The sequence below is a fragment of the Mya arenaria genome, chromosome 7 (genome assembly GCF_026914265.1).
Source record: "Mya arenaria isolate MELC-2E11 chromosome 7, ASM2691426v1".
NCBI lineage: Eukaryota > Metazoa > Mollusca > Bivalvia > Myida > Myidae > Mya > Mya arenaria.
The window spans coordinates 5,397,523-5,458,470 of record NC_069128.1 but is presented as its reverse complement, the minus strand read 5'-3'; the positions used below and the strand labels follow the sequence as shown (position 1 = coordinate 5,458,470).

Here is a 60,948-nt window from a genome sequence, read left to right as displayed (position 1 = left end):
TCTGACCGTGGTCACACAATTTGTCGGTCACATGGTCTGACGACAGTTAGAATTCGTATCGTACGTTTTCACAGTAAACACTCGTACTTTTGTCTATCAGAGTCAACAGTAGTACCTCTGGTTATCACACTACGAGTGTTTATTCTGATTATCAAAGATACGATTGTTTACGGTAATAATCAATGAAACAAGTTTTTACTGTAATCATCTAAGAAACGTGTGTTTAGTGTAATTATCTAAGATACAAGTGTTTACTGTGATTATCAATGGCAGAAGTGATTACTCTGATAATCAAAGATACGAGTGTTTACTCTGATAATCAAAGATACGAGTGTTTACAGTGATAATCAAAGGTACGAGTGTTTACTGTGATAATCAAAGATGCAGTGTTGACTGTGATAATCAAAGATGCAGTGTTTATCGTGATAATCAAAGATACAGTGTTTATTGTAATAATTAAAAATATGAGTGTTTACTCTGATAATCAAAGATACAAGTGTTTTCATCTGATAATCAATAATACAAGTGTTTTCATCTGATATCAAAGATACAAGTGTTTTAATCTGATAATCAAAGATACAAGTGTTTACTGTGATAATCAAAAGTACGAGTGTTTGCTATGATAATCACAGATACGAGTGTTTACTGTGATAATCAATGATATGAGTGTTTACTGTGATAATCAATGATACGAGTATTTACTGTGATAACCAATGATACTAGTGCTTACTCTCATTGTATGAAATTCAAATGCTAAGTGTGATCAATCAGTTTCTTGTCAGTTACGGATTTCTAAAAGTAAATAAGATTATTCCAGTGAGCACTTGTCGTCTCTCTCAGACTGTCAGGATCCGGATAAGGGTACCAATCCGAGACTGTTAGGATCCGGCTAAGGGTATCAAACCGAGACTGTCAGGATCCGGCTAAGGGTATCAAACCGTGACTGTCAGGATCCGGCTAAGGGTATCAAACCGAGACTGTTAGGATGCGGCTAAGGGTATCAAACCGAGACTGTCAGGATCCGGCTAAGGGTATCAAACCGAGACTGTTAGGATGCGGCTAAGGGTATCAAACCGTGACTGTCAGGATCCGGCTAAGGGTATCAAACCGAAACTGTTAGGATGCGGCTAAGGGGATCAAACCGAGACTGTCAGGCTCCGGCTAAGGGTATCAAACCGAGACTGTCAGGACCCGGTGAAGGGTGTCAACCTGACACTGTCAGGATCCGGTGAGGGTAATCATACTGAGACTGTCAGGATTTGGTGAAGGGTATCATACTGAGACAGTCAATATCCGGCTAAGGGTATAAACCTGAGTCAGTCAGGATCCGGTGAAGCGTATAAACTAGACACTGTCAGGATCCGGTGAAGGGTTTCATACTGAGACTGTCAGGATCCGGCTAAGGGTATAAACCTGAGACAGTCAGGATCCGGTGAAAGGTATCAACCTGAGACTATCAGGATCCGGTGAAGAGTATGAACCTGAGACTGTCAGGATCCGGTGAAGGGTATGAACATGAGACTGTCATGATCCGGCTAAGGGTATAAACCTGAGACAGCCAGGATCCGGTGAAGGCTATGAACCTGAAAATGTCAGGATCCGGTGAAGAGTATGAACCTGAGACAGTCAGGATCCGGTGAAAGGTATCAACCTGAGACAGTCAGGATCCGGTGAAGGGTATGAACATGAGACTATCAGGATCCGGTGAAGGGTATGAACATGAGAATATCAGGATCCGGTGAAGGGTATGAACATGAGAATATCAGGATCCGGTGAAGGGTATGAACATGAGAATATCAGGATCCGGTGAAGGGTATGAACATGGGACTATCATGATCCGGTGAAGGGTATGAACATGAGACTATCATGATCCGGTGAAGGGTATGAACATGGGACTATCATGATCCGGTGAAGGGTATGAACATGAGACTATCATGATCCGGTGAAGGGTATGAACATGAGACTATCATGATCCGGTGAAGGGTATGAACATGAGACTGTCAGGATCCGGTGAAGGGTATGAACATGAAACTGTCAGGATCCGGTGAAGGGTATGAACATGAGACTATCATGATCCGGTGAAGGGTATGAACATGAGACTTTCAGGATCCGGTGAAGGGTATGAACATGAGACTGTCAGGATCCGGTGAAGGGTATGAACATGAGACTGTCAGGATCCGGTGAAGGGTATGAACATGAGACTGTCAGGATCCGGTGAAGGGTATGAACATGAGACTGTCAGGATCCGGTGAAGGGTATGAACATGAGACTATCAGGATCCGGTGAAGGGTATGAACATGAGACTATCAGGATCCGGTGAAGGGTATGAACATGAGACTGTCAGGATCCGGTGGAGGGTATGAACATGAGACTATCATGATCCGGTGAAAGGTATCAACCTGAGACTATCATGATCCGGTGAAGGGTATGAACATGAGACAGTCAGGATCCGGTGAAGGGTATGAACGTGAGACAGTCAGGATCCGGTGAAGGGTATGAACATGAGAATATCAGAATCCGGTGAAGGGTTTGTCAGATAACTAGCAAATAGTTGTGTTCACACGTTTAATAAATATCAAAAGCAAAGCGTGAGCAGTAAAACCGAATACATTCAAAGTGACATTAAACAAAGAGGCATTTAAACCTTTTTGAGTGACATTGCAAAAATCTTCCTTTTGAACCTAACAACATTCAAAGTGACATTAAACAAAGAGGCATTTAAACCTTTTTGAGTGACATTGCAAAAATCTTCCTTTTGAACCTAACAACATTCAAAGTGACATTAAACAAAGAGGCATTTAAACCTTTTTGAGTGACATTGCAAATATCTTCCTTTTGAACCTAACAACATTCAAAGTGACATAACACAAAGATGCACTTAAAACCTTAAAGCCTTCAAAGTGACATTATTTAATGAGCCAGTTACAACTTTTCAACACCCAAAGTGGCATTAATTATGTGGCATTTAGAACTTTTAAAACATTTAAAGTGACATTAAATGCAGATGTCATTAAAACTTCGTTGCTTTGATCCATGGAAGTGTAGAAAGATACCCGACTATAGTACTAGGTGCTCGGATGTATGTGCATTCGTCAATTTTATGGAAATCAAGAAGACTAAGAATTCAATTTCAAAATCGATTTTAATGGAAACGAAAAGCAATTAATTAACAATAACTTTCAGAAACCATACACGCAATAATGTGACATAAAACATTTTCATCTTAGTTTAATTTTATGACATGAATTTAATAATAATAATAATACAAAAATAATAATATGTACACTTCACGCTAGATAAAGGAACATTACCATTCAAATTACAACATGATAATAATAATGTGTACACTTCACGCTAGTTAAAGAAACATTACCATTCAAATTACAACATGATAATAATAATATGTACACTTCACGCTAGTTAAAGAACATTACCATTCAAATTACAACATGATAATAATAATATGTACACTTCACGCTAGTTAAAGAACATTACCATTCAAATTACAACATGATAATAATAATGTGTACACTTCACGCTAGTTAAAGAAACATTACCATTCAAATTACAACATGATAGTAATAATATGTACACTCACGCTAGTTAAAGAACATTACCATTCAAATTACAACATGATAATAATAATGTGTACACTTCACGCTAGTTAAAGGAACATTACCATTCAAATTACAACATGATAATAATAATATGTACACTTCACGCTAGTTAAAGAACATTACCATTCAAATTACAACATAATAATAATAATATGTACACTTCATGCTAGTTAAAGAAACATTACCATTCAAATTACAACATGATAATAATAATATGTACTCTTCACGCTAGTTAAAGGAACATTACCACACAAATTACAACATGATAATAATAATATATTCACTTCATGCTAGATAAAGGAACATTACCATTCAAATTACAACATGATAATAATAATATGTACACTTCACGCTAGTTAAAGGAACATTGCAATTCAAATTACAACATGATAATAATAATGTGTACACTTCACGCTAGTAAAAAGTTACATTACCATTCAAATTACAACATGATAATAATAATGTGTACACTTCACGCTAGTTAAAGGAACATTACCATTCAAATTACAACATGATAATAATAATATGTACACTTCACGCTAGTTAAAGAACATTACCATTCAAATTACAACATAATAATAATAATATGTACACTTCATGCTAGTTAAAGAAACATTACCATTCAAATTACAACATGATAATAATAATATGTACTCTTCACGCTAGTTAAAGGAACATTACCACACAAATTACAACATGATAATAATAATATATACACTTCATGCTAGATAAAGGAACATTACCATTCAAATTACAACATGATAATAATAATATGTACACTTCACGCTAGTTAAAGGAACATTGCAATTCAAATTACAACATGATAATAATAATGTGTACACTTCACGCTAGTAAAAAGTTACATTACCATTCAAATAACAACATGACAATAACATGTTGTACAATTCACGCTAGTTAAAGGAACATTACCATACAAATTACAACATGATAATAATAATAATATGTACACTTCACGCTAGTTAAAGAAACATTACCATACAAATTACAACATGATAATAATAATATGTACACTTCACGTTCATTAGAGGGATATCTTGAAACAAAATTGTATCCAGTGAATATACAATGACATTTGTTTTCACAAGTAAACTTTATTATATTTGTTCAATAGAACACATCAAAGGCGCTTTAAATTAATAAATTGTAAAAAAGTGTTAATATAAGAAATATAACACCCCATCGGGCCATATGGCATTTTAAGGACCGGGTAGTCAGCCCCCGAAAGTGAATGGACATCGGCTAACGCCTCGTTCCATATACACCTTCGGGGGCTGACTGGCCGGTCCTTATAATGCCATATGGCCCTCGGTGGTGTCCAATATTTCTTAAATAATAAGTGACGTCATCATTATGGAATATCTTCACTCTAACTTCCATTCTTTAAATAAACTGCCTTTCGGCAAGGACATTTTTTCGATGTATGCAACCGCTTGCGAATCATCGAGTTTCAATATATATGTATATTTAAAAGTGTTTATCTTGTTATTGTTATTAATGAGCCATCAGGCCACAAAACAATTTAAATCAACATGTCAGGAAGTGTTTATCTTGTTATTGTTATTAATGGGCCACCAGGCCACAAAATAATTTAAATCAACATGTAAGAAAGTGTTACATTTGTAATTTATTAAATGTTTTATGCATTGTTGTCATAAGCGTTTTAATTTTGACGTTAAAAATATATTTTGGAAGCTATTGTTACGTAATATGATAAACTGTGTTCGGTTGCGGTCGAGTCGGTCAATTAACTTAATAGGTGAGCAATAATCACTTTTTTTAAATAAGAAGTATTTCTTAACAGTTCTTGACAGAAATAATGAACTATTGGTGTTAATATAAGTGATGAATTGCGTGAAAAGATGTCATGTTCGGTCTCCACATACTTTAATCAGCCGAACTGCGTTTATACCCCGATAATGACATTAATCCCGCAATTCATTCCTTAAAAAGACTCATATTATACTTTTGATATCAAATAGTGTAATAAATATCCAAAGCGAATGACGAAACGTAATAAATTTATATCGTTAAAAATGGCTGTGTTTTTGGCGCTGTAAACTGGCAAATAAGTATTAATTCTGTAACTTGAATCTCACTTCCTGGTCATACAATACGATATTTTATAAAATTACTTTACTATTTCGTATTGAATAAAGCGAGATTGTCTATATCCTAAAAACATTCTGCCGATGAACTGTGATAAATGATAACTAAAACAAGTCTACCAAAATAATAATAAAAACGATGCAAATTTTCTCCACCTCGAGATATTGGGCAAAATAATTCAAATAATTTATCCGCGTGTTGCCTTTTGCTGTCTATGAAAGAGTTATGTAAATGATTTGAACTATCACTAACTTCACAAAACACGAACATGTTTGAGTTAGAAATCAAATTGCACATTTCATAGCTTTAGGAAAAGGCCGGAATGTTTACCTTAAATGCTTAAAATAGTTGATTGTGTTTAAACATAGCATCAAGTTCATAATTCCACAACACTGTTTAAATGAACTAACCATAATTAAATGCATTAAATGCTGCGGTTAAATCTTAATTACTCAATCGTAGCATCATAGTCGACGTCTTCAACCATGTGTACTGTTGGAAGGAATAGTAATCAAAGCTGCGAAAGCTGCCAATATTGTACTGTCCATTCAGGTAACTGTTCGCGCAGTTATTGTACCACCAGCCTGCTCCATAGTATCGGGCACAGTTAATAGACACGCTGTCCACGTCTCTATCGTATGTTGAAAACGGCTGGTGGTTGATAGCCATGCGATAACCGATGTCGGAGAGAAGATAGGAACCGGACACTGTAAGTATACCGGGTTACCCCAACTGATATCAGTATCATATAAATAATAGAAAGAGGTTTGAGTGTTAATTAAAAATATGGTGATTATATAAACAACTAAATGTATTATATTTCAAGTAGATCTTTAGAAGTCTATAAAATTGCGCTATAAACGTTCAACTGTATTCAAAAATATTACATCATTATGATGGTGAGATAATAGATGCGTGTATGAAACCAAATAAAGGACACATCATTATTATAATCGTTTCCAGAAGTATTTGATTTAACTGTCTACCGCGTCCCCCTAGCTACTTTAATGATTAACATACTTCCTGCTGAGTTGATCCTCCTATCAACGTTGAGGATGTATTGGTCTGGTGGAGAAATATAAAACCCCGAGTACTCGTCGAATCCAGTAGTTCCGTTTGGTAAACTCACGTCAATACGTAAGGTCATGTTAGCCCGGCTTGTAATGGAGTGAAGAAGATCCAGACCTGTGAAAAATATATATTTAAGTTACAGTAATTATATTAAGTTTTGTACACATTAATGATATTGAGGTATGTGCACACTAAGTAATTGAGGTATATAAAAACTAATGATATTGAGGTATGTACACACTAATGATATTGAGGTATGTACATACTAATGATATTGAGGTATGTACACAATAAGTTTATGAATTATGTACACGCTTATGATATTGAGGTATGTACACACAAAGTTTAGGAGGTATGTACACGCTAATAATATTGGGGTATGTACACACAAAGTTAATGAGGTATGAACACGCTTATGATATTGAGGTATGTACACACAAAGTTTATGAGGTATTTACACCCTATGTTTATGAGGTATGTACACACTTATGAAATTGAGTCATGTACACACTAATTATTTTGTGGAATGTATACACTAATGCTATTGAGGTATGTACAAACTAATGATATTGAGGTAGTTACACACTAATGATATTGAGGTATGTACGCAATAATTATATTAAGATATGTACACAATTATGATATTGAGGTAAATTAACACTAATGATATTGAGGTATGTACAAACTAATGATATCGAGGTAGTTACACACTAATGATATTGAGGTATGTACGCAATAATTATATTAAGATATGTACACAATTATGATATTGAGGTAAATTAACACTAATGATATTGAGGTATTTACACATTAATGGTAATAAAGGTATACCACGCTAATGATAATGAGGGATGTACACACTAATGTTATTGAGTCATGCACCGACTAACGGTATTGAGGTATGAAAATACTTATGATATTTAGGTAATTACACTCTAATGATACTGAGGTAAATTAACTCTTATGATATTGAGGTATGCACACACTTATAATAAAGAGTTATGTACACTCTAATGATATTGCGGTATACACCCATGTCCTGGCGTTATAGAACAATCATACGAGCGTTACTATATTTAGTGTCATAAATTGCAGGTTGTGGAGACCACTATGCGACTTCTACAGCTATTATACAGTTTGGCCGGTGCGTGCTCGCCACAACCGGCAAGTAAATAAACGCACGTGTTTTGCACGTCATTTTCGTTTTTATTGATTCGTTGTCGCAAGGAATAAGAGCCATAGCATGGATTACATGTTTTCTCAAACGTTATTACGCGACCCCCCCTCCCCCCGTTCCCGACCCCATCCACTAGATAGGCTAGTTATAATGTAAGGAAATGTTACGTTTGTGACATTATGGAATGTAGAACAGAACATATTGACACTTAATGGTAACAAATAGTGTATTTTCAGTTCTAGAAGGTTTTTAAGTAAGGTATTGCCTTTCAGATTGGTTGCTAATGCTATTTGTCGAAATGAGCTGTGTCTCTGAATGAGACAAATTTGCTCGGAATGAGCTCTGTCTCTGAATGAGACAAATTTGCTCGGAATGAGCTCTGGCTCTGAATGAGACGGTTTTGCTCAGAATGAGCTGTGTATCTGAATGAGAGGGTTTTGCTCGGAATGAGCTCTGGCTCTGAATGAGACGGTTTTGCTCAGAATGAGCTCTGGCTCTGAATGAGACGGTTTTGCTCAGAATGAGCTCTTGCTCTGAATGAGACGGTTTTGCTCGGAATGAGCTCTGGCTCTGAATGAGACGGTTTTGCTCAGAATGAGCTCTTGCTCTGAATGAGACAAATTTGCTCGGAATGAGCTCTGGCTCTGAATGAGACGGTTTTGCTCGGAATGAGCTGTATCTGTGAATGAGACGGTTTTGCTCGGAATGAGCTGTATCTGTGAATGAGACGGTTTTGCTCGGAATGTGCTGCGTCTCTGAATGAGACGGTTTTCCTCAGAATGAGCTCTGGCTCTGAATGAGACGGTTTCGCTCGGCATGAGCTGTATCTGTGAATGGGCAGTTAACATCGGAATGAGCTGTGTCTCTGAATGAGGCTGTTTTTCTCAGAATAAGCTGGATCTCTGAATGAGACGGTTTTGCTCGGTATGCGCTCTGGCTCTGAATGAGACGGTTTTGCTCGGAATGAGCTGTATCTGTGAATGAGACGGTTTTGCTCGGAATGAGCTGTGTCTCTGAATGAGATTGTTTTGCTCAGAATGAGCTCTGGCTCTGAATGAGACGGTTTTGCTCAGAATGAGCTGTGTCTCTGAATGAGATGGTTTTGCTCAGAATGAGCTCTGGCTCTGAATGAGACGGTTTAGCTCGGAATGAGCTGTATCTGTGAATAGGCGGTTAACCTCGGAATGAGCTGTGTCTCTGAATGAGACGGTTTTTCTCAGAATAAGCTGTATCTCTGAATGAGACATTTTCGTTCGGAATGAGCTTGGTCTCTGAATGAGACGGTTTTTCTAAGAATGAGCTGAATTTCAGAATGAGATATTTTTATTCGAAATGAGATGTTTCTCTGAATGAGACGGTTTTTCTCAAAATGAGCTGTGTCTTTAAATATCTGAGACGGTCTGGCTCGGGTTCTTCTTGGAATGATCGGGGATTGAAAATAAGACAGTTATGCTCGGAATGAGCGGGGTGGGATCTCTGAATGAGACGGTTTTATTCTGAATGAGTGATAATTTAGATGAGATTATTGTTTCTGTTTCTGTTATTATGGATTTAATGGTCGTTTGAGATCTGATTCTAAAAACATTTATACCTGTTAAGGTGTTAAATGCAAGAAGCCAGTTTCTATTAATTGTGTGCAGTTGAAATATTATATTCACTGATTTTACCTTTTTGTCAATCGATAAATATTCTTGCCCTGTAAATACCACTCCTATACACTCGTGGTTTTATAGTTTATGAGGTTAATAAATACTTAACTTATGTTTAGTTGAATTTATTCAAAGAAAACGTAAATGTATTTATTTCGGTTCATAACCAAGCGTCTAGTATATCCGATTATTGCAATACATGGTAATTGTCAGTGGGTTTACATCACTAAGGGGCTCGTATAAAAGCAGCTTGTTTACGTCATTCGAGGTTGTATATCGGGTAATTATACTGAAGAAAACTTTTTTGAAATACCATCACACCCATTATGGATTTATATAAGCCGCTTTGATGTTATAGAATATGCACATTATTGCATGACTCTCGTTAAAACAAATGAGGAAGGCAAAATTATGCATCAATGTGGGTGTTCTCTATTATACTTGTAAGGACCACTTCAAAGTGCATTCGACCACTGAAATAATGTAACATGTCGCTAAATTTCAAACGAATTGTATATAGCAAGTGTCTCAATGATTTTGTTAGTTTGGTTTCAGTTGAAGCAAACATATCATCGCCTAACAGACAGAAAATATCGTGTTCCGTGCCACTTGCTGTTTGGTTTTGAATGAATGACGTGGCCGATGTCAGAAATAACGCTGAAAATGACAGACATTGCAAAACAGAAGGGACATCACATTGCAATTATTTCGGACTTCGTTTGGGCATTTCAACCATTCAAGCGATTTGCTGTGCTTAACATTCATAATTCAATAATATACATGGAAATACAGGGCACAAGTGCATTCTTTGATCATACTCGATGCTTGGATGCGATCGTTATAGTTCTATAGAGCGTTCTACAATTAACTGGGCTGATTTTCTGTTCTCTAGTTTTTACTTTGGCCTAGCGTATGATGTTAAGTAGTATTGCTTTAAAGCGTCATGTTGTATTTGTAAACGGTTTGAATGAAATATTACATACCTTATTTATTCATCTTTGAAATGAAATATCTTATACAAATATGTTGTGCTTTACAATTTGAAAGTGCATCTTTAAATTTTCATTTACTGTTTTTACTTGCCATTTCAATAGTCGTTTGATACATGCAATATTCACTTATAATGATCTAATATTATGTGGTATAGATAAACGCTGCCAATTACAAGCAAAATTATATACATAGATATAATATATTAAATATTTTATTGAGTGTATGTTGTTTGAATAAATAAATACTTGCTCTCCCGATATAGGTATATCCTGTCCTGTCATTGTTCTATGTTTTATGAGGTTAATGCAACAATAATTCATATTTGTCTGAACATATTTAAATAAAACATAACTCATTCTATTAATTACACAACTATAACCAATTACCTTCAAACAAGTTAATCTACAAAGGCTTCACGAAGTGTGCCGCAAATGTGATCATGAAACCTGTGTGTATAATATGGATAACTTAGTCCACACATTCCATAAGACCACAAATAGCGAATGTTTTCCTTTTTTTGCTGAATAACTGATTTATAATCTGTGAACGACGTCATATACTACATCACATATTTACTTCTGATTTTGATCGACTGAAAACAGAAATATATGTAAAATGCAGATTTACACAGTATTGGGAAACAATTTTGTTACGTGACATACAAATAGTAACCTACAGACCGGAATTAGGGCAAATAGCACAAATCAGGAAAGTTATTTGCATCAATCCTACATGAAAAACCTAGTCTACCGACTGCACCATTGCATATGCTTTCATAACATGTTCGTATTGTATTTCAGTTCATTTTACATTTCGAGAACATTTTACATTTTGAGAACATTCAAAATTTTTTTACTAACACAGCATGCAAACGTACACACTTTTGACCGATTTGTTATGAAAACGTCCGAAATACAGTAAACATTCTTCGTTTTGATAGGATTCTTTATAAAAATAAAATTTAATTATCCTAATATGCTTTTAATTGCGGGAATTTTAAATAAAACGTCAAAACATGTGGTAATGTAGAAATGTCAACGTGCACGAACGTGAAATGTCATCGAACACGTTCCTCACGCTTTATTGCGTAATGCTTAGTTTGACACAATGATATTTACACTTTACCGTGTTGTATCGTCTGACATATACTATTACATTATTTGAACTATTTTGTAAACGGCATAGACTCTGTGAAGACTTTGACGTATCATGAAAACCCATGTGTTGCCTTTCCTCGAGAGCTACAGTATGTTTCTGAATACTAATCAATTCTGCTGCCTGCCTAAGCAAAAGCCAGAGGCGTCTGGTGTGTGTGCGTTCCTTGTCATCAACCTAGTATACTAGGTCCCGCTTCATGAGTAAGGCACTGGATTCCACGAGCACTGGTTCAGAGGCATCAGCACAAACACTATCGCCCTCTTCACGAACTGCTCTCATTCAGACTTCTCAGACTAAACTTTATTGTTTTTAAAGCAAAACAACGAAAATTAATATTATAGCACTGGTTGGGTGGGCATCAGCGATTTACAGAACTTTAACATTGCCATTAAACTAAGAATTTTTCACGCATTCAAATGAAACATGTTATTCAAATTGCCAGGGACACTACGTCAATATCAAGCAAAAACACACGCATTACTTTTAGAAACGTTTAGTCATGTCCCTTATTCTGACCTCAACAAGCAAACAGCGTTTTTGTTTGATCTAGGTTACACATTGTTTATTCTGCAGGCGTTGGCAACAGCCAGGAGCGACAGTATATATTTCATTATCCTGCCATTATAGTGACCTGCAATTCTTGTTTATCATTTAACTCAATGTTGACCGAAATCCTGAATTGAGTATTTGGAGCACCACGACAATTTCCCTTCCAAAACAACCTCGGATGTATATGAACGTTTTACAATGTTAAAATTATTTACTTTTATTCACGCTGCAAGTAGATCGCGTTGTAATTTCAATTTAGCACTTTAACATAAAGATTTTACTCTTAGGAATCTTAATTGTTTATGCAATACCCCACTGATCTCGAAATCAATTTTAACCTAGTTAAGAATACACGTTAAAACACTACAAAAATAATAATATCATTTTACAAACTACTTTAACTAATGCACTTCGTCGTATGATGGAGATTGCCGAGGTGTTACGATTGTCATCTGGACTGGGCACTGAAGTTTAAGGACCGGTTTAACATTCTGTACTCAAAAAAATGTTGCATTGAGTCGTTCCATTCCTATAGATTCAGAAGTTCTGAAGGTAATATACAACCCCACATAAATATTGACCAAATTTAAAGCTATCTATATAGTACATTTTTATATAGCAATTTGAATGACAGAAAATCTCACAGCTAGAAAAAATACACATTCCTGTTAAGTATTAGTAAATGATTGCTGTCCACAAATTTGTGATGATCGCCTTTGAGCCCTCCAGTCCTCGGGCAAATAAGGACATTTTCGGTAGTTCAACGTATACTTTCAAGCTGCGGTCAAACACTTATACCTAATCCAAAGTGAGTCACTTATTTTCTTTTCTGTCGAATGTACACCTCCAGCAACGTAAAAACAGTACATACCACACTCTGTGGTTAATCAATACACATGTTTGAATATGAACTCACAACTTTGGTATATTCGCACAAAACCATTAAGCTCTAAATCTACAAGTTGCCACATTTCCTCCACACTACAAAGACAAAACAAGCAACGTAAAACTGAACTTACTATATCGGTATTTTCGCACATTTCCACTCAAGATAACATGTAATTAGTTACTTCAACTCTCATCTCAAATTAAATGTTTGAAAGTAATCACCTTTTAACTTCCGTCAAACTGCTAGATGCCTAAGAAAGAGTGAATACATTTATGTTGTCTTGTTTGTTATGCAGATGTGTAGCTTATTTAAAGCGAGCACCAGCACTAAATTCGCCTTTGTGTATGGAGAAGGTTCCGTTATCGACAAGATCTTACTTACCAATCCACAATTCACCATCCAGTGAGCCAAAACCCTGCTCGTACGCCACAAAGCTCCTATCGAAATCAACAGACCCGTCAAATCGTCTTTGAAACACCTACAGATAGAAGTTAGAAGGCAATGTTTAAAATCACCTTAATTAAAGTTGATTTATATATTAGAATTTCCGGCCTGAAACAGTATAATTATTCGCTAGGTATGGGCTTTAAACAATATCATTCATTATCGTTTATATTTTAAACATCTTTAAAACATCAGTCTATTATTAAAGGGTAGAGGGCAATAAATAACATAAGCCTTTTCTGTTTATGTCTCTAATACCTTTAACATCAGTACTCATTAATAGTTATGGGTTGAAAACCTTAAACAACATCGTAAATAACTATTTATGTGTCGAAAATCTTAAACAACATTAATATTTAATATGCTTGGGTTCAATACTTAAACAAGGCATAAGTATGTACATGCGTTGGTCAAGTGCCATATACAAGAGCAATTTTTATGTATTTGTTTAATACATAAACAGCAATAATCCTTACTATGTACAGGTCAAATAACTTATCAGATTATCGCAACATTAATATAAACACCATCATACTAACCGTCCACCCACCACCATCGGTATCCATATCGCAGTAAACCTCCACTTCCTTGTGCGTATTCCAGGGCGTGATTTTGTACACACCCGAACCACGTGGCAAGCCTCGTTTTAACACATCGCTGCAGTCATCTTGTTAGTATAAGATGCCAAAAGTGTCTTTATTAAAATGTGTACTGCGATAATGCCACAAATAAGAATACAAGTCCGAGTCTTGGCACGTATAATTAAAAGCACATGTTTTGCATTATTTAAACACGAACACAAATTTCGACTATATTGCTTGAAGAACTTTGAAATCGTTGAAGTTTACATTGAGATGAAATACAATGATTTTATCAAAAAAGTCTTACATGGAACGATACACTGCTGCAAGTTGCATGGTTGTGTTTCAACGTCAGGTCCCGGGCACGGTTTTCCGCCATGAGATGGACTTGGATCGGAGCAAGATCGGTTTCTGGTCTCCACGCCGTCACCACAGGGCAAAGAACAGGTGCTCCATGTCGACCATATATCCCATTGGCCATCCACTGTAGGGTATAGAATAATGTTACATTTTACAAGGAAATGTTCCTGCCATTGTTTGGACGGCTGGTGGATCATGCTCGGCAGGTCCTCTATGTTGTAAGTAGAACCCATCATCATCAACAGAAAGAATCTAAGTTATAGGTCTTGAAACACTATCATTCAATAGCGTCACCTAGTGTATCATTATATTTTGATGTTGACATGTGTCCTTTTTATTTGAATGTAGGTATTTGTATATGTAAGTGCGTGTGTTCGTGCATGCGTATGTATATTTGGGATAGTATTCAAAAATGGTTGTTTCGTATTCAATCTACAATTTCTTCCGTCGATATTTAAACATTGACCCTTCTATAACTTTATTTGAAAGCAATTACTTTTCCCGGAGTCGTACTGCGAAGTTCACGAAGGGTCTGAGTTATCTGTATAAACACATCATACATTACATTGATTTTATTGACTTTTTTCATTTCAAACACAGAGTAATTTCATTATACTATTTTTAAACTAGTCATTCCCTTGCATTCATTACCATATATGCATGGCGTAATAGTGTTCGTCAGAGAATACATCTAAAGTAATTTGGAATTCAAAGGACAGATTACGAATCAGGTAATACAAATACTTTAATAAGTATGTATAAACCACGACAGAATGTTCGTTATACATATGTTGTTTCCTTTTTTTATAACATAGATACTTAGTGCGCATCTACTTCCAAAATACTAAGCCAAAATATAGGATCTTGGTTTATCGATTTCAAATGCTATTTAAAGAAATGTATTAATTTTGTTTAAGAAATACGCATGAAGAAATGGAATACTTAGTTAGTCAGTTTGATGGTTTCACATTTTTGCTTGCTTAAATATACAACGTATTCGACCGCACACTCATCGTATCAACCGACTAGCATAATATTGCTTATTTACTCAAAATTGTAACATATCCACTGTTTCTTAATATTGGGACACATTTTATTTCTTTTCGATTTTTTATGGCAAAGAATTGTATATTTTAAATCTACCTGACAAATGAAATGGTATGACACTATGTTATAGTTTGTCCTACTAGACAGAACTATAAAACTGAAATATGTAATACAAAGTATGAAAGTACTTAAACCGACTGCACCTGTTAAAGTGGAATTGATTATGTTTTCAGCTGTATGTTGATGTATGGTAACTCTCAAAATACAGAGAACATCCTCGAACATGAGTAAACAATTTGCACACATGAGATATTGGATATTTAAGTCATGGTATGTCGTTCAGTAACACGGGGGACGGGCTTTGAATTTGCAGTAACGACCTCGTCCAGTAGCACAGGTAACTAGAGGCAGACCCTAAATCCGGGGCGGACCTTAACTGTAACGGTAACGATCTCGTCTAGGAACACAGATGACTCGAGGCGGACCTTAACTGCAACGGTAACGATCTCGTCCAGTAACACAGATGACTCGAGGCGGACCTTAACTGTAACGGTAACGATCTCGTCCAGGAACACAGAAGACTCGAGGCGGACCTTAACTGTAACGGTAACGATCTCGTCCAGGAACACAGATGTCACGAGGCGGACCTTAACTGTAACGGTAACGATCTCGTCCAGGAACACATATGTCACGGGGCGGACCTTAACTGTAACGGTAACGATCTCGTCCAGGAACACAGATGTCACGGGGCGGACCTTAACTGTAACGGTAACGATCTCGTCCTGGAACACAAATGACTCGAGGCGGACCTTAACTGTAACGGTAACGATCTCGTCCAGTAACACAGATGACCCGGGGCGGACCTTAACTGTTATAATAACGATCTCATCAAGGAACACAGATGACTCGAGGCGGACCTTAACTGTAACGGTAATGATCCTATCCAGTTACACAGTCGAACCGACACGGACCATAACTGTAACATTTACGATCTCATTTGGTGTTACGGGGTCGGTTCTTATCGGTGTTTTTTCCTCTTTATTTTATTTATGAGAGAACCAATGTCTGTATGCGTAAACTTCATTTCATATTCCTGTAGACCATATTGCTTTAGCATAACTATCTGTAGCCTATTGCTATATTCAGTAACATATGAAATCATGAAAATCAGTAAAGCCTACCTGGACATTCGACTGACGTCAGGCATGTCTGATTTTCAGTTATATTTCCTTGGCATGTAGCGGTGATCGAAGCTGGAGCATGGCATGTTCTGTCTCTCGTCGTTGTTCCATTGTTACATGTTCGGGAACATCGGGACCATGGTGACCATTCACTCAAATCTTAGAACGAAAAACATATATCAAGTTATATCAAGTCGTTATAACTTCTTACTGTTTTTAATTAGTTTAATTGAATACGTTTAGAATAAATACTTGTAGTTTATTGCGATTATATTTCTTATAAAGCTGGCTTAAAATTTCGTGTCCATTAAAAATATTAGTTACATGTTAAAACTACTATTGATATATTATACATTGCCTTTTTACCTTCTTTCTTACTCTCACAAATAACAGACACACATATCAAGTGTTTTGTAATATGCTGTATCATAGTAGTTACTGTTGAGAGAATAGAAATCTCAAGAAGTCAACGCAATGTACTCACATGGACAAAACTCGTGAATGACGCATTCCTCTGTTTCTGTATCATCACCAGTACAAATGCCATCAGTAAAAAGTGGAGGTACATTACATGACCTGTGTCTACTTTTCCTGCCCCTGTCACATGACTGAGAACAGTCGGACCATGCAGACCAGTCACTCCAGGAAATGTGAACTAGATAGAGAAATGATACAATATTAAAAGCAGGTCCAGTGACTATTTCTTCCGCCCTGTCAAAAAGGCCATCCCGACCAGTCACTCCAGAAACTTTTATCTATAAAGGGAAATATAACAATAGCATACATATATTATAAATTATAAATTGATAAATGTGCATATATAAACTCGTGTGAATTGAAATGGTTAGCAAAAGCTGTTTTTGCAGATGCTATTGTAACTCAATTACACGGCTCAGACATGATGACTTAAACAACTATTTTTAAAACTGCGCCAATATGATTTCGACACCATTTACAAACATTTTGTCATCTTCTACGACGGGTCGTTGTCAAAAACATCTCGTGTCGTTGTCAATTTCATATTGTGTCGTTGTCAGAAATATATTGTGTCGTTATAAGTTATATAATGTGTCGTTGCCAGTTATATACTGTCAGTAATATGACGTAGCGTTGTCAGTTATATACTGTCAGTAATATGACGTAGCGTTGTCAGTTATATACTGTCAGTAATATGACGTAGCGTTGTCAGTTATATACTGTCAGTAATATGACGTAGCGTTGTCAGTTATATACTGTCAGTAATATGACGTTGCGTTGTCAGTTATATACTGTCAGTAATATGACGTAGCGTTGTCAGTTATATACTGTCAGTAATATGACGTAGCGTTGTCAGTTATATACTGTCAGTAATATGACGTAGCGTTGTCAGTTATATGCTGTCAGTAATATGACGTAGCGTTGTCAGTTATATGCTGTCAGTAATATGACGTAGCGTTCTCAGTTATATGCTGTCAGTAATATGACGTAGCGTTGTCAGTTATATGCTGTCAGTAATATGACGTAGCTTTGTCAGTTATATACTGTCAGATATATGACGTAGCGTTGTCGGTTATATACTGTCAGATATATGACGTAGCGTTGTCAGTTATATACTGTCAGTAATATGACGTAGCGTTGTCAGTTATATACTGTCAGTAATATGACTTAGCGTTGTCAGTTATATGCTGTCAGTAATATGACTTAGCGTTGTCAGTTATATGCTGTCAGTAATATGACGTAGCGTTGTCAGTTATATACTGTCAGTAATATGACGTAGCGTTGTCAGTTATATACTGTCAGTAATATGACGTAGCGTTGTCAGTTATATACTGTCAGATATATGATGTAGCGTTGTCAGTTATATAGTGTCAGATATATGACGTAGCGTTGTCAGTTATATACTGTCAGTAATATGACGTAGCGTTGTCAGTTCTGTGGCGTGTCGTTAGTTACTTATATCTCGTGTAATTGTGATGCATATGACGTTTCGTTATCACTTATATCACGTCTCGTTGTCAGGTATATCACATGCCATTGTGATGTGATGTATATGACGTTTCGTTATCAGTTATATCTCGTGTCATTGTGATGTAAATCACGTTTCTTTATCAGTTATATCTCGTGTCATTGTGATGTGTATCACGCTTCGTTATCAGTTATATCTCGTGTCAATGTGATGTATATGACGTTTCGTTATCAGTTATACCTCGTGTCAATGTGATGTATATGACGTTTCGTTATCACTTATATCTCGTGTCATTGTGATGTATATGACGTTTCGTTATCACTTATATCTCGTGTCATTGTGATGTATATCACGTTTCGTTATCACTTATATCACGTGTCATTGTGATGTATATGACGTTTCGTTATCACTTATATCACGTGTCGTTGTCAGTTATATCACTTGTCATTGTCAGTTATATCAGTTGTCGTTGTCGCTTATATCACGTGTCGTTGTCAGGTATATCACTTGTCGTTGTCAGTTATATCACATGTCGTTATCAGTTATATGGCATGTCGTTATCAATTATATCACTTGTCATAGTCAGTTATATCACGTGTCGTTGTCAGGTATATCATATGTCGTTGTCAGGTATATCACTTGTCGTTGTCAGTTATATCACATGTCGTTATCTGTCATATCGCATGTCGTTATCAATTATATCACGCTTCGTTGTCAGTTATATCACGTGTCGTTGTCAGGTATATCAAATGTCGTTGTCAGTTATATCACATGTCGTTGTCAGTTATATCATGTATCGTTGTGATATAATTAATGTGTCATTGTCAGTTCAATTGCATATCGATGTCAAATTTATAAAGTGTCGTTGTCAGTAAGATATTGTGCCATTGTCAGTTATGTAATGTGTCGTTGTCAATTCAATTGCGTATCGATGTCAAATATATAAAATCGCGTTGTCAGTAAGATATTGTGCCATTGTTAGTTATATTTCGTTTCGTTGTTAGTTAAATGACATGTCGTTATCAGTTATATGACGTGTCGTTGTCTGTAATATAACGTGTCGTTGTCATTTAAATGACGTGTCGTTGTCAGTTATATGGCATGTCGTTGTCAGTTATATGGTTTGTCGTTGTCATTTATATGGCGTGTCGTTGTCATTTAAATGACGTGTCGTTGTCAGTTATATGGCATGTCGTTGTCAGTTATATGGCGTGTCGTTGTCAGTTATTTGATGTGCCATTGTCAGGTATTTAACGTGTTGTTGTCAATATTGTGACGTGTCGTTGTCAGTAATATGACGTGTCGTTGTCGGTTATTTCACGTATCGTTGTCAGGTATATGACGTGTTGTTGTCAGGTTTATGACGAATCTTTGTCAGGTATATGACGAATTGTTGTCATGTTTATTACGTGCCGTTGACGGTTAATTCACGTGTCGTTGTCTGTTGTATGAAGTATCGTTTTCAGTTATATCACGTGTCATTGTTAATTATATGGCCTGTCGTTAAAAAACGTGTTATCGTCAGTAATAATATGTATCGTTGTCAGTTAAATGACCTGTCGTTGTCAGAGGGACCGCCGGTTCTCGAACGACCGCCTGTTCGAACAATCGCAGTTTAACTGTATTTCAAAGCAACTAGTATATGTAGTCATTGTCAGAAAAGGTTATTGCTTTAAGCATGCCTGATTTGATATCCTCACGTTTGCTACGAGTTACTTACGCCCCCTGATGGTGACCATTATACCGTCTTCTATTGTAGATCTCTGCTCATCAATGATGCCAACAACTTCATTTGCTCTGCCTATTAGCTCTTCAACCTTCTTTTCTAGCTGAATCGTTTCGTTTTGGACATGTGCCCGTATTGCATAGACGTTCTGAAGTGGATTTGTTTTAAAATGTTCAAGAATATATGTCTTATCTGCGATATATTCAAGGCCATGTGGATGCAAAACAAACATGTTTTATTGTTGTCATGTTTCTCTCTTAATATTTATGTGAGAAACTACATAAACAGTAAAGTGCTTTACCATATATTTTTTACCTAAGAGCTGACAATGCCCAAATATGTAAATGTATCAGAGCGCACTAGCTGCCCACTTTCAACTAATTTATCGCTTACCTTTTCCAAAGAAGCTGATATATTATCTGCGCTGTTTCTTACATGGTCTCTGACAGTTTTGACTAATGTGTCAACAGTTTTGGATGCATTCGACAGAAATACCGAAAATGAGTCTTTGACATCATATTTAACATTGATTATTTCCTTTTTATGTTTTTGAAACGAATGCTTATACATTTGGAGAGAAGTTTTGATATCGTTCAAATCAGATTGTGTATTTATTGTTCCTTTCGTTTGCCCATTCTTTGAATTGTCAGTCCCTCCAGTATCGTTTTCGGAGGTTTTAACTATTGATTCAAGAGTTGACACTCTTTCGGTTAATGCACCAAAGTCTCCTTCAATTGTGTCCAATCTCTGAAACGAGAACAACACCCCTGTAAAATAAAGGCATTAAAATGTACAAATACAATTCATTTCGTGTTTTTTTAACCCGCAAGAGAAACAAAGTCGAATGTGTACGCAGAGAGGAGTTTACAATGTTATATATTATCACTGCCTACCGCCATTACGTAGTACAGAGAAGCAAGCGTCCTCTGTCAGTATCACGTGACAGGTCAGTAAAGTTTCATATTGACCTTAACAGAAGTATAGAATGAATGATACTTTATACTTTACACCATTACGTAGTACAATGAAACTAGCGTCCTCGGACAATATCGAGTGACAGGTATATAAATCGACATAGTGACCTCAACAGAAGTAAAGGATGATACTTTATACCTTTACCATTATGTAGGACTTCCAAAGTAGCGTCCTCTGTCAATATCACGTCACAGCTCAGTAAAACTACATATCGTACGCCATAGTTTAGAACTACAAAACTAGCGTGCTCTGTCAATATCACGTAAAAGGGCAGTAAATCGACATTATGAAATGAACAGAAGTATAGGATGATACTTTATACCTACGCCATTATGTAGTACAGTGAAGCTAGTGTCCTCGGTCAATGTCACGTGACATGTCAGTAACACTACATAACGAGCTCAACAGAGGTAAAGGATGATATTTTATACCTTTGCCATAATGTAGGACTATCATAGTATCGTTCTCGGTAAATATCACATGACAGCTCAGTAAAACTACAGAATTACAGAAGTATAAGATAATATTCCATAACTGTTTGAAACTGTTAATATCACGTGACATGTCAGTAAAACTGCATTATGATCTCGGCTGAAGTATATATATATATATATATATTCACAGTTTTATAGTACCGCCATTCATAACGACTTCCAAGCTAGCGTCCTCAGTCTTACCACTTGAAAGACTATGTAAATATTGATCTCATCAGTAGTACATTTGTATTAAACTGAACAAACATTACCTACCGCCATCTGGTAGTACAGAAAAGCGAGCTGAATAGGTCAGGAAAAATACATATTGACCTCAACAGAAGTATATAGGTGTAAACTATGTACGTACCACTTCAACGTAGGACTGAAAGGCTTTCATCAGTGTCATTTGACGCTCCAATCGACCCAACCTGTCTGCCTCACAGGTTGCCAGCATCAACGACACCACAACAACGCATGGATGTAACCAAATCATTCTGTAAACATTACATTTTTTAAAAACAATATGTTTTAAACAGTAATAGTTTTTAATCTGAACAGTTTCCTTTTTGAATGGTATCCTTGTAGTATGTATATTTATGACTGCATTATAATGTATACAATCAGTTTTGTTCGTTGTATTACTAAATTTGACGATTTCTGAATATGATGTTATTTGTATCCTGTTTACTGTCAAAAGACGAGCATCTTTCTTATTACTTCATCTTTATAAGACGAGTACGTTGAAGATGGTTCGAAAATATTTGTTCAATCCGTATGTGTGTTTATCCTTTCCTACAACAAATGAAACGAGTGATGTCAATAAGACATATTTAAATGTCTTTTTGAACCAGGTTACGTTACGTTGTCATATTTGAATGCATCGTCACATATCCCCGGTACGTCATTACGCTCAGCATCCTTGCGTGACATGCAACATTTCGCTAGAAATTTGATCATTTAAATTGATCATTTATAATAAATGGGGCAGTTATTCTTGGCTGAATGGGAACTCAATCTTTTTATATTTAGTTATAAAAAACCCTTTATGACAATGTTACTCTACCAATTTAGAAAGTATTAAATTATAACCAACTATAATTTCGTTGGAAGAAGAGACAATCTCAGTGACCACAAGGCTCTTGTTTAAGGCACCATATTAATGCCAAACAAACACTCAAACGAGATGCACACAATTTACAAAACAACACAGACTAATTACACATGCATCATAATACAGTTCGTAACTAGAGTTGGGGTCAGCGATACAGGAGCTCACCAGTGTTAAAACAGGTTTAGGCACGTAATGCGCCAAATTTATACAATCATAAATACTAGCTGTAACCTTGCACTTTACAATTATTTGTATGGCACTCATAAACGGTCCCTGAGCCTAAATCAATAACAACTTAGATGTAACTTAAATTTGAGTGGGATATATAATAATTATATTTGTTTCACAAACATTACACACCAAGCAGACTTCTGTTACCTTAGATGACTGTTTAATACGACCCAGGGTTTCACAAACATTACAAACTTAGCGCACTTCTCTGTCACCTGAGTTGACTGTTGAATACGGCCCATTGTTTCACAAACATTACAAACAATGCAGACGTCATTGTTATCTCGGTTAACTGTTGTTAGTGGTGTCTAATTGAATAAATGTATTGCATGAGGGAAATTGTTTTATCGACTTTATATTTTGTAATGCTGGCTCCGTGAATGTGCTAATAGAATTACGATAAGGTTATTCGTGATAACGTTATCAATTTGAGGATGTAAAAACACATGCTTCAAATAAGTATTTAAACAAACAAATCACAAATGATTGTCTTATAGGCCACAACCCAATGCAAACATCACATTCAGTAATTGCTAGTGCAAATGAATAATACATTGTACTACATTGAATATTATTATTTGTTTCATATTCTTGGTTTTCGGAAGCAACACATTTTCATTTGTGCTATACTGGTTTCCTTTGATCTCGAAATGAATGTAGCGCTACTTTATCTAACAATTATATATGGTGACATGTGACATTTTCTATCTTGTTGCGAAATTTAACTGGTCGTTCCCAAGGCTAAGCATGTCATAACCAGGACATAACTAAGTCCAGGGAAACTCGTGGCCTTAGTCTTTTGATCGCGTAATTAAGTCGCTGTCATGACCTCACTCAGTCATGGCCACGATATAACTTAGTATTGGGAACCAGAAAGTTACTTGTGGGAACGGGATAGGATGTCGTTGCAACGAAATAATTAAGTCGTGGCCACGAGATTACAAAGTTGTGGAAACGAGATAGAATGACTTGACTGCGAGATAAAACTAAATCGCACGTGTCACATCTTTGCCACCGTAGCTATTTTATATGTACTAGCATAGAATGTTTATCAACAAAATTAAAGTAACATACCTTATCCAATGAAAATGATAACTACGCAATTATTTTATCCTGTTCTGCACTTTTCGAATGGTTAAGCAAGCAAACATCCGCGTTCTGATAGCTGGGATGCACCAGCACTCTTATATAAGCAGCTATTTCGAGCATCAGCCCACGTTTGTTTATATTGTAAATGCCGCATTTCTTGCACACTGCAGCAGTTTGTAGAATGTTTATCTACAAAACACGTTCAAGGGTGTTGAGTAACAGTTATTCAGTTCTACGCATTTAAACCAGGGACTAGCTGAAATTCAGCAAGAGCTTATCAGCATCGCAAATCTGTATTCATTTAACGGTAAATTCTGACAGGCTTTGGGCTCAGAAACTTGATTATTACAGTAAGATCATCGTCGATATTTTCTTTTCTTTGCTTGGTATTTTCTTTTATTTCTAGGAACACAGTTTTGTGTTTTTAAAATTAAAGTACATATTTTTAGACCTGCATATTATTAGCTCTGAAATTATATTGTTTTTATCTAGGAATCAACCTTCTATCAAGTCATGTAAGACTCACATTAAAACAATTATTTCATATCACTTTTGTCCAGACATTAACGCAATAAGTGGCTGATTCCAAGACAAACTTTTACAAAACAAATGTTTAAACGCTCGTTCGGTGAAAGTTCAGCGTTAAACAGAGACTGTAAAGAGCCAAAGTTTTTGCATTATCTTATTTTAAAATTGAATAAACCTGTTTACTCTAGTCTTCATTTATTTAACCTTATTACGGATTTAAATAGACTGACTTGACCATTGACTTTGATAGCGAAAGTCCTCTGTGTCCACCTTAAAAACTTTATCTTGGAATATATTATTTTCTTAAAATTCAACAAGGACAGTCAGGAAAATCTGACATACGTCCCGTTTTGGGCAAATGCTAATTGATAATAATGTTATATTGAATGAAATGTTATATGCATTCAGAGCACACATATCATAGGCCGCTGTGGCCTAATATCAAACAGCAAGGTATGGCCGGTACGATTTATTGCTACAAAATCCATTTATTTCCGTTGAATGTCAAGTGCTCTTGACCGTGTAGTTAAGAACACAGATTTTATGCGTGACACAAGATTCCATGGTGCGCATCAATTGTGTGAAGCGATTCAATTGTTTACCGAGAAAAGCATCTAATGGAAGGACAGACGAAGTAAATTAAAGAGTTGTGGTGTCTTTGTTATTCTAATTTAATCATAAATGTAGCTAGAATATTCAATTTGATCATTAAAGTCCTAAACTTTATATTAAGAATATGTTGGCATTCTTTTCAAGTCAAGACGGTGATTTAAAATAATAGGCACCCCGGAAAATGTTACCTGCTTATAATAACAAACACCAAATTGACCTCCAAATAAGACATTTATGGGCCAAATTGAAGTTTTTCTATAAATGTGCAGGATTATATTTAGCAATCTCTAAATAAATGTTTACATGATTAAAAAGAATTTTAACTGATTTGATTTAGAAGTTGTATTTATTGGAGATAAATCAAATGAACAAATGGCAAAAATTCAAATCAGCAGATAATATTCGTAATTTAAGGCACATTTGTGAATTGAGATATAACCCCCTCCCCCTGTTGTGCTTCTGTTCGGGGATGGTTTCCTCTCCTTCCGTTATCTAACAGTCATTAGTTTTTTGTCGAAAGAAGATTTTGAGCATGCAACAATGTCTTTTAAACCAGTTCACTCATCCATGTTTTACACTACAACTCTTTCAGATAGATACACATGTATATTAGGAGTCTATTTCACTAAAATATATCTAAACGTTAACATCATGTATTCCAATTTATAAACCGAAGTAATTGTTATTGTATTGCATTGTATTGTATTTTGAGCACGGTCGAGGGCGACATATAAGCGACATATAAGGTATTCCACATTCCGGCGACCGTGAAATAACAACGTCCCGTGCATGTGATGTCTATCCGGCCGTCAGAAATATGGGTGACGTAATAATCGTCGAAATAAGTGTAGTTCCTCTGCTGTCATTTCAGATTTTGTACACTTTTGCATTGTTATGGTTGATACGGCATTTCGAGCAGACAGGTACAGTTCATCACTGGAAGCATACTGTGTTACATGTAGGCTTAGTTGCCAGTATTATAGTATAAACAATTAGTTCATCTGCTGTAGTAGTCAAAACAAAATATAACCAGACTTACCGTGAATAAATATCCCATACTACAATGTTTTCATTTTCTTAGTAGTTATAAGGCTGAAACAATTTGATATTTTTTCGTCGGATTTGCCAAAACCGAAAAACAATCTTAGGCGCGCGCACATATTTATTCATTGCGAGGAATTATTTTTGATAACGGATAGCATGCACACAAAATAAAGAAAAACTATATTTTGCGTTATAACGGTGAAAGGTTTCGTTTCTTCGAAACCAACAAAATAATATATCAAGTCAAAATAAAAAAAAATGTTTAAACGTGCATCATTTAAGTAAACAAGACCTTAGAAACTAATAAAACTGGAAGAGAATAGATTTGACTATACGTGGACTGCTTTTCTGACTATTATTTATACGTACATCTCAAAGAAACTAAACGCTTGACAATACGCTCTCTTTTTTACATACATGTTTTATGCTTTTCTTCCTAGAAGGTCAGCTTTTATGAATATATTCATGAAAAGGTACAAGAATAAGCTCAGTAGCTAAAAGTTTAAACCTAACCCCCGTTTAATGGCACAAAGTAAACACCAAAGACATAAAAGGCCATCACAAGAACAAAAAATCGCAAACAAGAAACATGGAACAACAGCACAAAACTCCACAATCAACACTGTGCATATATACTATACAAATGGATATGTTTCTCACAGAGTGTTAGGTACCGCCCTGGAACGGTCAGTAAAACGTTCATTTACTGTGGATTAAACCAGTTTGCGTGCACAACCTCACTCTTATCCAGAATAAAGTAAAATTCTAGAAGGTAAATCTTATCAAACTATGCATTAAATTGCGGAAACGTTATAACAAAACATATACTTATAGACATATAGGTGAACCCCAAGTACCAGGAGGTCTGTTTTGTATCATTTTTTTGTGTGTTTTATTCTTATTTGTTTTGTTCGATCTACCAATAGAGCTTTGTTTACAACTAATGGAAACGTTTTTGATATTGTACGCCATAAAAGCAAAATGAATCGATTGCGTGGTTTACAATTCCAGTATTGACTTACATTATGTCGATTTCAGACAGTTCCAATGAGATAATCCCATTATTTATCGGTTAATCTAGTTCGATGCGTTTGTCAGTACAGTCACGCATGTCAACAATGTGGAAATTTCACTGATCGTTTCTCATACATAGGTATATTAAAAGTATCTTCCATGGCCGAGTGTGTATGATTCATCCCAACACGAGCGTATGGTGTTTTGTGGAAACGAGGTCGACCGAGGGCTGGGGTTAATTTATCTTACACGAGCAGCCATGATAGTAGCTTATACTAATAATGATATACTAGTATAGTTAACATATAAATTATTTTAATTTAATTTTTCTATACGGGTAATTTTTCATCTTTACCGGATAGCAAACTATTACATACACGCACACTAAAGGAAAACTGTATTCTGGGTCACTATGTTGTAAGATTTCTACTAAACAAACCAAATTTTGAAGTCAAAAGTCAATGCCTGTGGGTAAAATAGGAATTTTAAGCATGGCAAAATAATTGGATCTTCTCTGCTGTGGTAGAAACATATATCTTGCTTAAGGTATCCGATATAAAAATTCAATACAATTTTCGTGTCATCGTGCCATTGGGAGCAATATTGAATTGTAATGTATGGTTATCACATATATAATGTTGATATTAATTGAAACGCCATTTCTTACTGATGACTAATTCATAACAAAAATGGCCAAACATACACTACAGAGAAAAACTTAGGACAGTTTGTAAGTTCATTCTTTACTACATGATAACTGACGAACAAAGAGAAATGATCGACTTTTCCATATTAGTATTTAAACTTGTATATTTAATCTACATGGCTTTATTACATACTAATAAAATACATGCTAAACGTATTTAATACTTTTTTAACTTAGCTGATAAGCAATACGATGAGCGGGTTGTTCATACGCATGCACAGCTAACAGGAAGTATAATGAAGTACATAACATTCATTTTATTAAAGCAAAATGTGATGTAAACATTTCAATAAGAATAAATCTAAATACAAATAAAAAAGAAACACATGATTTAAAGCATAGTAGTTTATTTGGTAATGATACTCATTTTGTGAACTTGTATAGACTAAAAGTGGTCTCACCTTCCAAGCATATTTTATGACATAATACGAGCTTTCTGAATGATCGTGGGTGTTTTGTATGTTCTTGGATGTTTTCCACTGAATACGACCTTTTGCTGTATTGCTTCATTACCTGGACAGGTTCCTTCACTTCTCCCTTAACTGATTTCATAAACGCAGGTGGCAAGCTGAACGGTTGAAATTATATTATGATCAACAATTTCATTTCCTCCCTGGCATCTTGCACATTTACTGGCCTAGATTTAAGATATTTGGGAGTGCAAAACAAGGTAGGAAGCAGTTTCCAATATCAGTTGTGTTAACTAATAACCACATTGCAGCGGGGTGTTTCTATACTCCAGAAGAGATGGATAACAATCTAGTTTTTGTATCCTTTGCTTTTGCAACATGCGTCTAGAATTCTCCACATACCATTCACTCAAATCATATCACTCGAATGAATTGGGCTTGAAGTTGCATGCCAATAATAACATTCATTTCTAAAATGTGCATATTCTGTTCATGAATATTCATTTCAAAAATTACAGAAACAAGCACAGTAGCCAAAGACAAAGAACACAAAAAACAAAAACTCAGAAACAAAAACAAATGGAAGAACAGCACAAAACTACACAAACAGCACATTGCATATAAACTATGTGAAACTATGTGAATGTCTGCTGTTTTTGTGTCATAAAACCCTAATCTACTGAAATGTATTTGTGGTATGTATTCGAATGACAATTATACTTGTAGCCTATCTATTTCAAAATGGCGACCGTATGCAGGTACTGGTATCATGTATGCATTGATGTTATAAGTAAACAAATCGCATGACATATTTCGCTTTGATTGTTTTGGAATGCCATGCCCGAAAAGTGGTTCTTTTGTGTTTGAAGGTATATGCCTCTCACAAATCGGACATGCTAGTTCGTTATTTGATATATGTTAAGACATGCCCGGCTAAACCATAATGTTGCGAGCGCGGCGATGAGCTTTCTCGCAGCTCAAATAGCTTATGTGAACACCTTTGATCAGGTTACTGTGCCTCGAAAATAACCATTTTATGACCTAGGAATAGTATCCTTTGTTCAGAGGATTATGGTTACTACAAGGGGAGTAACTACAATTGTAATTTGATTTATGGAACAAGAAACAAGAAATACAAATCCGGTAAAACGGTGAAATATCAGACTTATTTAACTGATAAATATAAACCACAGGAAAACATAGAATAAAGGACTGTAATTGCATTATTATTCTTTGTAATTTGTGATGCGGCACATAACGGCGTTCTCAATACTAAGATTATAGGCTTGTTATCACTCTTAATTTCAATTAGCTTTCCATATACGTACTGTTTGAATATCAGACTACCAAGCAATAGAGTAAGCATTTCTTTTTTAAATTTAATCCCAATGCACTTGGTTCTGCGTTAATGTATTTAGCGCATAGGTATTTGCTGACCCTCTTGCAAGCACACAGTGCCAATGCCAATTGAACTAGACCCAAAAATGTGCACCGCATGTTCTAAAACCTGGCATGGCTTTGCCCGGCCATATTTTATATTGAACACGCTCTGAATATACTGTAAAAATGATAGATCTTTATTTCGAAAAGTTGTGTTATGATGATAATGAGATGGTGACTAAAATATGGATCCAACAAGCACGAATCACTTGTTATCGTCATATAAGACTCCATATAATTATGACGATAGCAAAGGCATGTTTTAAAACCTGGTCAGGCAAGGCCATATATTAAATAGTTTGAGAGTAAACGTTCTGAATATACTGAAACACAATGTTAAACCTTTACAGCAAATATCTTAATGACCCGATTCATACCACATCATTACATGTTTGAAATACTTACAGAAATAGATTTATATCAGTCTAGAGAAGTATCTGTTGACTTATTTACCACTTCCTCCTTTATGCTTAAAACATTTCGGGAACGGTTGGAAGTTTTTCTTCACTACAACAAACCAAAGTTAATATATTTGCACTTAATATGGGCCCGAGTGAGTTGAGTTGCATTGTGTAAATCACTTTACCACGAAAATCGCCTTGTTTATGTTTATTATCCTGGAGTGTCTTTCGCCATCTGGAGAATTAAACGTTATTTTTGCTAAAATTGGAATTCTGAAAGTTGACAGAAAGAAGCATTATTTCTTTGTGGAAGTTTATGTACAAAACACCGTACACATGCAATTATTTTTGCAATAGTTAAATGTTTTGGATTATTGAGTGGAATTTTAACCACAATATAGGGGCAAAAGTTTATTCCATTGCGTTTGGAATGGGGCCTAATATTTGCCCATAATCGTCGAAAGACAGCCCTGTATTCAAACCGTTTGATATCGTTTGTGTTGCCTGTTTAGCATCAATATTGCATCCTTTGAACGCGCGTTAAACCACTTATACATGTTTTACTCCAGCTTAAGTGGGAAACTTAAACAAAACAAGAATGCCAGCGCAGACAAAAGTGCCTCCTTGAGTTTTTACAATATTCATGAAGTTAAATACAGTGGTTTAACAAGGAAGAACTTTAGTACAAGTGCTATGGGAATTCACAAAACAGATATTTGTAAACTAAACCAACTGACAATAATTCTTATTATGAATTATATCCGGCTTGGTCCGACACAAAATACTGTGTCATGAGACCAGACCAGGCCAGGCCAGCTTTTAGAACATGCCTAAAGCTAATATTTTGCAGTGTTGACATTGCAAACATTAACTGACCTACTTTTGTACTGAATGTTAACCGAATTCTGCCTGAAAACCTGTGTAGGAAAATAGTCTGGATTCAGGAGATTGCAATAGTGACTTTAGACCATTGATTGAAATTGCTTTGATGAAATAATAATTCTTTGGCTTCCCGTGTAAATCTTCGTTTTATTTTTTAGGATCCAAATGAGAGATTTACAACTGATTTATCGGAAGAAGAAAGACTTCTTACAGGGTACTCATAAACTTCTTGGTTATCATTGTCCGAACTGTCCTTGTCATTTTGACCAAAATACACCAGAGTCTCACTTTAACTACGGCACATTTTTGCACTGCAATTTAGTATTTGCCACTTATGGCACGTTATTTCTGATGCTGGATAATCCGTCTTGTTTTGTATGGTTTGCTACCGCATCTTTGACGCTGTTTGTAGTAAGTATCACCTGGGTGTTGTTTTGAGCGTCGTCGTTCATGGTGTCGTTGTTTTTGTTGTGGTTGTTATGAGCGTCGTCGTTCCTGATGTCGTGTTTGATGTTGTTGTTGTTGTTGTTGTTGTTGTGGTTTGTACGGGTTGAGAGCTGTCGGAAGTTATTGCGGCGGTCCCATACGACGAATGTTATCGACAGCAACATCACGATGTTTGTTTCCCTTGATTACTTCTATTTGCTTATACTGTATTTGTGTGATTTATCTATTGTTACTGCTAATGATAAGTATTCCCTGTTCAATGAGACAATCAGATGCCATACGAACATTTCTTATTCATAACGAACTACTGCAGTGAGTGTTATTTTAGAAATGAATCGCGTGATTGATGTCAGTATCAAGGTGTGAACGCAGTTTGACTGGTTAAAGTGTGTGGAATCCGAATTTACAATCCCAACTTCGTTCAAATCCCCCATAATGACACCAACTACGCAATTTATTATCATATTAACAGCATTTATTCAAAATTATATTCTTTAAAGGAAACCTTACAGTAGTTCTTTCTCACCCATTCTGTTAACATAACGATATAACCGTAACCGAAACAGTTTATGATATGACATCATATTAACGCGGTAATAATATCACTTCGTAATTGAAACGTTGAATCACTTTTTAACGTTAAACACTAATGCCAAAAATACATACAACAAATCGTATTTTAAGGTTTTTCCTGGCCTACTGTCACAATATAGACACTTACAAGATAAACAATTTGCAATTTATTTTAAGGACAAAGTACGCCAATTCGGAAGTACCTACTCATTGTTTCATGCCTTTTTCTTTCAATTGACATACGACAGTGAATCAAATCATGATTATACCGTTTAAGACAATTGGCTACCTACCATAGTTGTATGTTTTGAAGCTGAACAGTTTGTGATTGAAACACAGGCTGAATATGCTTGATCTACTTGATTGACTTACTATTGCTGATATTTTCACCGCATAGTTAAGTCATTATATACTGGATATTGGCATTTGTTTCCAATACACAGTGGTTACAACTAATTTTATTTTTCTTAGGAAAAACGCAACTTTTTAACGTTGCTTAATATTTAGTACACAGATGGAAACTTTTCCCCATATATTTTGTTTGAAATCAGTACTATAGTGCATGCAAATTAGTGAATTGACTATAGAATATACAGGGAATTTAGTAAGTGGTCTCTGAATTAATACCCGAGGTTTCTTGATCCGAACACATCAAAAGATGTTGCGTTCATCGCAAAATATTTGCAGGTGCCGAAAGGCCATTAATTTAAAAACATGGAAGTTGTAGTGAAACATTTGAATTATACAGCTTACAGCTAAGTATAATTACAATGTCAAAACAATACACCTTGCAAATAGGTTGTATTACAATGTCAAAACTATACAATTTGAAGTAAATATATCAAAACTACACACAGGGTTGTTGCCCTCAAAAAACCTTTTGATACGGGCTACCCTTGTCAGTGTTAATTTACAGCTGTGTGATCATGATTTTCAGCCATCCGCAGAGCCATTAACACTGGCTTCTCGCTGATATCAAATTCCTAACAAATTTTCCTGAGGAAACAATTTTAGCAACAAATATCAAGCTATATTTGTATTTACGTTTGTCTTTGCCGCTTAGAACATTTCATTTCATTAAGTTCAAGTTGAATTATTAGTGTGTGGAGTTTCAGTATAATTATTTGAACAGGTAAGATTTACATTTTTGTGATATCCATTAAATGATTATTGATCAATTAAACAAACAACTGCAACGTTTTGACCATAACATAAATAATTCAGGTGCACTGGTTTAAGTTTTAACTTTTACGTTTTTTCTATATTGAGGATTGTTGGGATAAGAGTGAGGTTTGTGCACTTAAACTGGTTTAATCCCCCAGTTAATTTACATTTTACTGACCGGTCCAAGGCGGTACCTAACACTCCTTGATAAACATACATAGTTTTTTATATATAGTATGTATGAACTGTGCTGTTTGTGGAGTTGTGTGCTGTTTTTCCATGTTTTATGATTGTTTTTATGTTTAATGTATTTGGCGTTAACCCAGTGCCATAAACCGAGTTTATGTTTAAACGTTTTGTTACTGAGCTTGTTTCTGTAGTTTTTTGCATAAATTATAATACTTTCTGTACTTATATACAGCTTATAGGTTGATATAAACATAAAAAAGACTTAACAGTGTTTTTTATTGATATAAAACGTATTTTGGTGTTGAAGTAGCTAAAGGTTTGAGTTTGCATCATGCATCCTTCTGTTGAGTGTCTTCATGCTTCCGCTCCCTCATTTTCCGAACCCTTTTATAGCAGCTCCTCATGTCTCATAATTAAGGGATTCATGCCATCTGATATAAGCAGCCCACATTGGCTTATATTAAAGGTATTCGTTACAACTGATATAAGTAAATGGGTTTGGCCCATCCGATTATCATTTCCTTATTAAAGCTGGCGAATGTGCCTCATGTTGTTATTCTTTAGAACAAAGGTCTATCAGACATTGAACAACTTTATCAAGTGGTTCGATGGTTGTTTCGGGTATCATTTTCTGAATATTTAAACAGAAAAAATACCATTGAATATTGATAAGAAGTCATTCCAACCTTAAATTAAGATCATCGCTTTTTAGTCCCTTTAGAAGTTAACATAACAATCCATTTCAATGACAAAACTTCAGTGCTGTCTCATATGACCATTACCAAGCGTCTAAATAAAATGCCATGATATTTAAAATAAACACATTGTCTTAAACACAAGGCCAGTATATGGCTACTGCATACAAATGCAGAACAACAGCACCCTTGTCACCAAATATAGAATATTCATGCTAATAGAATATTCATTTTCGTTCAGCAACTGTTTGCATTACATCAGCCAGTCTATTTGCGAAATTTTTGCTTCTTGTGTTATTTGCCAATCATGCTGTATAATACTTCAATTTTTGCAGTCGATGTGGTAATAAAACTGCTGGAACTGGGTTTGTTTATTTACTGTTTACATGCAAGCATCTACACCTTTCATAAGAACATTTTGATATATGTAATGTACTAAAGATGAACCTAATTCATGTACATTCAGCTGACATACTACAATATCGGTCAGTACAAGAAATGTCTGGGATAACCCAGTAAATAACACAGCGGGATCGCATGCAAAGTGGTAATAGCAAATCATAATGACAATTGTTTGACTTTTTTAATTTCCCGGTGATTTTATGGACTGATAAGGCATTTTCTCAAAATGAAGAGTTTGGAAGGCAATTTCCCTGGATTGATAGGTGCTTCAGCAGAAATAAATTGTCTTTGCCGATGTTTTTTTACATTCAAACTGTCTGTACAATGAAAACAGTAAAGCTCGTACGCTATCAACCCAAAAATCTATCATCCCAATTTAAATTTGTAAATTCTTGTGAACTCATTCCATTAACTAACATATAATGGCTTCGGATTTAAAAAACCAAGAAGAAATAAGGAAAAAACATCACTCTCTAAGATAAAATGTGTATAATAATGCATACAAAGCTATAAATGCTATAAATTACGCAATTTAATAGACATGTTTCATTTTAATATAAATGTTTTTTTATTTGTCCTTGAGACAAACCTCTTATTTTATAACTAACTGTACAATACCAATATAGATATGGACGAGTACACCAAGAAGAACTAAGATTATAAAAACAAATACGACGAGCCATTAATAATTTTATGATTTAGGTAATGGCATTCTGACAGTACTCTGACAAATCCGCATCTGCATTCAGCTTTTTGTTGTTTTATTTTGTTCAAATATAAAGTCTACTTGGGTAATACATATAGCCTTTGTATATGCATTTGTGAATCATTTATGATCAATTTAAGATGAAGCTCCAAACCTTCATACCTTGTAGGAAAAGGCAAAATTACTTATACAAACAATAACAATCATATTTTTAGGAATCGTTGGAATCATCGTCTTTGAACAGTCAGCCATTCAGTTTAAAGATTTTCGTTGTTTACATCGCCTATTTACGATCAGTAAAACAGTTTAAAGTAAAACGCTCTGGTCATCGGCTATGAACGGTCAATGATACAGTTTTAGATTAACTGTCTTTGTTACCGACTTTGAACTGTTAGCTATAAAGTTTTAGGTTAACTTTCTTGTTACAGCCTATGAACGGTCAGCTATACCGTTTAAGATTAACTGTCTTTGTTACCGCCTTTGAACGGTTAGCTATAAAGTTTAAGGTAAACTGTCTTGTTACAGCCTATGAACGGTCAGCTATACAGTTTTAGATTAACTGTCTTTGTTACGGCATAAGAACGGTCAGCTATACCGTTTCAGATTAACTGTCTTTGTTACCGCCTTTGAACGGTTAGCTATAAAGTTTAAGGTAAACCGTCTTGTTACAGCCTATGAACGGTCAGCTATACAGTTTTATATTAACTGTCTTTGTAACCGCCTTTGAACGGTTAGCTATAAAGTTTAAGGTTAACTGTCTTGTTACAGCCTATGAACGGTCAGCTATACAGTTTTAGGTTAACTGTCTTTGTTACGGCCTATGAACGGTCAGCTATACAGTTTTAGGTTAACTGTCTTTGTTACGGCCTATGAACGGTCAGCTATACAGTTTTAGGTTAACTGTCTTTGTTACGGCCTATGAACGGTCAGCTATACAGTTTTAGGTTAACTGTCTTTGTAATTGCCTATGAACGGTCAGCTATACAGTTTAAGGTTAACTGTCTTTGTTACGGCCTAAGAACGGTCAGCAGTACAGTTTTAGGTTAACTGTCTTTGTTACGGCCTAAGAACGGTCAGCTATACAGTTTTAGGTTAACTGTCTTTGTTACCGCCTATGAACGGTCAGCTATACAGTTTTAGGTTAACTGTCTTTGTTACCGCCAATGAACAGTCAGCTATACAGTTTTAGGTTAACTGTCTTTGTTACAGCCTAAGAACGGTCAGCAGTACAGTTTTAGGTTAACTGTCTTTGTTACCGCCTATGAACGGTCAGCTATACAGTTTTAGGTTAACTGTCTTTATTACTGCCTTTGAACGGTCAGCTATACAGTTTTAGGTTATCTGTCTTTGTCACCGCCTATGAACGGTCAGCTATACAGTTTTAGGTTAACTGTCTTTGTTACGGCCTAAGAACGGTCAACTATACAGTTTTAGGTTCAATGTCTTTGTTACCGCATATGAACGGTCAGTTATACAGTTTTAGGTTAACTGTCTTTGTTACGGCCTATGAACGGTCAGCTATACAGTTTTAGGTTAACTGTCTTTGTTACGGCCTATGAACGGTCAGCTATACAGTTTTAGGTTCAATGTCTTTGATACCGCCTATGGACGGTCAGCGATAGAGTTTTAGGTTAACTGTCTTTGTTACAGCCTATGAACGGTCAGCTATACAGTTTTAGGTTACTGTCTTTGTTACGGCATAAGAACGGTCAGCAGTACAGTTTTAGGTTAACTGTCTTTGTTAGCCCCTATGAACGGTCAGCTATACAGATTTAGGTTACTGTCTTTGTCACCGCCTATGGACGGTCAGCGATAGAGTTTTAGGTTAACTGTCTTTGTTATTGCCTATGAAAGGTCAGCTATACAGTTTTAGGTTACTGTCTTTGTTACAGCCTATGAACGGTCAGCTATACAGTTTTAGGTTATCTGTCTTTGTCACCGCCTATGAACGGTCAGCTATAAAGTTTTAGGTTACTGTCTTTGTTACGGCCTATGAAAGGTCAGCGATAGAGTTTTAGGTTAACTGTCTTTGTTATTGCCTATGAAAGGTCAGCTATACAGTTTTAGGTTAACTGTCTTTGTTACTGCCTATGAACGGTCAGCTATACAGTTTTAGGTTAACTGTCTTTGTTACCGCCTATGAACGGTCAGCGATAGAGTTTTAGGTTAACTGTCTTTGTTATTGCCTATGAAAGGTCAGCTATACAGTTTTAGGTTAACTGTCTTTGTTATTGCCTATGAACGGTCAGCTATACAGTTTTAGGTTAACTGTCTTTGTTACGGCCTAAGAACGGTCAGCAGTACAGTTTTAGGTTAACTGTCTTTGTTACTGCCTATGAACGGTCAGCTATACAGTTTTAGGTTACTGTCTTTGTTACTGCCTTTGAACGGTGAGCTATACAGTTTTAGGTTATCTGTCTTTGTCACCGCCTATGAACGGTCAGCTATACAGTTTTAGGTTCAATGTCTTTGTTACTGCCTTTGAACGGTCAGCTATACAGTTTTAGGTTATCTGTCTTTGTCACCGCCTATGAACGGTCAGCTATACAGTTTTAGGTTCAATGTCTTTGTTACGGCCTAAGAACGGTCAGCTATACAGTTTTAGGTTAACTGTCTTTGTTACGGCCTAAGAACGGTCAGCTATACAGTTTTAGGTTAACTGTCTTTGTTACGGCCAATGAACGGTCAGCTATATAGTTTTAGGTTAACTGTCTTTGTTACCGCCTAAGAACGGTCAGCTATAAAGTTTTAGGTTATCTGTCTTTGTAACAGCCTAAGAACGATCAGCTATACAGTTTTAGGTTAACTGTCTTTGTTACGGCCTAAGAACGGTCAGCTATACAGTTTTAGGTTAACTGTCTTTGTTACGGCCAATGAACGGTCAGCTGTACAGTTTTAGGTTAACTGTCTTTGTTACCGCCTAAGAACGGTCAGCTATAAAGTTTTAGGTTAACTGTCTTTGTTACGGCCTAAGAACGGTCAGCTATACAGTTTTAGGTTAACTGTCTTTGTTACGGCCTAAGAACGGTCAGCAGTACAGTTTTAGGTTAACTGTCTTTGTTAGCCCCTATGAACGGTCAGCTATACAGTTTTAGGTTACTGTCTTTGTTACTGCCTATGAACGGTCAGCTATACAGTTTTAGGTTATCTGTCTTTGTCGCCGCCTATGAACGGTCAGCTATACAGTTTTAGGTTATCTGTCTTTGTCACCGCCTATGAACAGTCAGCTATACAGTTTTAGATTAACTGTCTTTGTTACGGCCTATGATCGGTCAGCTAAACAGTTTTAGGTTCAATGTCTTTGTTACCGCCTATGAACGGTCAGCTATACAGTTTTAGGTTATCTGTCTTTGTTACGGCCTATGAACGGTCAGCTATACAGTTTTAGGTTATCTGTCTTTGTCACCGCCTATGAACAGTCAGCTATACAGTTTTAGGTTAACTGTCTTTGTTACCGCCTAAGAACGGTCAGCAGTACAGTTTTAGGTTAACTGTCTTTGTTACCGCCTATGAACGTTCAGCTATACAGTTTTAGGTTATCTGTCTTTGTTACTGCCTATGAACGGTCAGCTATACAGTTTTAGGTTATCTGTCTTTGTCACCGCCTATGAACAGTCAGCTATACAGTTTTAGGTTCAATGTCTTTGTTACGGCCTAAGAACGGTCAGCAGTACAGTTTTAGGTTAACTGTCTTTGTTACGGCCTATGAACAGTCAGCTATACAATTTTAGTTTACTGTCTTTGTTACGGCCTATGAACGATCAGCTATACAGTTTTAGGTTATCTGTCTTTGTTACGGCCTATGAACGGTCAGCTATACAGTTTTAGGTTAACTGTCTTTGTTATTGCCTATGAACGGTCAGCTATACAGTTTTAGGTTATCTGTCTTTGTCACCGCCTATGAACGGTCAGCTATACAGTTTTAGGTTATCTGTCTTTGTCACCGCCTATGAACGGTCAGCTATACAGTTTTAGGTTATCTGTCTTTGTCACTGCCTATGAACGGTCAGCTAAACAGTTTTAGGTTATCTGTCTTTGTTACCGCCTATGAACGGTCAGCTATACAGTTTGAGGTTATCTGTCTTTGTTACCGTCTATGAACGTTCAGCTATACAGTTTAAGGTTAACTGTCTTTGTTATTGCCTATGAACGGTCAGCTATAAAGTTTTAGGTTAACTGTCTTTGTCACCGCCTAGGAACGGTCAGCTATACAGTTTTAGGTTAACTGTCTTTGATACGGCCTAAGAACGGTCAGCTGTACAGTTTTAGGTTAACTGTCTTTGTTACAGCCTATGAACGGTCAGCTATACAGTTTTAGGTTATCTATCTTTGTTACAGCCTATGAACGGTCAGCTATACAGTTTTAGGTTAACTGTCTTTGTTACGGCCTAAGAACGGTCAGCTATACAGTTTTAGGTTCAATGTCTTTGTTACCGCCTATGAACGGTCAGCTATACAGTTTTAGGTTATCTGTCTTTGTCACCGCCTATGAACGGTCAGCTATACAGTTTTAGGTTATCTGTCTTTGTCGCCGCCTATGAACGGTCAGCTATACAGTTTTAGGTTATCTGTCTTTGTCACTGCCTATGAACAGTCAGCTATACAGTTTTAGATTAACTGTCTTTGTTACGGCCTATGATCGGTCAGCTAAACAGTTTTAGGTTCAATGTCTTTGTTACCGCCTATGAACGGTCAGCTATACAGTTTTATGTTATCTGTCTTTGTTACGGCCTATGAACGGTCAGCTATACAGTTTTAGGTTATCTGTCTTTGTCACCGCCTATGAACAGTCAGCTATACAGTTTTAGGTTAACTGTCTTTGTTACCGCCTAAGAACGGTCAGCAGTACAGTTTTAGGTTAACTGTCTTTGTTACAGCCTATGAACGTTCAGCTATACAGTTTTAGGTTATCTGTCTTTGTTACTGCCTATGAACGGTCAGCTATACAGTTTTAGGTTATCTGTCTTTGTCACCGCCTATGAACAGTTAGCTATACAGTTTTAGGTTCAATGTCTTTGTTACGGCCTAAGAACGGTCAGCAGTACAGTTTTAGGTTAACTGTCTTTGTTACGGCCTATGAACAGTCAGCTATACAATTTTAGTTTACTGTCTTTGTTACGGCCTATGAACGATCAGCTATACAGTTTTAGGTTATCTGTCTTTGTTACGGCCTATGAACGGTCAGCTATACAGTTTTAGGTTAACTGTCTTTGTTATTGCCTATGAACGGTCAGCTATACAGTTTTAGGTTATCTGTCTTTGTCACCGCCTATGAACGGTCAGCTATACAGTTTTAGGTTATCTGTCTTTGTCACCGCCTATGAACGGTCAGCTATACAGTTTTAGGTTATCTGTCTTTGTCACTGCCTATGAACGGTCAGCTAAACAGTTTTAGGTTATCTGTCTTTGTTACCGCCTATGAACGGTCAGCTATACAGTTTGAGGTTATCTGTCTTTGTTACCGTCTATGAACGTTCAGCTATACAGTTTAAGGTTAACTGTCTTTGTTATTGCCTATGAACGGTCAGCTATAATGTTTTAGGTTATCTGTCTTTGTCACCGCCTAGGAACGGTCAGCTATACAGTTTTAGGTTAACTGTCTTTGATACGGCCTAAAAACGGTCAGCTGTACAGTTTTAGGTTAACTGTCTTTGTTACAGCCTATGAACGGTCAGCTATACAGTTTTAGGTTATCTATCTTTGTTACAGCCTATGAACGGTCAGCTATACAGTTTTAGGTTAACTGTCTTTGTTACGGCCTAAGAACGGTCAGCTATACAGTTTTAGGTTCAATGTCTTTGTTACCGCCTATGAACGGTCAGCTATACAGTTTTAGGTTAACTGTCTTTGTTACCGCCTATGAACGGTCAGCTATAAAGTTTTAGGTTAACTGTCTTTGTTACGGCCTAAGAACGGTCAGCAGTACAGTTTTAGGTTAACTGTCTTTGTTACCGCCTATGAACGGTCAGCTATACAGTTTTAGGTTACTGTCTTTGTTACTGCCTTTGAACGGTCAGCTATACAGTTTTAGGTTATCTGTCTTTGTCACCGCCTATGAACGGTCAGCTATACAGTTTTAGGTTCAATGTCTTTGTTACGGCCTAAGAACGGTCAGCTATACAGTTTTAGGTTATCTGTCTTTGTCACCGCCTATGAACGGTCAGCTATACAGTTTTAGGTTATCTGTCTTTGTCACCGCCTATGAACAGTCAGCTTTACAGTTTTAGGTTAACTGTCTTTGTTACGGCCTAAGAACGGTCAGCAGTACAGTTTTAGGTTAATTGTCTTTGTTACAGCCTATGAACGGTCAGCAGTACAGTTTAAGGTTAACTGTCTTTGTCACCGCCTATGAACGGTCAGCGATAGAGTTTTAGGTTAACTGTCTTTGTAACAGCCTATGAACGGTCAGCTATACAGTTTTAGATTATCTATCTTTGTCACCGCCTATGAACAGTCAGCTTTACAGTTTTAGGGTAACTGTCTTTGTTATTGCCTATGAAAGGTCAGCTATACAGTTTTAGGTTACTGTCTTTGTTACCGCCTATGAACGGTCAGCTATACAGTTTTAGGTTATCTGTCTTTGTCATCGCCTATGAACGGTCAGCTATAAAGTTTTAGGTTACTGTCTTTGTTACGGTCTATGAACAGTCAGCGATAGAGTTTAAGGTTAACTGTCTTTGTTATTGCCTATGAAAGGTCAGCTATACAGTTTTAGGTCACTGTCTTTGTTACTGCCTATGAACGGTCAGCTATACAGTTTTAGGTTAACTGTCTTTGTTACCGCCTATGAACGGTCAGCGATAGAGTTTTAGGTTAACTGTCTTTGTTATTGCCTATGAAAGGTCAGCTATACAGTTTTAGGTTAACTGTCTTTGTTATTGCCTATGAACGGTCAGCTATACAGTTTTAGGTTAACTGTCTTTGTTACGGCCTAAGAACGGTCAGCAGTACAGTTTTAGGTTAACTGTCTTTGTTACCGCCTATGAACGGTCAGCTATACAGTTTTAGGTTACTGTCTTTGTCACTGCCTTTGAACGGTCAGCTATACAGTTTTAGGTTATCTGTCTTTGTCACCGCCTATGAACGGTCAGCTATACAGTTTTAGGTTCAATGTCTTTGTTACGGCCTAAGAACGGTCAGCTATACAGTTTTAGGTTAACTGTCTTTGTTACGGCCTAAGAACGGTCAGCTATACAGTTTTAGGTTAACTGTCTTTGTTACGGCCAATGAACGGTCAGCTGTACAGTTTTAGGTTAACTGTCTTTGTTACCGCCTAAGAACCGTCAGCTATAAAGTTTTAGGTTAACTGTCTTTGTTACGGCCTAAGAACGGTCAGCTATACAGTTTTAGGTTAACTGTCTTTGTTACGGCCTATGAACGGTCAGCTATACAGTGTTAGGTTAACTGTCTTTGTTACCGCCTAAGAACGGGCAGCTATACAGTTTTAGGTTAACTGTCTTTGTTACCGCCTAAGAACCGTCAGCTATAAAGTTTTAGGTTAACTGTCTTTGTTAAGGCCTAAGAACGGTCAGCTATACAGTTTTAGGTTCAATGTCTTTGTTACGGCCTAAGAACGGACAGCAGTACAGTTTTAGGTTAACTGTCTTTGTTAGCCCCTATGAACGGTCAGCTATACAGTTTTAGGTTACTGTCTTTGTTACTGCCTATGAACGGTCAGTTATACAGTTTTAGGTTATCTGTCTTTGTCACCACCTATGAACGGTCAGCTAAACAGTTTTAGGTTATCTGTCTTTGTCACCGCCTATGAACGGTCAGCTATACAGTTTTAGGTTATCTGTCTTTGTCACTGCCTATGAACAGTCAGCTATACAGTTTTAGATTAACTGTCTTTGTTACGGCCTATGATCGGTCAGCTATACAGTTTTAGGTTCAATGTCTTTGTTACCGCCTATGAACGGTCAGCTATACAGTTTTAGGTTATCTGTCTTTGTTACGGCCTATGAACGGTCAGCTATACAGTTTTAGGTTATCTGTCTTTGTCACCGCCTATGAACAGTCAGCTATACAATTTTAGGTTAACTGTCTTTGTTACCGCCTAAGAACGGTCAGCAGTACAGTTTTAGGTTAACTGTCTTTGTTACCGCCTATGAACGGTCAGCTATACAGTTTTAGGTTATCTGTCTTTGTTACTGGCTATGAACGGTCAGCTATACAGTTTTAGGTTATCTGTCTTTGTCACCGCCTATGAACGGTCAGCTATACAGTTTTAGGTTCAATGTCTTTGTTACGGCCTAAGAACGGTCAGCAGTACAGTTTTAGGTTAACTGTCTTTGTTACGGCCTATGAACGATCAGCTATACAATTTTAGTTTACTGTCTTTGTTACGGCCTATGAACGATCAGCTATACAGTTTTAGGTTATCTGTCTTTGTTACCGCCTATGAACGGTCAGCTATACAGTTTTAGGTTAACTGTCTTTGTTATTGCCTATGAACGGTCAGCTTTACAGTTTTAGGTTATCTGTCTTTGTCACCGCCTATGAACGGTCAGCTATACAGTTTTAGGTTATCTGTCTTTGTCACCGCCTATGAACGGTCAGCTATACAGTTTTAGGTTATCTGTCTTTGTCACTGCCTATGAACGGTCAGCTAAACAGTTGTAGGTTATCTGTCTTTGTTACGGCCTATGAACGGTCAGCTATACAGTTTTAGGTTAACTGTCTTTGTTAGCCCCTATGAACGGTCAGCTATACAGTTTTAGGTTACTGTCTTTGTTACTGCCTATGAACGGTCAGCTATACAGTTTTAGGTTATCTGTCTTTGTCACCGCCTATGAACGGTCAGCTATACAGTTTTAGGTCATCTGTCTTTGTCACCGCCTATGAACGGTCAGCTATACAGTTTTAGGTTAACTGTCTTTGTTATTGCCTATGAAAGGTCAGCTATACAGTTTTAGGTTAACTGTCTTTGTTATTGCCTATGAACGGTCAGCTATACAGTTTTAGGTTAACTGTCTTTGTTACCGCCTATGAACGGTCAGCTATACAGTTTTAGGTTACTGTCTTTGTTACTGCCTTTGAACGGTCAGCTATACAGTTTTAGGTTATCTGTCTTTGTCACCGCCTATGAACGGTCAGCTATACAGTTTTAGGTTCAATGTCTTTGTTACGGCCTAAGAACGGTCAGCTATACAGTTTTAGGTTAACTGTCTTTGTTACGGCCTAAGAACGGTCAGCTATACAGTTTTAGGTTAACTGTCTTTGTTACAGCCTAAGAACGGTCAGCTATACAGTTTTAGGTTAACTGTCTTTGTTACCGCCTAAGAACCGTCAGCTATAAAGTTTTAGGTTAACTGTCTTTGTTACCGCCTAAGAACGATCAGCTATACAGTTTTAGGTTAACTGTCTTTGTTACGGCCTAAGAACGGTCAGCTATACAGTTTTAGGTTAACTGTCTTTGTTACGGCCTATGAACGGTCAGCTGTACAGTTTTAGGTTAACTGTCTTTGTTACCGCCTAAGAACGGTCAGCTATAAAGTTTTAGGTTAACTGTCTTTGTTAAGGCCTAAGAACGGTCAGCTATACAGTTTTAGGTTAACTGTCTTTGTTACGGCCTAAGAACGGTCAGCTATACAGTTTTAGGTTAACTGTCTTTGTTAGCCCCTATGAACGGTCAGCTATACAGTTTTAGGTTAACTGTCTTTGTTACTGCCTATGAACGGTCAGCTATACAGTTTTAGGTTATCTGTCTTTGTCACCGCCTATGAACGGTCAGCTATACAGTTTTAGGTTATCTGTCTTTGTCACCGCCTATGAACGGTCAGCTATACAGTTTTAGGTTATCTGTCTTTGTCACCGCCTATGAACAGTCAGCTATACAGTTTTAGATTAACTGTCTTTGTTACGGCCTATGATCGGTCAGCTATACAGTTTTAGGTTCAATGTCTTTGTTACCGCCTATGAACGGTCAGCTATACAGTTTTAGGTTATCTGTCTTTGTTACGGCCTATGAACGGTCAGCTATACAGTTTTAGGTTATCTGTCTTTGTCACCGCCTATGAACAGTCAGCTATACAGTTTTAGGTTAACTGTCTTTGTTACCGCCTAAGAACGGTCAGCAGTACAGTTTTAGGTTAACTGTCTTTGTTACCGCCTATGAACGGTCAGCTATACAGTTTTAGGTTATCTGTCTTTGTTACTGCCTATGAACGGTCAGCTATACAGTTTTAGGTTATCTGTCTTTGTCACCGCCTATGAACGGTCAGCTATACAGTTTTAGGTTCAATGTCTTTGTTACGGCCTAAGAACGGTCAGCAGTACAGTTTTAGGTTAACTGTCTTTGTTACGGCCTATGAACGATCAGCTATACAATTTTAGTTTACTGTCTTTGTTACGGCCTATGAATGATCAGCTATACAGTTTAAGGTTATCTGTCTTTGTTACGGCCTATGAACGGTCAGCTATACAGTTTTAGGTTAACTGTCTTTGTTATTGCCTATGAACGGTCAGCTATACAGATTTTAGGTTATCTGTCTTTGTCACCGCCTATGAACGGTCAGCTATACAGTTTTAGGTTATCTGTCTTTGTCACCGCCTATGAACGGTCAGCTATACAGTTTTAGGTTATCTGTCTTTGTCACTGCCTATGAACGGTCAGCTAAACAGTTGTAGGTTATCTGTCTTTGTTACGGCCTATGAGCGGTCAGCTATACAGTTTTAGGTTAACTGTCTTTGTCACCGCATAGGAACGGTCAGCTATACAGTTTTAGGTTAACTGTCTTTGATACGGCCTAAGAACGGTCAGCTGTACAGTTTTAGGTTAACTGTCTTTGTTACAGCCTATGAACGGTCAGCTTTACAGTTTTAGGTTCAATGTCTTTGTTACAGCCTATGAACGGTCAGCAGTACAGTTTTAGGTTAACTGTCTTTGTTACGGCCTAAGAACGGTCAGCTATACAGTTTTAGGTTCAATGTCTTTGTTACCGCCTATGAACGGTCAGCTATACTGTTTTAGGTTAACTGTCTTTGTTACCGCCTATGAACGGTCAGCTATAAAGTTTTAGGTTAACTGTCTTTGTTACGGCCTAAGAACGGTCAGCAGTACAGTTTTAGGTTAACTGTCTTTGTTACCGCCTAAGAACGGTCAGCTATAAAGTTTTAGGTTAACTGTCTTTGTTACCGCCTAAGAACGATCAGCTATACAGTTTTAGTTTAACTGTTTTTGTTACGGCCTAAGAACGGTCAGCTGTACAGTTTTAGGTTAACTGTCTTTGTTACTGCCTTTGAACGGTCAGCTATACAGTTTTAGGTTATCTGTCTTTGTCACTGCCTATGAACGGTCAGCTATACAGTTTTAGTTTCAATGTCTTTGTTACGGCCTAAGAACGGTCAGCTATACAGTTTTAGGTTAACTGTCTTTGTTACGGCCTAAGAACGGTCAGCTATACAGTTTTGGGTTAACTGTCTCTGTTACGGCCAATGAACGGTCAGCTATACAGTTTTAGGTTAACTGTCTTTGTTACCGCCTAAGAACGGTCAGCTATAAAGTTTTAGGTTAACTGTCTTTGTTACCGCCTAAGAACGATCAGCTATACAGTTTTAGTTTAACTGTCTTTGTTACGGCCTAAGAACGGTCAGCTGTACAGTTTTAGGTTAACTGTCTTTGTTACGGCCTATGAACGGTCAGCTATACAGTTTTAGGTTAACTGTCTTTTTTACCGCCTATGAACGGTCAGCTATAAAGTTTTAGATTAACTGTCTTTGTAACGGCCTAAGAACGGTCAGCAGTACAGTTTTAGGTTAACTGTCTTTGTTAGCCCCTATGAACGGTCAGCTATACAGTTTTAGGTTACTGTCTTTGTTACTGCCTATGAACGGTCAGCTATAAAGTTTTAGGTTATCTGTCTTTGTCACCGCCTATGAACGGTCAGCTATACAGTTTTAGTTATCTGTCTTTGTCACCGCCTATGAACGGTCAGCTATACAGTTTTAGGTTATCTGTCTTTGTCACCGCCTATGAACAGTCAGCTATACAGTTTTAGGTTAACTGTCTTTGTTACGGCTTATGAACGATCAGCTATACAGTTTTAGGTTATCTGTCTTTGTTACGGCCTATGAACGGTCAGCTATACAGTTTTAGGTTAACTGTCTTTGTTACGGCCTATGAACGGTCAGCTATACAGTTTTAGGTTATCTGTCTTTGTCACCGCCTATGAACGGTCAGCTATACAGTTTTAGGTTATCTGTCTTTGTCACCGCCTATGAACGGTCAGCTATACAGTTTTAGGTTATCAGTCTTTGTCACTGCCTATGAACGGTCAGCTATACAGTTGTAGGTTATTTGTCTTTGTTACGGCCTATGAACGGTCAGCTATACAGTTTTAGGTAATCTGTCTTTGTTAGCGTCTATGAACGTTCAGCTTTACAGTTTAAGGTTAACTGTCTTTGTCACCGCCTATGAACAGTCAGCTTTACAGTTTTATGTTAACTGTCTTTGTTACGGCCTAAGAACGGTCAGCAGTACAGTTTTAGGTTAACTGTCTTTGTTACATCATATGAACGGTCAGCAGTACAGTTTAAGGTTAACTGTCTTTGTCACCGCCTATGAACGGTCAGCGATAGAGTTTTAGGTTAACTGTCTTTGTAACAGCCTATGAACGGTCAGCTATACAGTTTTAGGTTATCTGTCTTTGTCACCGCCTATGAACAGTCAGCTTTACAGTTTAAGGTTAACTGTCTTTGTTACGGCATAAGAACGGTCAGCTGTACAGTTTTAGGTTAACTGTCTTTGTTACGGCCTATGAACGGTCAGCTATACAGTTTTAGGTTAACTGTCTTTGTTACGGCCTATGAACGGTCAGCTATACAGTTTTAGGTTAACTGTCTTTGTTACCGCCTATGAACGGTCAGCTATACAGTTTTAGGTTAACTGTCTTTGTTACAGCCTAAGAACGGTCAGCAGTACAGTTTTAGGTTAACTGTCTTTGTTACCGCCTATGAACGGTCAGCTATACAGTTTTAGGTTATCTGTCTTTGTCACCGCCTATGAACGGTCAGCTATACAGTTTTAGGTTAACTGTCTTTGTTACGGCCTATGAACGGTCAGCTATACAGTTTTAGGTTAACTGTCTTTGTTACGGCCTATGAACGGTCAGCTATACAGTTTTAGGTTAACTGTCTTTGTCACCGCCTATGAACGGTCAGCTATACAGTTTTAGGTTATCTGTCTTTGTCACCGCCTATGAACGGTCAGCTATACAGTTTTAGGTTATCAGTCTTTGTCACTGCCTATGAACGGTCAGCTAAACAGTTTTAGGTTATTTGTCTTTGTTACGGCCTATGAACGGTCAGCTATACAGTTTTAGGTTATCTGTCTTTGTTACCGTCTATGAACGTTCAGCTTTACAGTTTAAGGTTAACTGTCTTTGTCACCGCCTATGAACAGTCAGCTTTACAGTTTTAGGTTAAATGTCTTTGTTACGGCATAAGAACGGTCAGCAGTACAGTTTTAGGTTAACTGTCTTTGTTACAGCCTATGAACGGTCAGCAGTACAGTTTAAGGTTAACTGTCTTTGTCACCGCCTATGAACGGTCAGCGATAGAGTTTTAGGTTGACTGTCTTTGTAACAGCCTATGAAAGGTCAGCTATACAGTTTTAGGTTATCTGTCTTTGTCACCGCCTATGAACAGTCAGCTTTACAGTTTTAGGTTAACTGTCTTTGTTACGGCATAAGAACGGTCAGCTGTACAGTTTTAGGTTAACTGTCTTTGTTACGGCCTATGAACGGTCAGCTATACAGTTTTAGGTTAACTGTCTTTGTTACGGCCTAAGAACGGTCAGCTATACAGTTTTAGGTTAACTGTCTTTGTTACCGCCTATGAACGGTCAGCTATAAAGTTTTAGGTTATCTGTCTTTGTTACCGCCTATGAAAGGTCAGCTATAAAGTTTTAGGTTAACTGTCTTTGTTACCGCCTATGAACGGTCAGCTATACAGTTTTAGGTTCAATGTCTTTGTAACAGCCTATGAACGGTCAGCTATACAGTTCTAGGTTATCTGTCTTTGTCACCGCCTATGAACAGTCAGCTATACAGTTTTAGATTAACTGTCTTTGTTACGGCCTATGATCGGTCAGCTATACAGTTTTAGGTTCAATGTCTTTGTTACCGCCTATGAACGGTCAGCTATACAGTTTTAGGTTATCTGTCTTTGTTACGGCCTATGAACGGTCAGCTATACAGTTTTAGGTTATCTGTCTTTGTCACCGCCTATGAACAGTCAGCTATACAATTTTAGGTTAACTGTCTTTGTTACCGCCTAAGAACGGTCAGCAGTACAGTTTTAGGTTAACTGTCTTTGTTACCGCCTATGAACGGTCAGCTATACAACTTTAGGTTCAATGTCTTTGTTACGGCCTAAGAACGGTCAGCAGTACAGTTTTAGGTTAACTGTCTTTGTTACGGCCTATGAACGATCAGCTATAGAGTTTTAGGTTACTGTCTTTGTTACAGCCTATGAACGGTCAGCTATACAGTTTTAGGTTATCTGTCTTTGTTACGGCCTATGAACGGTCAGCTATACAGTTTTAGGTTAACTGTCTTTGTTACGGCCTATGAACAGTCAGCTATACAGTTTTAGGTTCTCTGTCTTTGTCACCGCCTATGAACGGTCAGCTATACAATTTTAGGTTATCTGTCTTTGTCACCGCCTATGAACGGTCAGCTATACAGTTTTAGGTTATCTGTCTTTGTCACTGCCTATTAACGGTCAGCTAAACAGTTGTAGGTTATCTGTCTTTGTTACGGCCTATGAACGGTCAGCTATACAGTTTTAGGTTAACTGTCTTTGTTACGGCCTATGAACGGTCAGCTATACAGTTTTAGGTTCAATGTCTTTGTTACCGCCTATGAACGGTCAGCGATAGAGTTTTAGGTTAACTGTCTTTGTTACAGCCTATGAACGGTCAGCTATATAGTTTTAGGTTACTGTCTTTGTTACGGCCTAAGAACGGTCAGCAGTACAGTTTTAGGTTAACTGTCTTTGTTACCCCCTATGAACGGTCAGCTATACAGTTTTAGGTTAACTGTCTTTGTCACCGCCTATGGACGGTCAGCGATAGAGTTTTAGGTTAACTGTCTTTGTTATTGCCTATGAAAGGTCAGCTATACAGTTTTAGGTTACTGTCTTTGTTACAGCCTATGAACGGTCAGCTATACAGTTTTATGTTATCTGTCTTTGTCACCGCCTATGAACGGTCAGCTATAAAGTTTCAGGTTACTGTCTTTGTTACGGCCTATGAACGGTCAGCGATAGAGTTTTAGGTTAACTGTCTTTGTTATTGCCTATGAAAGGTCAGATATACAGTTATAGGTTAACTGTCTTTGTTATTGCCTATGAACGGTCAGCTATACAGTTTTAGGTTAACTGTCTTTGTTACGGCCTAACAACGGTCAGCAGTACAGTTTTAGGTTAACTGTCTTTGTTACTGCCTATGAACGGTCAGCTATACAGTTTTAGGTTACTGTCTTTGTTACTGCCTTTGAACGGTCAGCTATACAGTTTTAGGTTATCTGTCTTTGTCACCGCCTATGAACGGTCAGCCATACAGTTTTAGGTTCAATGTCTTTGTTACAGCCTAAGAACGGTCAGCTATACAGTTTTAAGTTAACTGTCTTTGTTACGGCCTAAGAACGGTCAGCTATACAGTTTTAGGTTAACTGTCTTTGTTACGGCCAATGAACGGTCAGCTATACAGTTTTAGGTTAACTGTCTTTGTTACCGCCTAAGAACGGTCAGCTATAAAGTTTTAGGTTAACTGTCTTTGTTACCGCCTAAGAACGATCAGCTATACAGTTTTAGGTTAACTGTCTTTGTTACGGCCTAAGAACGGTCAGCTATACAGTTTTAGGTTAACTGTCTTTGTTACGGCCTATGAACGGTCAGCTATACAGTTTTAGGTTAACTGTCTTTGTTACCGCCTAAGAACGGTCAGCTATAAAGTTTTAGGTTAACTGTCTTTGTTACGGCCTAAGAACGGTCAGCTATACAGTTTTAGGTTAACTGTCTTTGTTACGGCCTAAGAACGGTCAGCAGTACAGTTTTAGGTTAACTGTCTTTGTTACTGCCTATGAACGGTCAGCTATACAGTTTTAGGTTACTGTCTTTGTTACTGCCTTTGAACGGTCAGCTATACAGTTTTAGGTTATCTGTCTTTGTCACCGCCTATGAACGGTCAGCTATACAGTTTTAGGTTCAATGTCTTTGTTACGGCCTAAGAACGGTCAGCTATACAGTTTTAGGTTAACTGTCTTTGTTACGGCCTAAGAACGGTCAGCTATACAGTTTTAGGTTAACTGTCTTTGTTACGGTCAATGAACGGTCAGCTATACAGTTTTAGGTTAACTGTCTTTGTTACCGCCTAAGAACGGTCAGCTATAAAGTTTTAGGTTAACTGTCTTTGTTACGGCCTAAGAACGGTCAGCTATACAGTTTTAGGTTAACTGTCTATGTTACGGCCTAAGAACGGTCAGCAGTACAGTTTTAGGTTAACTGTCTTTGTTAGCCCCTATGAACGGTCAGCTATACAGTTTTAGGTTACTGACTTTGTTACTGCCTATGAACGGTCAGCTATACAGTTTTAGGTTATCTGTCTTTGTCACCGCCTATGAACAGTCAGCTATACAGTTTTAGGTTATCTGTCTTTGTCACCGCCTATGAACGGTCAGCTATACAGTTTTAGGTTATCTGTCTTTGTCACCGCCTATGAACAGTCAGCTATACAGTTTTAGATTAACTGTCTTTGTTACGGCCTATGATCGGTCAGCTATACAGTTTAAGGTTCAATGTCTTTGTTACCGCCTATGAACGGTCAGCTATACAGTTTTAGGTTATCTGTCTTTGTTACGGCCTATGAACGGTCAGCTATACAGTTTTAGGTTATCTGTCTTTGTCACCGCCTATGAACAGTCAGCTATACAGTTTTAGGTTAACTGTCTTTGTTACCGCCTAAGAACGGTCAGCAGTACAGTTTTAGGTTAACTGTCTTTGTTACCGCCTATGAACGGTCAGCCATACAGTTTTAGGTTATCTGTCTTTGTTACTGCCTATGAACGGTCAGCTATACAGTTTTAGGTTATCTGTCTTTGTCACCGCCTATGAACGGTCAGCTATACAGTTTTAGGTTCAATGTCTTTGTTACGGCCTAAGAACGGTCAGCAGTACAGTTTTAGGTTAACTGTCTTTGTTACGGCCTATGAACGATAAGCTATACAGTTTTAGGTTACTGTCTTTGTTACGGCCTATGAACGGTCAGCTATACAGTTTTAGGTTATCTGTCTTTGTTACGGCCTATGAACGGTCAGCTATACAGTTTTAAATTAACTGTCTTTGTTATTGCCTATGAACGGTCAGCTATACAGTTTTAGGTTATCTGTCTTTGTCACCGCCTATGAACGGTAAGCTATACAGTTTTAGGTTATCTGTCTTTGTCACAGCCTATGAACGGTCAGCTATACAGTTTTAGGTTATCTGTCTTTGTCACTGCCTATGAACGGTCAGCTAAACAGTTGTAGGTTATCTGTCTTTGTTACGGCCTATGAACGGTCAGCTATACAGTTTTAGGTTATCTGTCTTTGTTACCGTCTATGAACGTTCAGCTATACAGTTTAAGGTTAACTGTCTTTGTTACCGCCTATGAACGGTCAGCCATACAGTTTTAGGTTATATGTCTTTGTTACTGCCTATGAACGGTCAGCTATACAGTTTTAGGTTATCTGTCTTTGTCACCGCCTATGAACGGTCAGCTATACAGTTTTAGGTTCAATGTCTTTGTTACTGCCTATGAACGGTCAGCTATACAGTTTTAGGTTACTGTCTTTGTTACTGCCTTTGAACGGTCAGCTATACAGTTTTAGGTTATCTGTCTTTGTCACCGCCTATGAACGGTCAGCTATACAGTTTTAGGTTCAATGTCTTTGTTACGGCCTAAGAACGGTCAGCTATACAGTTTTAGGTTAACTGTCTTTGTTACGGCCTAAGAACGGTCAGCTATACAGTTTTAGGTTAACTGTCTTTGTTACGGTCAATGAACGGTCAGCTATACAGTTTTAGGTTAACTGTCTTTGCTACCGCCTAAGAACGGTCAGCTATAAAGTTTTAGGTTAACTGTCTTTGTTACGGCCTAAGAACGATCAGCTATACAGTTTTAGGTTAACTGTCTTTGTTACGGCCTAAGAACGGTCAGCTATACAGTTTTAGGTTCAATGTCTTTGTTACGGCCTATGAACGGTCAGCTATACAGTTTTAGGTTAACTGTCTTTGTTACCGCCTAAGAACGTTCAGCTATAAAGTTTTAGGTTAACTGTCTTTGTTACGGCCTAAGAACGGTCAGCTATACAGTTTTAGGTTAACTGTCTTTGTTACGGCCTAAGAACGGTCAGCAGTACAGTTTTAGGTTAACTGTCTTTGTTAGCCACTATGAACGGTCAGCTATACAGTTTTAGGTTACTGACTTTGTTACTGCCTATGAACGGTCAGCTATAAAGTTTTAGGTTATCTGTCTTTGTCACCGCCTATGAACAGTCAGCAATACAGTTTTAGGTTATCTGTCTTTGTCACCGCCTATGAACGGTCAGCTATACAGTTTTAGGTTATCTGTCTTTGTCACCGCCTATGAACAGTCAGCTATACAGTTTTAGATTAACTGTCTTTGTTACGGCCTATGATCGGTCAGCTATACAGTTTAAGGTTCAATGTCTTTGTTACGGCCTATGAACGGTCAGCTATACAGTTTTAGGTTATCTGTCTTTGTCACCGCCTATGAACAGTCAGCTATACAGTTTTAGGTTAACTGTCTTTGTTACCGCCTAAGAACGGTCAGCAGTACAGTTTTAGGTTAACTGTCTTTGTTACCGCCTATGAACGGTCAGCCATACAGTTTTAGGTTAACTGTCTTTGTTACTGCCTATGAACGGTCAGCTATACAGTTTTAGGTTATCTGTCTTTGTCACCGCCTATGAACGGTCAGCTATACAGTTTTAGGTTCAATGTCTTTGTTACGGCCTAAGAACGGTCAGCAGTACAGTTTTAGGTTAACTGTCTTTGTTACGGCCTATGAACGATAAGCTATACAGTTTTAGGTTACTGTCTTTGTTACGGCCTATGAACGGTCAGCTATACAGTTTTAGGTTATCTGTCTTTGTTACGGCCTATGAACGGTCAGCTATACAGTTTTAAATTAACTGTCTTTGTTATTGCCTATGAACGGTCAGCTATACAGTTTTAGGTTATCTGTCTTTGTCACCGCCTATGAACGGTAAGCTATACAGTTTTAGGTTATCTGTCTTTGTCACCGCCTATGAACGGTCAGCTATACAGTTTTAGGTTATCTGTCTTTGTCACTGCCTATGAACGGTCAGCTAAACAGTTGTAGGTTATCTGTCTTTGTTACGGCCTATGAACGGTCAGCTATACAGTTTTAGGTTATCTGTCTTTGTTACCGTCTATGAACGTTCAGCTATACAGTTTAAGGTTAACTGTCTTTGTTATTGCCTATGAACGGTCAGCTATACAGTTTTAGGTTATCTGTCTTTGTCACCGCCTAGGAACGGTCAGCTATACAGTTTTAGGTTAACTGTCTTTGATACGGCCTAAGAACGGTCAGCTGTACAGTTTTAGGTTAACTGTCTTTGTTACCGCCAAGGAACGGTCAGCAGTACAGTTTTAGGTTAACTGTCTTTGTTAGCCCCTATGAATGGTCAGCTATACAGTTTTAGGTTACTGTCTTTGTTACTGCCTATGAACGGTCAGCTACAAAGTTTTATGTTATCTGTCTTTGTCACCGCCTATGAACGGTCAGCTATACAGTTTTAGGTTATCTGTCTTTGTCACCGCCTATGAACGGTCAGCTATACAGTTTTAGGTTATCTGTCTTTGTCACCGCCTATGAACAGTCAGCTATACAGTTTTAGATTAACTGTCTTTGTTACGGCCTATGATCGGTCAGCTATACAGTTTTAGGTTCAATGTCTTTGTTACCGCCTATGAACGGTCAGCTATACAGTTTTAGGTTATCTGTCTTTGTTACGGCCTATGAACGGTCAGCTATACAGTTTTAGGTTATCTGTCTTTGTCACCGCCTATGAACAGTCAGCTATACAGTTTTAGGTTAACTGTCTTTGTTACCGCCTAAGAACGGTCAGCAGTACAGTTTTAGGTTAACTGTCTTTGTTACCGCCTATGAACGGTCAGCTATACAACTTTAGGTTCAATGTCTTTGTTACGGCCTAAGAACGGTCAGCAGTACAGTTTTAGGTTAACTGTCTTTGTTACGGCCTATGAACGATCAGCTATACAGTTTTAGGTTACTGTCTTTGTTACAGCCTATGAACGGTCAGCTATACAGTTTTAGGTTATCTGTCTTTGTTACGGCCTATGAACGGTCAGCTATACAGTTTTAGGTTAACTGTCTTTGTTACGGCCTATGAACGGTCAGCTATACAGTTTTAGGTTATCTGTCTTTGTCACCGCCTATGAAAGGTCAGCTATACAGTTTTAGGTTATCTGTCTTTGTCACCGCCTATGAACGGTCAGCTATACAGTTTTAGGTTATCTGTCTTTGTCACTGCCTATTAACGGTCAGCTAAACAGTTGTAGGTTACCTGTCTTTGTTACAGCCTATGAACGGTCAGCTATACAGTTTTAGGTTAACTGTCTTTGTTACCGCCTATGAACGGTCAGCTATACAGTTTTAGGTTAACTGTCTTTGTTACCGCCTATGAACGGTCAGCAGTACAGTTTTAGGTTATATGTCTTTGTTACTGCCTATGAACGGTCAGCTATACAGTTTTAGGTTATCTGTCTTTGTCACCGCCTATGAACGGTCAGCTATACAGTTTTAGGTTCAATGTCTTTGTTACGGCCTAAGAACAGTCAGCAGTACATTTTTAGGTTAACTGTCTTTGTTACGGCCTATGAACGATAAGCTATACAGTTTTAGGTTACTGTCTTTGTTACGGCCTATGAACGGTCAGCTATACAGTTTTAGGTTATCTGTCTTTGTTACGGCCTATGAACGGTCAGCTATACAGTTTTAGGTTAACTGTCTTTGTTATTGCCTATGAACGGTCAGCTATAAAGTTTTAGGTTATCTGTCTTTGTCACCGCCTATGAACGGTCAGCTATACAGTTTTAGGTTATCTGTCTTTGTCACCGCCTATGAACGGTCAGCTATACAGTTTTAGGTTATCTGTCTTTGTCACTGCCTATGAACGGTCAGCTAAACAGTAGTAGGTTATCTGTCTTTGTTACGGCCTATGAACGGTCAGCTATACAGTTTTAGGTTATCTGTCTTTGTTACCGTCTATGAACGTTCAGCTATACAGTTTAAGGTTAACTGTCTTTGTTATTGCCTATGAACGGTCAGCTATACAGTTTTAGGTTATCTGTCTTTGTCACCGCCTAGGAACGGTCAGCTATACAGTTTTAGGTTAACTGTCTTTGATACGGCCTAAGAACGGTCAGCCGTACAGTTTTAGGTTAACTGTCTTTGTTACAGCCTATGAACGGTCAGCTTTACAGTTTTAGGTTCAATGTCTTTGTTACAGCCTATGAACGGTCAGCTATACAGTTTTAGGTTAACTGTCTTTGTTACGGCCTAAGAACGGTCAGCTATACAGTTTTAGGTTCAATGTCTTTGTTACCGCCTATGAACGTTCAGCTATACAGTTTTAGGTTCAATGTCTTTGTTACCGCCTATGAACGGTCAGCTATAAAGTTTTAGGTTAACTGTCTTTGTTACGGCCTAAGAACGGTCAGCAGTACAGTTTTAGGTTAACTGTCTTTGTTACCGCCTATGAACGTTCAGCTATACAGTTTTAGGTTATCTGTCTTTGTTACTGCCTTTGAACGGTCAGCTATACAGTTTTAGGTTATCTGTCTTTGTCACCGCCTATGAACGGTCAGCTATACAGTTTTAGGTTCAATGTCTTTGTTACGGCCTAAGAACGGTCAGCTATACAGTTTTAGGTTAACTGTCTTTGTTACGGCCTTAGAACGGTCAGCTATACAGTTTTAGGTTAACTGTCTTTGTTACGGCCAATGAACGGTCAGCTATACAGTTTTAGGTTAACTGTCTTTGTTACCGCCTAAGAACGGTCAGCTATAAAGTTTTAGGTTAACTGTCTTTGTTACCGCCTAAGAACGATCAGCTATACAGTTTTAGGTTAACTGTCTTTGTTACGGCCTAAGAACGGTCAGCTGTACAGTTTTAGGTTAACTGTCTTTGTTACGGCCTATGAACGGTCAGCTATACAGTTTTAGGTTAACTGTCTTTGTTACCGCCTAAGAACGGTCAGCTATAAAGTTTTAGGTCAACTGTCTTTGTTACGGCCTAAGAACGGTCAGCTATACAGTTTTAGGTTAACTGTCTTTGTTACCGCCTAAGAACGGTCAGCAGTACAGTTTTAGGTTAACTGTCTTTGTTAGCCCCTATGAACGGTCAGCTATACAGTTTTAGGTTACTGTCTTTGTTACTGCCTATGAACGGTCAGCTATAAAGTTTTAGGTTATCTGTCTTTGTCACCGCCTATGAACGGTCAGCTATACAGTTTTAGGTTATCTGTCTTTGTCACCGCCTATGAACGGTCAGCTATACAGTTTTAGGTTATCTGTCTTTGTCACCGCCTATGAACAGTCAGCTATACAGTTTTAGATTAACTGTCTTTGTTACGGCCTATGATCGGTCAGCTATACAGTTTTAGGTTCAATGTCTTTGTTACCGCCTATGAACGGTCAGCTATACAGTTTTAGGTTATCTGTCTTTGTTACGGCCTATGAACGGTCAGCTATACAGTTTTAGGTTATCTGTCTTTGTCACCGCCTATGAACAGTCAGCTATACAGTTTTAGGTTAACTGTCTTTGTTACCGCCTAAGAACGGTCAGCAGTACAGTTTTAGGTTAACTGTCTTTGTTACCGCCTATGAACGGTCAGCTATACAACTTTAGGTTCAATGTCTTTGTTACGGCCTAAGAACGGTCAGCAGTACAGTTTTAGGTTAACTGTCTTTGTTACGGCCTATGAACGATCAGCTATACAGTTTTAGGTTACTGTCTTTGTTACAGCCTATGAACGGTCAGCTATACAGTTTTAGGTTATCTGTCTTTGTTACGGCCTATGAACGGTCAGCTATACAGTTTTAGGTTAACTGTCTTTGTTACGGCCTATGAACGGTCAGCTATACAGTTTTAGGTTATCTGTCTTTGTCACCGCCTATGAACGGTCAGCTATACAGTTTTAGGTTATCTGTCTTTGTCACCGCCTATGAACGGTCAGCTATACAGTTTTAGGTTATCTGTCTTTGTCACTGCCTATTAACGGTCAGCTAAACAGTTGTAGGTTATCTGTCTTTGTTACGGCCTATGAACGGTCAGCTATACAGTTTTAGGTTATCTGTCTTTGTTACCGTCTATGAACGTTCAGCTATACAGTTTAAGGTTAACTGTCTTTGTTATTGCCTATGAACGGTCAGCTATACAGTTTTAGGTTATCTGTCTTTGTCACCGCCTATGAACGGTCAGCTATACAGTTTTAGGTTAACTGTCTTTGATACGGCCTAAGAACGGTCAGCTGTACAGTTTTAGGTTAACTGTCTTTGTTACAGCCTATGAACGGTCAGCTTTACAGTTTTAGGTTCAATGTCTTTGTTACGGCCTATGAACGGTCAGCTATACAGTTTTAGGTTAACTGTCTTTGTTACGGCCTAAGAACGGTCAGCTATACAGTTTTAGGTTCAATGTCTTTGTTACCGCCTATGAACGTTCAGCTATACAGTTTTAGGTTCAATGTCTTTGTTACCGCCTATGAACGGTCAGCTATACAGTTTTAGGTTAAATGTCTTTGTTACAGCCTTTGAACGGTCAGCTATACAGTTTTAGGTTAACTGTCTTTGTTACAGCCTTTGAACGGTCAGCAGTACAGTTTTAGGTTAACTGTCTTTGTTACAGCCTATGAACGGTCAGCTTTACAGTTTTAGGTTTACTGTCTTTGTTACGGCATATAAACGGTCAGCTATACAGTTTTAGGTTAACTGTCTTTGTTACCGCCTATAAACGGTCAGCTATACAGTTTTAGTTTAACTGTCTTTGTTACTGCCTATGAACGGTCAGCGATAGAGTTTTAGGTTAACTGTCTTTGTTATTGCATATGAACGGTCAGCTATACAGTTTTAGGTTAACTGTCTTTGTTATTGCCTATGAACGGTCAGCTTTACAGTTTTAGGTTTACTGTCTTTGTTACGGCCTATAAACGGTCAGCTATACAGTTTTAGGTTAACTGTCTTTGTTACCGCCTAAGAACGGTCAGCAGTACAGTTTTAGGTTAACTGTCTTTGTAACCGCCTAAGAACGGTCAGCTATACAGTTTTAGGTTATCTGTCTTTGTTACTGCCTATGAACGGTCAACGATAGAGTTTTAGGTTAACTGTCTTTGTAACCGCCTAAGAACGGTCAGCTATACAGTTTTAGGTTAACTGTCTTTGTTACGGCCTATGATCGGTCAGCTATACAGTTTAAGGTTCAATGTCTTTGTTACCGCCTATGAACGGTCAGCTATACAGTTTTAGGTTATCTGTCTTTGTTACGGCCTATGAACGATCAGCTATACAGTTTTAGGTTACTGTCTTTGTCACCGCCTATGAACGGTCAGCTATACAGTTTTAGGTTAACTGTCTTTGATACGGCCTAAGAACAGTCAGCTGTACAGATTTAGGTTAACTGTCTTTGTTACAGCCTATGAACGGTCAGCTTTACAGTTTTAGGTTCAATGTCTTTGTTACAGCCTATGAACGGTCAGCTATACAGTTTTAGGTTAACTGTCTTTGTTACGGCCTAAGAACGGTCAGCTATACAGTTTTAGGTTCAATGTCTTTGTTACCGCCTATGAACGTTCAGCTATACAGTTTTAGGTTCAATGTCTTTGTTACCGCCTATGAACGGTCAGCTATACAGTTTTAGGTTAACTGTCTTTGTTACAGCCTTTGAACGGTCAGCTATACAGTTTTAGGTTAACTGTCTTTGTTACAGCCTATGAACGGTCAGCTTTACAGTTTTAGGTTTACTGTCTTTGTTACGGCATATAAACGGTCAGCTATACAGTTTTAGATTAACTGTCTTTGTTACCGCCTATAAACGGTCAGCTATACAGTTTTAGTTTAACTGTCTTTGTTACTGCCTATGAACGGTCAGCGATAGAGTTTTAGGTTAACTGTCTTTGTTATTGCATATGAACGGTCAGCTATACAGTTTTAGGTTAACTGTCTTTGTTATTGCCTATGAACGGTCAGCTTTACAGTTTTAGGTTTACTGTCTTTGTTACGGCCTATAAAC

The 60,948-nt window shown here is 37.4% G+C and overlaps 1 protein-coding gene across 2 annotated transcripts; it reads right to left on the bottom strand.

Annotated features, from left to right (window-relative positions):
- Positions 1–2,551: 2,551 nt before the first annotated feature.
- LOC128240520 (fibrinogen alpha chain-like) lies at positions 2,552–24,518 on the bottom strand. 2 transcript variants are annotated; one of them, XR_008262176.1, is made up of 12 exons: positions 24,382–24,518; positions 22,333–22,459; positions 20,908–21,261; positions 20,509–20,662; positions 17,328–17,498; positions 16,844–17,002; positions 14,563–14,739; positions 14,214–14,341; positions 13,612–13,708; positions 6,765–6,929; positions 2,842–6,451; positions 2,552–2,681 (listed from the first exon to the last, which is right to left on the bottom strand). XR_008262176.1 is itself a non-coding variant. In XM_052957179.1 (11 exons), the coding sequence occupies exons 2-11, from the start codon at positions 22,456–22,458 to the stop codon at positions 6,189–6,191; spliced, it is 1,794 nt and encodes a 597-aa protein (XP_052813139.1). In that variant the 5' UTR covers position 22,459; positions 24,382–24,518; the 3' UTR covers positions 2,552–6,188. The 2 variants fall into 2 exon arrangements, 1 of the variants encoding a protein (XP_052813139.1); XM_052957179.1 differs by having other exon boundaries at positions 2,552–6,451.
- Between the last annotated feature and the right edge of the window lie 36,430 nt (positions 24,519–60,948).

Excerpts from the sequence above, each read along its gene's own strand:
- LOC128240520 (XM_052957179.1), bottom strand. The coding sequence starts at position 22,458 with ATGATTTGGTTACATCCATGCGTTGTTGTGGTGTCGTTGATGCTGGCA. Across the intron at positions 17,499-20,508 it reads AATGGTCACCATCAGGGGGC|TTCACATTTCCTGGAGTGAC; the intron begins GTAAGTAACTCG and ends TTCTCTATCTAG. Across the intron at positions 6,930-13,611 it reads GGATGGTGAATTGTGGATTG|GTCTGGATCTTCTTCACTCC; the intron begins GTAAGTAAGATC and ends TATTTTTCACAG.